Raw genomic sequence first — 72,089 nt, 5'->3', positions numbered from 1 at the left:
GCATGGAGGCAAAAAAACACAGCTTTCCAAGAAAAGCACTTGCTACCCACAGTAAAATTTGGTGGAGGTTCCATCATGCTTTGGGGCTGTGTGGCCAATGTCGGCACCGGGAATCTTGTTAAAGTTGAGTGTCTCCTGGATTCAACTCAGTATCAGCAGATTCTTGACAATAATGTGCAAGAATCAGTGACGAAGTTGAAGTTACACAGGGGATGGATATTTCAGCAAGACAATGATCCAAAACACCGCTCCAAATCTACTCAGGCATTCATGCAGAGGAACAATTACAATATTCTGGAATGGCCATCCCAGTCCCCAGACCTGAATATCATTGAAAATCTGTGGGATGATTTGAAGCGTGCTGTCCATGCTCGGCATCAAACTTAACTGAACTGGAATTGTTTTGTAAACCGGAATAGTCAAATATACCTTCATCCAGAATCCAGGAACTCATTAAAAGCTACAGGAAGCGACTAGAGGATGGTATTTTTGCAAAAGGAGGATCTACAAAATATTAATGTCACTTTTATGTTGAGGTGCCCATACTTTTGCACTGGTCAAATTTTGTTTAAATGCAGATTGCACATTTTCTGTAAGTACAATAAACCTCATTTCAATCCAGAAATATTACGGAGTCCATCAGTTAGATATATGAAACTGAAATAGCTGTTGCAAAAGCCCAAATTGTTATAAAGAAAAAAGGTTAACATGAATAGGGGTGCCAAAACTATTTCGTATGACTGTAGTTATAATAGATCTTTATATTTTATTTATGTTTTGTTTGTTTTTTTGCTTCCTTGCCCCCATATCAAAAACTTTATTTAAAAATAATAAAAAAAAGTTCATTTTCCGTTTGCATGGTGGCCACTATGGTTTTCTTAGGCTTCTGTGTTTTTAGGAAGAGTTTTCAGCAAGCTCCTTTATCAGCAAAGGCAGGATCACAATGACAAGTAAGGCTGCTTTCACACTACGTCTTTTTAACATGTGTCCTGAACATTTTTTTAACGCAAAAACGGATCCAGTGCAAATGCGTTTTCATTTCAATGCATTTGCAATGGACTCGCGTTAACATGTGTTCACCTGCGTTTGCGTGCGTTATAGTGAGGATCCAGCGAGTTGCAGTTTTTTAACATCTTTCAAAAGCGCTACATGTAGCGTTTTTGAGCTGCGTCCAAATACTACAAATTGCTGGATCCTGACTAAACAGCATGCAAACGCATGTGAACGCTGGCATGCTGAGAATGGATCCTGCTTGCTCTACTGAGCATGCCCAGAAACCAGCCTCGTAATCAGTCTATCTCTCTTCTACCTCTTTGTCTCTCTCCCCCTCTCTCTCCTCCCTCTCTCTCCTCCCTCTCTCTCCTCCCTCTCTCTCCCCCTCTCTCTCCCCCTCTCTCTCCCCCTCTCTCCCCTCCCTCTCCTCCACCTGAGAGCTGCGGACACTCGTAACCAAGGTAAATATCGGGTAACCGCGGTCTTAGTTACCCGATGTTTATGTTGGTTACGTGTGCAGGTAGCCCGGCTCCTAGCAGCTGCAGACGCTCGTAACCAAAGTAAATATCGGGTATCCAAGCAAGTATACCCGATGTTTACCTTGGTTACGAACCTCCGCAGTTGTAAGAAGCCGGCTCCCAGTCTGGCACGTTTAGTTCCCCTCACTCCCGATCACATGACTCCAATGCCCGCCCCTAAACATCCAGTGACAGGATCCTGCAAAGTAACACATGCGTTTGCATGCGTTTTTTGCTGTAAAAGCAGGATCCGCTTTTGCAGCAAAAAAACGTTCAGGACGCATGTTAAAAAGACGTAGTGTGAAAGCAGCCTAACAACTGCCAATGTGGAGACCTGTAAAGTTATGCACCTGGGCACTAATACTATGAAGGCACCATATGTACCATATCTTCTAGGGGAGGTAAAACTAGAAGAGTCACTTGTGGAGAAAGATCTCAGTGTTCTTGAAGATCACAGACTACATATACCAAATACAATCAGCATATTTAAGGCCAGTAGGACATTATATATTAAGAGGTGTGTACTAGTCGGGCAGGGATGTAATGCTACCACTGTACAGAGCATTAGTTTGACCTCATCTGGAATCTGCAGTTGCATTTTTAGCACCAGTTCACGGAGAAGATGCCATGGAGGTACAAATTAGAGGAACAAAATTGATTGATAAGGGCATCGAGAATCTTTAAAGGTTTTAAAGTTCTTCAAGAAATGTAATAAAATAAATAATACACATATCAATCTTTAACATTTTTCTAAATACAATTATTTAGAGAAAAGTTATTCTTTATCTGCTGCACTCTCACGATTTTATACATGGAAACTGTCAGGACAAGCAGTAGGACAGACTGCATGAGACAGATGCATTAAAACTGTCAGGATGACTGAGATGGATGTTCATATATCTTGTGATTTGTTCCAGCCCCTCTCTGTGTCCTGTCAGGGTGACTGAATATAGGAATGTGTGTACATGATGTCTGAATGCCTGACTGGACCCTGTTCTGACGTGACCTGTGCCTCGAGCGTCACGCAACCAGTCCTCTGAACTTAGACCGGTTGTGATTTGTTGCAGCTGCCATCTTGGAATCCTGACAATGCAGTAGATACCTTTTTATACAGCAAAAATGTTATTACAAACTACACTTCTCATTGCTCATTAATACTGTCTGATTTAGCATTTATCAAGGGAAATATTTTGCATGTGCAGCACAAAAGTTGTTCTCAGCGATGCATTATCCTGTGTAAACAGGAACTGCCAAGAATAGTGGCAGCCTATGTACACAGGGTGATCTATTACAAATCATTCAGTGTGAATCGTTTAATACGGCCTGCGTGTGTAAACAGGCTATTAACCCCTTAACGACCGCCAACACCCCTTTTAACAGCGGACGTGCAACGTACCTATTCCTCAGCACCAGTGAGTCACTTTTGGGTATTTTCTGTCACCTGGGCCCTTCAAAGTCACTTCAAATATGGTGTGGTCCCTAAAAAAAATGGTTTTGTACATTTTTGTTTGGAAAAATGAGAAATTACTGTAACTTTTAACCCTTCTAACTTCCTCAGAAAAAAATATTATTAAAAAATCGTGCTGATGTAAAGTAGACATATGGGAAATGTTATTTATTACCGTATAAACTCGTGTATAAGCCGACGTTTTCAGCACATTTTTTATGCTGAAAAAGCTCCCCCTCGGCTTATACTCGAGTTCGCTCTTTGTCCTCTTACCTGCTTCTTGCGGACCACTGGTACATAGACCCCTTGATGATCTCGGCCATTACACGGGGCCGACGCTGCCGTCAACGCTTTATTTTGCCCCTGCATTGGCCAAGATCATCAAGGGGTCTACATGCCTGCAATCCTTAAGAAGCAGGTAAGAGGACACAGAGGGATCGGAGGACAGGTGAGAAAAATGTTTTGTTTGTGTATGTGAACAACAGCATAATAGGGGCCAAGAAGGGGACCAGTATGAGCACATTACTAATGTACTAATGGATGGGCACATTACTACAGGAGACAAGGATTGAGCACATTACTATAGTGCATAAGGATGGGCACATTAGTACAGGAGACAAAGATGGGGCACATTACTACAGGGCAGAAAGATGGGGCACATTACTACAGGGCAAAAGAATGGGCACATTACATTTTATTGGTCTCTTTTTTTTTTTTTTTTGTTTTTGTTTTTGAAATTTACCAGTAGCTGCTGCATTTCCTGCCATAAGCTTATACTCGAGTGATTACATTTTCCCAAGTTGTTTGTGATAAACTTAGGTGCCTCGGCTTATATTCAGGTTGGCTTATACTCAAGTATATATGGTAGCTATTTTATGTGACATAACTCTCCTGGTTTAAATATTCAAAACAAGAAAGCCTGCGGAGACACCATCACATGTTTCTCAAAGCTGGCAGGAAACTAGCCAGGTCCTTGACCGGAGACTGCCCTTCCCGTGGTTTTTCCTTCCACGTGAAAGACCTGGCTAGTTTCCTGCCAGCGTTGAGTAACATGTGATGGTGTCTCCGCAGGCTTTTTTGTTTTGAATATTTCCCAGGGGGCATTGCTCTAGAATCACTGCGTTGAGAAACGCGTGATGGTGTCTCCGCGGTGTTGGATGTTGAACTCCTTAAGGTCAACTATCCTTGCTTATGTAGTCTCATGGTTTAAAGGTATAAAATTTCTAATTTTGAAAATTTTCTCCAAATGTCTGATTTATTTTTTTTTCCCCACAAATAAATGCAAAAACTATCATCCTAAATTTACCACTAACATGAAGTACAATAAATCCTAATAGAAACCGTTTTAGAATCGCTGGGATCCACTGAAGCATTTCAGAGTTATTACATCATAAAGTGACAGTGGTCAAATTTCTAAAATTTGGCCTGGGCATTAAGGTCAATATTGGCTCCATCATTAAGAGGTTAAAATATTGCTGATCAGTAAATGTTTATCAGTCAGCGGTCGTATATTGCCTCCAGTCATTCTGTGTAGTTGAACTATGAGAAAAGATTAAAGGTATTAATTTTTTTTAGTCTTTAGAAGACTAATACAAAAAGTATAGTCACAATCTGTTTCATGTACAACCCCTTCAAAGATAAGGGGACACTCAATTAGTCTGTGGAAAGACAGCTTCAATCAACAAAAGAGACAGTCTCTCTTTACCATACTGATGAGGGGCAAATACCCCGAAACAGCTGTCTGTGGATGGATACCATGTTTTGGCATAGGTGGTTTCCTTGACCGGAGACTGCCCTTCCAGTGGTTTTTCCTTCCCGGTGAAAGACCTGGCTAGTTACCTGCAAGCGTTGAGAAACATGTGATGGTGTCTCCGCGGCTTCCTTGTTTTTCTTTACCATAAGGCCTTCTTCACACATATCTATCTCCGGTACGTCTGACGTCCGTTTTCACACATACTGGAGATACTGACTCACGTAGACCCATTAAAATCAATGGACTTTGTCACACATCCGTGATTTCACAAGGACCATGTCCATTTTCTGTCAGCAGCATGAGTGTCACACAGACCGCACATTGATGGGATCCGGGTGGCCTCAGTGTGACCAGTATCTGAGAAAAAAACGGTCACATAAAAGTAAAGTATTATTATACTTACCGGTCTTCGGTGCTGCTGTCTTGGCCTCTGCTGTTGCTTCCAGGTCCGCTCATTAAGCTTATACATATTCACTGCACTCATCATGGACCTGGAAATAACAGTAGCGTAGGAGACAGCAGTTACGGAAACGGATAAGTATACGAGCTCATACTGTCCATGTTCTATCCTGATGTCACATGGATAGCACACAAAACACGCACACACATACGTACCTTCACCAGGGACCATAAAAATCGTTCGTGTTTTACACTGATGTGTGAAGGAGGCCTAAAGCTGTTAATCTATGGAATAGTCTACGTAAACCGCTGATCAAAGAACTGTTGATGTCTTCAAAAAAGGCTTGAATGTTTTAGAATAAAGTAATAAAAATACTTGTAATGTTCTTGTCTAAATGTTTGGTCCAGTATCAGCAACTGGGATCAGAAGAGAAAGCTTAGCTCTGTTAGGGCAGGCTGGATCATGCATTATATTTGTACATGTACTATTTACACCTTATTGTAGCCTTTCCCATCCCGGGATTGAACTTCATGGACCTGGCATTTTTTTTCTCTTTTAAAGGGAATCTGTCACTAGGTGTTTGCCACCTAATCTGGAAGCAGCATAACGTAGAGGCAGATATGCTGATTGCAGTGATGTGTCACTTACGGAGTTCCTTAGTGTAGTTTTCATAAAATCACTGATTAATCAGCAATAATTATCATTACAGGACTACTTGTTATGCTGCTAGATAGTCCAGCATATTCTTGAGCTCTGTATAACTGCTAGATCTGCAGCAGGGAAAACATTGATTTTTATCAAAATTACAGTAAACAGCTCAGTAAGTGACACATCGCTGGAATCAGGGTCTCTGTCTTTACATGCTGTTCTCAGACGAGGTAGCAAAAACTTGCTGACATTTATTGCCCTTGGAAGAAAGGGAGTAAAAAACGAAAGTGCAAAATGCTGTGTGAATGGTGTGAAGGGGTTATAGAGTCACATGTTGTTGAGTTCTTGACTCTCTACAAGGTTAGCTCCCTACACCATGCATAACTGGTTGTCAATATGTTATGCATTTAGTTGGATTATAGTAATCCAGCAGTAAGGCACACAGTAGGAGGTTCAGTCCCTTTGGTGTATGTAGACATTCATGAATTTTGGAAGTTCCCATACATAAAAGTTACATGATCCCAAATCAGTCAGTGCTGTAAAAATCCTGCAAAGAGGTTGATCTTGTTCATCGTTTTATTTTTTTTTATCCAATTATAGATCGGGAAGAAATTACCAAGATGATTCGGGACCTGTGTGACTTAATCCGCAGAGGGAGGCTGCTTCCGCCCCCCTGCACTGAATGGCCCCTGGAAGATTTTTCCCAAGCACTTCGTGATGCACAGACACCATTCCTTTCCCGCAAACAGATCTTAATTATGTAATCAGGAAGGGAATTTCTTTGCACATTTAATATGACTGAGATCCTAAATTTCCTGCCGAGATGTATATTTATAGATATATATATTTTTTGTCTGTAAACAGTCTGTGAAATGTACAATGTAATAGATGAAATGTGACCGTATAAATGAGTTTTATTTGACCTGTCTGTATATAATGCTGCATAAGAACATCCCAAACCATTGATTAAATTATATTGTGCTATCGTCCTTCTGAGGTCTAATCCATCCATGCTTGCTTCAGGGAAGACATTGTACACATTATTGCGGAGCATAAACGTGTGCAATGTATTTCAGGCTTAGATCTACAAGATCTCCACATCTATATACAGTGTGAGAAACCTGTACAGTGATCTGCTGCACATAGATGACATATACCTGTAAATAAAAGATGAAAAGAATAAAAGTGTGGTATTTTTATTATTTACACTTATCTCGATCCAAACTACCAGGATATAGATATTATGCTAAACTGAATTATTTTTTTTTTTACTTTGAATGGATATTATTTCACTTACAGTTTTTTGTATCACCGTATTTTTTTTTTTAGAATTCGCACTGATTTATAAAACACACCCCAAATGTAGAGAAAAAAAATGGTGTCCGTCTTATACTCCGGTGTTGTCTTACCGGAGGAGGGTGGCAGCGGTGGTGGAATGGGGTCACAGGAGGCAGAGACTGTGTTGGCAGTGGCGGCAGGTCTGTGCTGGCAGCGGCGGTGGGTCAGTGCTGGCGGCAGCGGGTCAATGCTAGCAGTGGAAGCTGTGCTGGCTGTGTGGAGCAGGCTGGTGCAGTGAGTGTCCCAGATGATCTGTTGGCGGTCCGGGTTTCAAAGAAATGGCGCCTGGAGTGACACGTACGGAGATGGAGCTCTCATCCAAGGGCTCCATCTGCGCACACGTTGATTCCGGGAGCAAACATTTGAAGCCCGGACTGCAGACACACCATCTGGGACACCCGCCGCACAGCCACCGCAGCTTCCACTGCCAGCACAGCCACGGCAGTCTGCACAGTCAACCGGCCGCCCACGCAGAGTGACAGCCAAGCAGGCAGCCCGCCCAGCCGCACGGAGAGGCAGCCGACCGCACACGACAGACAGGCACCCGGCCGCCCGTACAGAGAGGCACATAGACAACCCCGCCAATCGTCCACCGTCCGGTAAGCTATATTCGGATTTTAAGAGGCACCCCTCATTTTCCTCCCAAATTTTTGGGAGGAAAAGAGCGTTTTATAATCCGAAAAATACTGTATATTGTAATACCTGAAAAATGACTGTCAGCCCAAGCTGGTGAATTGTAATACATTATATCAGCGATCAGGGCAATAAAAGGTAATATTCCATATAGGGACTAAGCAACAACAAAAGAAAAAATATAAAAATATTTTCAGAAAAAAATATACAAATTTATTAGAATTTCATGTAAAAAAAAAGTACACATCATACAAAAATGTAGCAGCAAATACACAACACCGTACAAAAAAGTAACAAAAAATGTCTTCATCATACAGCTGACAAAAAAGTTGACTAAAATGCAATCAAAAGTCATATATAAATAAAAATGGTACCGCTAAAGACGTCATCTTGCCCCACAAAAAAACAAGCCAAAACAGCTCCATCAGTGAAAAAATTAAAAAAGCTATACCTCTCAGACTACACCAATGCAAAAACATTATTTTTATTCTATTAAATTGTTTCTATGGTGTAAAAGCAACAAATCATAAAAAAAACTATATAAACATGGTATCGCTATAATCGTACTGACCCGAAAAATAAAACTGTTTTATCACTTTTATGACCCAGTGAATGGCTTAAAAAAAATAAATCCTGAATTGTCATTTCTTCTTGGTTCTGCCTCACAAATTGCAAAATAGTAAGCGATCAAAAAATATTTTGTGGCCCAAAATGGTACCAATAAAAATTCCAAGTCATCCCCAGGGCTGTGGAGTCAGTCTGTGTCCATTTTGGTGCAGCCGGAGTCAGTATAAAATGGACCAACTCCAACTCCTAAAATATATAATAAATTGGGTACAGTAGTTCAATGCAGAATGTGCTGAATATTTTTTCATAAGCATTGTTTTGAAATCTCCTATAAATGTCTGTTCTATTCCTGATCAAAGGATCTAGGCTTTTAGTTGAGATGAATCTGTGCTGCATTTTATGTACATAAGTAGTGAAGCTCTGGCTCTACAGATAAGGGTGAAAACACTGGGGAGGAAGAAGTGCTTGCACTAATCTCAGAACTGTAGAAGGAAGTGGAAAAAGTTCTGCAAGATTCTTATCTAAATAAGAACAGATTCTTGCTGTTGTAACTGACAATACTTCAAACATAATTAAACTGACAAATAAGAGTAATGAAGGTGAACAGCAGCTAGAAGAAAACTTCAGATTCAGTATGTTTGAGATGGAAAGCCAGAGTGCTCTTCCTGTAACTGAGGAATAAACAGATATTAGTACAGAACAGCAAAATGATACTTTAGAATCAGCTCTTGTTGAAGCTGCTTCTGCTTCTCTCTACTATTCATCAAGTCCTGTGTTGTGCACACACTGCAGCCTGCAATAAGAGATAAGAGGGACCTGCTGGAACTCTGACTGGCAAAGTGAGGAAATTGGTTATTGCTGCCAGAACCCCTAAATTTGATTCCATCTTGAAGAGACACGCTGAAAAATAGGGCAATTGTCTATCAAGCGACTCGGTGGGGCAGCACTTATTTAATGATTGAGCAATTGTTTGAGCTAAGGCCCTTTCTCGTAGACATCTCCAACCCTCAGGTAACACTAAATGAAGGTCAATTGACACAGGTGGCTGAATTGAAGGAATTGCTTCATCACCCATTTACAGTGACTAATAAATTACAAACAGAGGTGTAACCTCCTGGCATTTTCATAAAGGAGTAGAAGAACTTGCTGTTTTGCCTGTCCCAAAAAGGAGGTTTAATCGCAGATGGCATTGCTGCTTCAATGAAACTGAGAGAGACACTGCTATTAGAAAATACAGTTCTTCTGGCAGTTGTGTGGACCCAAGTCATCATATATTGCTGGATGATCAACAGCTTACTAAAGAAAAAGAAGCTCTGACTGAGGTAGAAGTTAGGATGGGTGGCTACAGGACAGCCAAAAGCAAGAGGAATTGTGTCATCCAGGGCTACTGCTGCCTTATCTTCATCAGATGAAGAGTTTAATTGTGAAATGTATTTGATTGTCTTGGAGCAAGCAAAGCGCTGCTGCAGAGAAAAAGATTCCACTCCCATAGCAAACAGACTTTATTTGAGCAAACATTTTCATTTGCTCCTCAAAGAAGTAGAAGAGTTTAATTGTTCATAAAAACTGTGAATGAGGCAATTCCTTTATACCCCGAGATTGTTAGAGATGTTGCCCAAGTGGTTACTGATTTGCCACAAACCCAAGTTAGTGTAGAGAGGTTGTTCTCCGGCCTTAAAATAATTGGGTCAGATTTGAGGTCATCTATGAAGGAGGATGTGATGGAGGCAATACTGTTTCTTACAACAAATTCATAGACTGCACAAAAGTTATTCAGTACATTTTTGTTGATCGTGTATTGCGTATTTACAATTTATTAAAGTTGTGTGTTCAAAGTTGTATTCCAATGAATATAATTTATGTTCGATCTAAATACTTGATTATTGTATCGTAATAATGATTAAAAGTCTGAAGTTACCATTTCACTACAGTAAATTTATCACTAACAACAAAGGTCTGAATTCAATATTCACTGTTCATAAAAAAACAACATTTGAGGAACAAAAATTGTCCACAAAAAAACAGTGATTTCAATAAGTTTTATTTCTAAAGTAATTAGTAAAAATATGCATATCTATGTTAAAATCAATAATAATAATAGTAATGATGCTTCAACATGAGGGACGATATATAAGCAGTAAAATAATAAAAAGTGCACCAGAATATATACAAAGCCGAACTGTTTATCAAAATTAAGTTTAAATCACATAAAACAGTATATTCCAAAACTTCATGTAAAAGGTAAATATTTTTCTTAGAGTTTTCATGCGTTGGAAAAAGAAAAAAAAGTTAAATATTTTTATTTGTTTTAAATTGTATACACATAAAAATATTTCATATAGAAGTGAAAAAATATAAATTGCTACTTTTTTAATTTTATAAACCAGTGGACAGGATACATAAAAATATATATGTGTGACTTTAAAAGTAATGACACTTATATTCAAGGTAAAAAAAGTGCATGGATCGTGTAAAAATTACGAATAAACAAAGTGCATTAAGTTATATGCTCAAAAAAATATATATAAAATTAGTGAAACAATCACTAAATAAACCAAAATGAAACGCAAAGTGCAATGTGCTTACTTATAAATAAAGTCACATAAAAAAGTGAAAGGCAAAAACCTAATTCAAAGAGGATCTATAAATATAGACACGGTAATGACCAGGGAGTCTCAATACACAAAGTGCAATATGCAAACTTTTATACTGAGTCGCATGAAAACTATAAGAAAAGGAAGAAACCAATCAGCCAAGAATCCTTTAAACATATACAAGCTATTAGCTACAGGGTCTCCAATAAAGACAAACCGCAAAATACGGCAGAGTGTTCAGCTATATAGCAAATTAATTGGCTGAAGGAGATAAGGTGCTAACGTGCTTACAAGTGTATATATACATATACCAGCTATTAGCTACAGGGTCTCCAATAAAGACAAACAGCAAAATACAGCAGAGTGTTCAGCTATTCAGCAGTATATAACAAATTAATTGGCTGAAGGAAATAAGGTGCTAAAGTGCTTAAAAGCAATAGTAATTACCAAAAGTGCATGTGCTATATCGTCCCTCTACCCCGACGTACGTTTCCAGTATTCTTCCTCAGGGGGCGTGTAACGTATGGAAACTCTAAGAAAAATATTTACCTTTTACATGAAGTTTTGGAATATACTGTTTTATGTGATTTAAACTTAATTTTAATAAACAGTTCGGCTTTGTATATATTCTGGTGCACTTTTTATTATTTTACTGCTTATATATCGTCCCTCATGTTGAAGCATCATTACTATTATTATTATTGATTTTAACATGGATATGCATATTTTTACTAATTACTTTAGAAATAAAACTTATTGAAATCACTGTTTTTTTTGTGGACAATTTTTGTTAGTAAATTTATCACTTAAACATGAGCCATGTATGAGGGAGTCAGAGTCGAAGGTTTGGCTTACCGACTCCACAGCCCTGCCCATCCTGTAAAAAAAAAAAATAAAGCCCTCACATGACTTGTTGACAGAAAAATACGAAAACTATAGCTTTCAAAATTTGGTGATGCAAAAAAAATCTTTATTCTCTAAAACAGTGTTTTTAGTGTGATAGTAGCCAAATCTAAAAGCAACCTATAGAAATCTGGCATCGCTGTAATCGTACTGGCCTGAGCAATAAAACCGCCTAATCACCTATACCGCACAGTTTTCGGGGTAAAACATAAATAGATAAAGCCTGACGTTGATTTGTTCATTCTACCTCCCAAAGATCGCAGCACGGCTCACATGTATCCTGTGCTCTACACTGAGTGCTTACACCGAGTACTATTTGTAAATCTCTAAAAACATGATTAATACAAAATTCCCAATGTAAAATTCACTGTAATGAGGCAGATGGAGTCACATCTCCCTTCTGGCTTGTGGTCCAGCGGTGTCCATCTTTTTACCCGTCTTTTTAGATGTGCACAAAAGTGCAGTCAACAACAGTTTTGTGCACCTTTGAAAAGATGGACACTGCAGAACAGAGGCCAAACAGAGTCCGGAAACTTTGCTGTATCATTATAGTAAATTGATTCGCCGGTGGTTTCATCTGAATCACGTATTTCGGAAATATAGTTGGAAACCCTGATGTAAGTGCTCAGCATAGATCACAGGATAAATTTGAACTGATACAAAATGTTTTATACCCCAAATTGCCACTAAATAGCATTCACCTCAACCTAAAAAAAACACAAGTCCTCACTCAGGTCCGTTTTCTGTTAACGGAAATATAGGTGGTTTCCACCTTACTAGTAGCACGTAGGCTCTAGAAAAAGGTTATGGATCCCCCCCCTCAAAAAAAAAAGAAAAACAAAAAAAACCGTGCTCCCAAATTCAAGTGCCCCCCTCCCTTCCGAGCCTCACAATGTACCTTAACCACATTTAATGTCCACATGTAAGACATTATTTTAGTGAATAGAGCCCGCTTATTTTACTGGGTGTGTGTTTCGAGATGCACGAGCTGGGCACAATATATGAGCACTATAATGTACTGGGCATGACTACGGCTTATTTGCAGTTTTAAATTCTGCAACATTTATTGCATTTGACTCCATGGGTGTTTTCCAGAGACTAAAGTGTCACTAAACTAGTAGATAAACACCCAGATGAGTGTAATTTTCAATATTTGGTCACTTCAGGGAGTTTGTGCTGTTCTGACACTTAGGGGCTATGCAAATGGAGTCCAAAAACTGTGTTAGTAAAATCTGTGCTCCAAATATCAAATGGTGCTCCATCCCTCCCAAGCCCTGCCATGAGACCAAACAGTACTGTACGGTCACATGAGGATTATTCCCGTGTTCAGGAGAAATTGAGTAACATGTTATGGGGCCTTTTTTACCTATTCCCCTTGTGAAAATTGGAAATCTGTTAAAAAAAACTTTTTTTTTCATCAACACCCAATGGTATAAAAAAATTTAACACACCTGTAGTGTCAGTATTCATTGAGGGGTGCACTTTGTGAACTCAAATATGGCGCTCCGTCACTTCTTCACTTTGTACTGTGCCTCAAAAGTAGTTTTCAGCCACAAATGGGTTATTGGTGTACTCAGGAGAAATTGCACAACAAATTACAGTCATATGAAAAAGTTTGGGCACCCCTATTAATGTTAACCTTTTTTCTTTATAACATTTGGGTTTTTGAAACAGCTATTTCAGTTTCATATATCTAATAACTAATGGACTGATTTTAACCTGATTTTGCTGGAGGGAGCCTTTTCATACCAAACATCTTTTTTGTATTCAGAGCTGCTTTCTATTCTAGCTACTAGTGTGTGGGTGGTCATAAGGGAGAGTCACATTAATATGCCCTGAAATGGTATATGAAATTGGGGGTGTCAATTGGCATTACAGTTAAGTAAGACGTCCTCTTCATGGAGCACAATACAGTTATATGTGACTGAGTGCCATAGAATATGTAAAGAACAGTAGTTTTATGACTGTAAATAAGAGCAGTATGTAAAAAACAAACAAACAATAAGCTTGGTAATGATTTGCACTAGCTTTAAAGGGAATGTGTTGTTTGAAATTGACCTACTGTTGAAATTATGTTTGTGTTGCAGGTGTCATATGTATGTTTGTGTATATACAGTCATATGAAAAAGTTTGGGCACCCCCTATTAATGTTAACCTTTTTTCTTTATAACAATTTGGGTTTTCGCAACAGCTATTTCAGTTTCATATATCTAATAACTGATGGACTGAGTAATATTTCTGGATTGAAATGAGGTTTATTGTACTTACAGAAAATGTGCAATCTGCATTTAAACAAAATTTGACCGGTGCAAAAGTATGGGCACCCTTATCAATTTCTTGATTTGAACCCTCCTAACTACTTTTTACTGACTTACTAAAGCACTAAATTGGTTTTGTAACCTCATTGAGCTTTGCACTTCATAGGCAGGTGTATCCAATCATGAGAAAAGGTATTTAAGGTGGCCACTTGCAAGTTGTTCTCCTAATTGAATCTCCTATGAAGAATGGCATCATGGGCTCCTCAAAACAACTCTCAAATGATCTAAAAACAAAGATTATTCAACATAGTTGTTCAGGGGAAGGATACAAAAAGTTGTCTGAGAGATTTAAACTGTCAGTTTCCACTGTGAGGAACATAGTAAGGAAATGGAAGAACACAGGTACAGTTCTTGTGAAGCCCAGAAGTGGCAGGCCAAGAAAAATATCAGAAATGCAGAGAAGAAGAATGGTGAGAACAGTCAAGGACAATCCACAGACCACCTCCAAAGACCTGCAGCTTCATCTTGCTGCAGATGGTGTCAATGTGCATCGGTCAACAATACAGCGCACGTTGCACAAGGAGAAGCTGTATGGGAGAGCGATGCGAAAGAAGCAGTTTCTGCAAGCACACCACAAACAGAGTCGACTGAGGTATGCAAAAGCACATTTGGACAAGCCAGTTACATTTTGGAAGAAGGTCCTGTGGACCGATGAAACAAAGATTGAGTTGTTTGGTCATACAAAAAGGCGTTATGCATGGAGGCAAAACACGGCATTCCAAGAAAAGCACTTGCTACCCACAGTAAAATTTGGTGGAGGTTCCATCATGCTTTGGGGCTGTGTGGCCAATGCCGGCACCGGGAATCTTGTTAAGGTTGAGGGTCTCATGGATTCAACTCCGTATCAGCAGATTCTTGACAATAATGTGCAAGAATCAGTGACGAAGTTGAAGTTACGCAGGGGATGGATATTTCAGCAAGACAATGATCCAAAACACCGCTCCAAATCTACTCAGGCATTCATGCAGAGGAACAATTACAATGTTCTGGAATGGCCATCCCAGTCCCCAGACCTGAATATCATTGAAAATCTGTGGGATGATTTGAAGCGTGCTCTCCATGCTCGGCGACCATCAAACTTAACTGAACTGGAATTGTTTTGTAAACAGGAATGGTCAAATATACCTTCATCTAGGATCCAGGAACTCCTTAAAAGCTACAGGAAGTGACTAGAGGCTGTTATTTTAGCAAAAGGAGGAACTACAAAATATTAATGTCACTTTTATGTTGAGGTGCCCATACTTTTGCACCGGTCAAATTTTGTTTAAATGCGGATTGCACATTTTCTGTAAGTACAATAAACCTCATTTCAATCCAGAAATATTACTCAGTCCATCAGTTATTAGATATATGAAACTGAAATAGCTGTTGCAAAAACCCAAATTGTTCTAAAGAAAAAAGGTTAACATTAATAGGGGTGCCCAAACTTTTTCATATAACTGTATATGATCCATTATCTCCTGATTTAGGGATAAAGCAACATTTTTGTGGTTAAAGTACGGTATATTTTTTGTATATTTTTTTTCATTTTCATGGTTCAACGTTCTAAAATTCTGTGAAGCACCTAGAGGTTGAAGATGCTCACCAAACATCTAGATAAATTCTTTGACTGGTCTAGTTTCCAAAATAGGGTCACTTGTGGGGATTTCCATTGTTTAGACACATAGTGTTACTTCTTGGTTATTTTTTTGTCACCAATGCCTCTCAAAGTCACTTCATATGTGATGTGGTTCCTAAAAAAAATGGTTTTGTAAATTTTGTTGGAGAAATGAGAAATTGCTGATGAACTTTGAACCATTCTAACTTCCTAACAAAAAAATAATACTTAAAAAATGGTGCTGATGTATATAAAGTAGACATGTTGGAAATGTTATTTATTAACTGTTTTCTGTGACATTACTCTCTTGTATAAGGGAATAAAAATAAATAAATTTAAAATTGCTAAATTTTAGCCAAATGTTCGATATTTTCGCAAAATAAACACCAAAAATAGTGTCCCAAATTTAACACTATCGTGAAGTACAATATGTCATGAAAAAAAACATTCACAGGATCACTGGGTTATGTTGAAGCGATTCAGAGTTATTACATCATAAAGTGACACAGGTCAGAAATGAAAAAATTGGCTCAGTAATGAAGGTGAAAACATGAAGTGTATAGGCACTACTGGCAGGTTCATGTGGTGCCCCGGCAGGATCCTGCGGGAGGTGAATGTGACTTCCAACCCTCTCCCAGAGCTGAATGTGGCGTGCGACACTCTCTCAGAGCTGAATGTGGTTTGCAACCCTCTCCCAAAGCTGAATGTAACTCGGTACCCTCTCTCAGAGCTGAATGTAGCTTGCAACCCACTCTCAGAGCTTAATATGGCCTGTGACCCTCTTTCAGAGCTGAATATGACTTGTTCCCTCTCCCAAAGCTGAATGTAACTCGCTACCCTCTCTGTGCTAAATGTGGCTCATGACCCTCCCTCAGAGCTGAATGTAGCTTGCAAGCCACTCTCAGAGCCAGGGCCGGCATCAGCACCCAGCAAACGTGGGCAAATGCTGGGGCCCTGGGACAACCTGGGGGGCCCACTCGCCATCTTCAGTCCTGCGGGCCCCGGGCTGAGTTCCGGGGACTGCAGTGCTTGGGCTGGCAGCAGCACTATCCTGGATGCTGGTAAGCCACACTGGTACCAAGCATTCACTGCTGAATGCTCTGTGCTCCTCCTGCATTGAAGTTCATCTGTGGGCGAAGCTACCGCGCGTCTGCTACAGCCCCACAGATGAAGAGGAGCCGCAGCGCAGCTTCAGCTAGCATCCACAAGCCAGCACACTAAGCAAATATGTCCTCCTGCATTGTATGGGACCCCGCTCCACCTGAGCTGTAAGTTTCACCCCATCCTGATCTGTACGGTGCTCCCCCTCCTGAGCTGTATGTGCCCCTCCCCCCCAGAGCTGTATAGGCCCCCACTCCTGAACTGTATGTGCCCCTCCCCCCATCTGTATGGTCCCCCACTCTTGAGCTGTATGTGCCCCTCACCCCGAGCTGTATGGGCCCCCACTCTTGAGCTGTATGTGCCCCTCCCCCTGAGCTGTTTGTGCCCCCACTCCTGAGCTGTATGCTCCACCCCTCCATCTTTATGCCACCCCCTCCTGAGCTGTATTTACACCCCCCATGATCTGTATGCCACCCCTTGAGCTGTATGTTCCACCCTCCCCCCCAATTTGTATGGGGTCCCCCCTCCTGAGCTGTATGTTCCACCCCCCAGATCTGTATGGGCCCCCACTCCTTTGCTGTATGGGCCCTCTCAGAGCAGTAGGTGCCCCCCTTGACCTGTATGGGACCCCCATAGCCGTATTTGCTGCCACCCCAGAGCCATATATGCTGCCACCCCAGAGCCGTTTGCGCTGCCAGTCCAAAGCCGTATGCACTGTCACCACAGAGCCGTATGTGAGGCCCCCAGAGCCATATACGCTGCCATCCCAGAGCCATATGTGCTGCCACACCAGAGCCATTTGCGCTGCCACCCCAGAGCGGTATGTGTGGCCCCAGAGAGCTCTATGCCACCCACCCCAGTAATGTGTATATGTGACGCCCTGGCAAAACCAGGTTGTCACAGAGACTGCACAGATCTTCCAGGTGCAGGACTCCATCCTCCTGGGCACAACAACACAAGCCCACACCCAGCTACATAACACCAGCCAGCAAAGCCTAGTCACCCCCCATGACAATAGGGATACACCAGTGGGCGGGACCAGGCGAATGGGAGCACCCACCTAGGGGTCCTGAGGTGTTCTGGGAGGGAACATGAGAGTTCGGCGTAGACAGAGGAAGTGAAAGGAGTGTGGAGTGACAGCGGAGTCAGTGGTTGGGGCCTCTTGACTACCGGACTACTGACTAGGTGTCAGACGGCAGACAGGACCACAGGCGATGGAGATCCGGTCGCGGGAGACCTTAAATCCTTAAATAGACCGGGGCAGAGTTGTAGCCCGCGGTCCGGAGGCCGTGCACAGTCTGGGTGCGTGGACCCTAGGGCGAGGAAGGTTTCAAGCCCCTTGTCAATTAGCCAGCCGGGGACAAGATTCCACGTCTTGTCCCACCAGCAAGCCCAGAGAGTGAAACGGAAGCCCAACGCGGGGGATAGGGTGTCCGCCAGAACCCACAGAGATCCCACGGGTCAGATTTCACGGGCCACAGCTCACAACATACAAAGTTACCGGGAGTGGAGTTCCCCATTTCAAGCGGAGTTGTCCTGTTGAAGACACAAACACTGAGTGCAGGAGGAAGGGACCCCTGTTTGCTGTACCAGGGTGTGGGACCCGAATACACCCGCCGGAGGTTACCGGTCACTGGCAATTTAGTTTACCACTGGACTCTGTGTGAACTTCTTTGGAACTGTGAGTACACCATTCTTGCTCGGTCCAGCCCTGCATGACACTCTCCGCAACATCCTTCCCCGTATACCTGGGCCCCAGGACAACATCTACCCTACCTGTGGAGGGGATACCATCCATCAGCCCCGAGCGTCCCATATCCAGGCAGCGGCGGTGCTACCAACCCTCACCACAACCCATGGGTGGCGTCACTGACAAACTTTTCCCCTGTAAATGCACCCTTCCTACGGTTGTGAGGACGGACGGCCGCACGAGCCCGGGTCCAGCTACCACTCGAGCCATAGTAACGAACCCGGATCCGAGCAGCCCCTTGCAGCGGGCCGACCCCGTCCGCAACATATACCCCACAGAGTTGTATGCTACCCCAGTAACATCTATGCCCCCCAGTAATATGTATGCACCTCAGTAACATGTATGCCCCCCAGTAATGTCTATGCCCTCAGCCCCTCTTGTCATTTATATACTGTAGCCCCCAGCCCCTTCTGTGATGTATAAACAGCAGTGTCAGTGTGCTCTATGTGCGGCCACCAATCAGTGCAGCACAGCCACATGCCTGGGAGGAGCTGGACAGAGACAAGTGAGGGAGGTGAGTGAGGCTGTTGCCGGCTTCCCCATATTAATAATATCTCTAATTTTTCTTTGTGTGTATGTATTATGTGTCTATGTATTCTTTATTGATTTTTATAACGTAAAGTGAAATACAATTTTTACAAGTTATGTTGACAACCTGCAAAATAAGTAAATTATAGTCGAGTCTATATAAGTTTAACATTTTAACCAGGGAGGGGGAAGAATGAGGGGAGGAAAGAAAAAAAAAAGGAGGAGAATTGTGTAGGAAAAGAAGTACTGAAGTTTGCTTAATTTTTAGTTGTATTTTTGTACATAAAACTTGTCTAACTCTAAAACTGCAGAATATAATCTCAAGATAAATAAACTGAAGAATTCATCTATATTACCCTTAAAACTAGATAAATAACTCTCATCAGGGATTAAACATTTTAAGATTTGGAGTGAATTTTTTCGACCATAAATTCCATCTTGTTGAATATTTTGTGTAAGATTTCTCTTTAATGCAAATTTATATTCATATATATTGTGTGAAGAGACTCTTTCTATTATTTCAAGCACAGATGGAACTTTGGCGTCTATCCAGTTGGCTGCTAGAACATTTTTTTATCACTTGGATGATGTATTATGTTTGTATGTACGTCACTGTTTATGACTGTGTATAGATTTATGTCTTTTTATATTTACTTTTTGTGAATTTGTCTTTAAATATGTATATGTATGTATCTGTGTATGTGTACATATCTGTGTATGTGCATGTCTGCGTGTGCATGGGGCCTAATGAGACTCTTTCGCCCGGGGCCCACAAAATCCTGGAGCCAGCCCTGCTCAGAGCTGAATATGGTTTGCGACCCTCTCTCTCAGAGCTGAATGTGGATCGTTACCATCTCAGAGCTAAATGTGGCTCGCCACCCTCTCTCAAGGCTGAATGTGATTTTCGAGTCTCAAAGCTGAATGTGGCTTGCAACCCTCTCTCAGAGCTGATAGTGGCTCTCGACCCTCTTTCTCAGAGCTGAATGTGGCTCGTGACCCCCTCTCAAAACTGAATGTGGCTCTTAAAGTCAGGTTGCGAACAGGGCCGGCATCAGAACCCGGCGCACCCTGTCAAGTGCTAAGGCCCTGGACAGACGAGGGGGGCCACTCATCATCGGCAGAGGTGGTGATGTATTCTGCAACCCCGGGCCGATATCCACAGTCTGCAGTGCTTAGGTCGGCCCTTTGCTGGCTGCCGGCGCTTTAAATCCACACTTGCAGGCAGCGTTCACTGCTGAGTGCTGCATGCAGGTGCATTGAAGTTCATGTGTGGCCAACGCTATCACCCAATGTGCTCTCACACCATAGATGAAGAGTAGCCGCAGCCCCAGTGTTCCCCTATGCTCACCCACCCAGTTGCTTCTTCCTAAGTTGCTTCCATTATACGCCTGCTCTCTGACGCCTCTGCATCATTTCGGCCTTTTAACAGATGATTCTTTTCAATTTTCACCATGGGTGCTGACGCCAGCCCTGTAGTAACATATATGCCCCCCACCCAGAGCTGATTTCCCCACCAGAGCTGAATACCCCACCCCTCTCCCGCAGCTGAATGTTCCCCAGAGCTGAATGCCCCCCCAACCCAGTAACATGTATGCCCCCAGTGCTGTATTTCCCCACCCCATAACGTATATACGTATATGCCCCTACAGCTGAATGCCCACCCCCAGAGCTCTATGCTGCCCCAAAGCTGTATGCTCCCCACCGCAGTAACATATATGCTCCCCAGGACTGTATGTGTCCCCACCCCAATAACGTGTATGCCCCCCAGCAGGGCCGGCCTTAGGCTAAATGGCGCCCTGTGCCAAATTACCCTTTGGTGCCCCCAAACCATGTCACAGGCGACCTGCAGCCAATCAGCAGCCAGTTTAAGGTGGTGTCACACACAGCGACAACGACAATGACGTTGCTGCTACGTCACCATTTTCTGTGACGTTACAGCGACGTCCCGTCGCTGTGTGTGACATCCAGCAACGAGCTGGCCCCTGCTGTGAGGTCGCCGCTCATTGCTGAATGTCCAGCTTCATTTTTTGGTCATCGCTCTCCCGCTGTGACGCATAGATCGCTGTGTGTGACAGCGAGAGAGCGACGAAATGAAGCGAGCAGGGAGCAGGAGCCGGCATCTGGCAGCTGCGGTAAGCTGTAACCAAGGTAAACATCGGGTAACCAAGGTGGTTACCCGATATTTACCTTCGTTACCAGCCTCCGCCGCTCTCACGCTGCCAGTGCCGGCTCCTGCTCTCTGCACATGTAGCTGCAGTACACATCGTGTAATTAACCCGATGTGTACTGTAGCTAGGAGAGTAGGGAGCCAGCGCTAAGCAGTGTGCGCGGCTCCCTGCTCTCTGCACATGTAGCTGCAGTACACATTGTGTAATTAACCCGATGTGTACTGTAGCTAGGAGAGCAGGGAGCCAGCGCTCAGTGTGCGCGGCTCCCTGCTCTCTGCACATGTTGCAGCACAGCGACGCGTGTCGTTATGATCGCTGCTTCGGCTGCTGTGTTTGACAGCTAAGCAGCGATCATAACAGCGACTTACAAGGTCGCTGCTACGTCACAGAAAATGGTGACGTAACAGTGACGTCGTTGTCGCTGTCGTTTAGTGTGAACCCAGCTTTACTCTCTCATCCTTTGGATAAAACTGACATCCAGAGGAAGTCATAAAACAGCAGCAGCTGAATTACAGTTTTGGAAGAGGGATAGTGAAGCAGCTGCTGATTGGCTGCAGATCACAAGACCCCGGTGCCCGGCTGTATTGCTTTTCTGCTGCGTTTGTTTTTTTCATGTACTGTAAAATGACAAAAAAGCCTCGCCCTAAGCATACTGCAATTTAGTTATTTAAAAAAAAATAAAAATCATTTGCAAAAAACATCCTGAAAGTCTATATGTATGCGCCGTTGTTACTGGCTTCATTTCTGGTGTCTATGCAATGACTGTATTGTGTGTCCTTTAAGTATATAGAGCGAGTGGCTTCTTCCAATTTTAGCCGCCCCACGAATGAGAAGGTTACTTCTTTTAGCCGTTTCATGGCTTTTGAAGCCTACAGCAGCTAAAATAATTAACCAAAGACTGAACATGTGCACAGCAAAATCATTTTGAAATTGCTGTGCCTCATGTCCCTTTGCTATGGTGTATTTCCAGCACTTTTTTAGGCAGGTACTCCCTGTTGCTCACACGCTTTATCTGTTGTGCACAGAAGAATGTCCGCTTTTTTCCGGCATCACTGATGTCCCACAGACCCCACTATGGTGTGATCCGTGAAACATGTACCAGAAAAACACGGACATTGAAAATAAAGTGATTTTTACATTCAACTTCTCCAGCTGTCTACGGCCTCTACTGGCTGCTGCTTCCTGCCCGGCTAATTACTGTCATGCATATTCATTTATGCATGTCACAGCCGACCCGGAAGTACTTGCAGAGGGGAGACACAGCGGTGGCCAGATGAAGCAGAGCCGGAGAGTTCAGCACCACGGACAGCAGGAGCGGGGGCAGGTGAGTTTATCTCCATGTGCTATCATGTATCACAGATCACGGATTGCACATTGACAACCCACGTGTGCTGTGAATCACGGCACACAGAGGGACACATGCGCTTTTAACACGTCAGTGAAAAACGTCTGTTTTTCACTGGCATGCAAAACAGGCCTAAAATCTTAAATCTTAGCATATGTCAGAACGAATGCAGTCAGTAATCTCTGGTGAGGTAGCAAAAGCTGCTGACAGAGTCTCTTTGTTGGTGCTGTTACAGTGATACCAGATTTATAATGTTCAGCTTCTATCACACAGTGAAAATGCTTTTTATTATAAAAAAAAAAAAAGGTTTTTCGTCGCCATATTGTGAGAACTGTAACTTTTTTCTTTTTGGAGCGAACAGGGCTGTGTGGAAGCTTATTTTTTGCGCAATAAGCTGAAGGATTTTTGGTACTATTATGGGGTACATACCAGTCCTTGATTGCTATTTATTCAGATTTTTGAGGGAAAACCAGCGATTCGCTTATTCTTTTAAATTTTTTGCTCAGTTCACCATGCGATAAAAGTGATGACTGATTTATTCTACAATTTTTTATACTTTGCGACGTTTGCACACTAAAAGCAATATTTTACAAAAATTAATTTCTTTTTGCATCGCCATATTCTGAGAGCTGTAACATTTTTGGAGTGATTTTTCCCAAAGTTTTTTTTTAATTTACGGTGTTTGCGTAACAGCATTATAATTTCTTTATAATAACCTACACCTTAGGTTAGACATTTACTAAATTAACAGCCCCTTTAAAAGGGCTGTCCACTAAATTTGACAACCCCTATTCATTCCATTTGTTGAAGCATAACCACATACACCCTTTGTAATAAAATGATGCCCCACTTCAATCCATAAAAAGGATGTCAACAACCCCTTCTCATTCTCCTCGTTTGCCCCAGAAAAATAAATAAAGCTATACTCCCCTCCGGTACGGCCTCGGTTCCAGCGATGTCTAAAGCTGCGTTCCATGAGGCCCCTTGACCAAACAGCGCCCAGTGTTTATCTCTCCGCCTTCAGACATTTGAGCAGGATGTGAGCGCTACACTGAATTTCTGCCGAAACGTCCAAAGGTGGGCATAAGAAAGCCGGCGCTGATTGCTTTTGGGGCTCGTGTGTCATAACAATGTCACAGATGTCCCTGGAACGCAGTTTTAGACATCGCTGGAACCGAGGCTGCACTGGAGGGGTGTAAAGCTTTCTTTATTTTTCTGTAGCAAACAAGGGGAATGAGAAGGGGTTGTCCAAGTAGTCGTAGTCGACTTCCCTTTTATGGACTGGAGTGGGGCATCATTTTATTACAAAGGGTGTATGTGGTTATGCTTCAAGGAGGTGCCATTTTACGGTAATGGTGCATATTAATATACTATTATGTAAGGACTCACACACACACACACACACACACACACACACAACACCCCTTGCATGAAAATGATGCCCACTCCAGGAACACAATCACATATCCTTGATGGTAACAAAAGCACATACCATATTTTTTGTTTTATAAGATGTGCCGGATTATAAGACGCACCCCAAATTTAGAGAGAAAAAAAAGGTAAAAATGGGGTCCGTCTTATACTCCATTGTTGTCTTACTGGAGAGGGAGCAGAGTCACAGGAGGCAGGCACGGCGGTGGGAACGGTGTGGCGGTGCTGGCAGCGGAAGTTGTGCTGGCTGTGTGGAGCAGGCTGGTGCGGCAGGTGTCCCAGATGCCCTGTCAGCGGTGCGGGTTTCAAAGAAATAGCCTCCGGAGCAGATTGAGCTCTCAGTTCAATGACAAGATCTTGAGCTAAGGGCTCCATCTGCACACGTGCCGTCCCGGACACCATCATTTGAACCCAGAGCATCTGGGACATCAGCCACACCGCCCTGCTCCACACAGCCACCGCTGCCCGCAAAGACACTTGCTTATTCTATCTTATACACTGTTTATAATAAGTGATGGGCAGACTCGCTGATACCCGGTATTAGAGAGTCCAACTGGGTTTTAAAACAAAACCCGGTTCGGGCCTGGAATTAATCCCAGATATCTGGCCAGATGCCAGTCCCCATATAAGTCTATGGGCACTCGAATCAGGAGCTAAAAAATGGTGGTAGAAGGAATAGGGGAATTAGAGCAGGAGATTTATATCTACCAGTCGCCGCACGGCTCTAACTCTACTTCCTGGGACGCTCATTAACCACATGCATTTGCACTGCTTCCACCACCTACCGGCAGTCCCTGCATCTCTAATTGGTTGCAGTCAGACGCGCCCCTACCCTGTGTGACATAACGTGTCTAACTACTTTCAATCAGAGATTCTGTCTGTGTGTGTCTATATTGTTGTAAAACTAAATAAATAAATTGGCGTATGGTCCCTTCATATTGTAATACCCAGCACAGATAAAACATACGGCTACAGGCTGCAGCTCTCAACCCTGCGCTTATCTTGGCTGTGTATCAAAATAAGAGGAACTGCATGTGACTTTTTTTTTTTAATTATTTAAATAAATTATTTTTTTAAAAAAACAGCGTGTGGTCCCCCCAATTTTGATACCCAGCCATTATAAACCCGACAGATGAGGGCTGGTATTCTCAGGCTGGGGAGACCCATGCTTATTGGCCCCCCTGCCTAAAAATAGCAGCCTGCAGCCACCCAGGATTTTCACATCCATTAGATGCGACAATCGCAGAACTTTACCCAACTCATCCTGATTGCCCTGGTGTGGGGGCAATTGGGGTAATAAGGGGTTAATAACCCACAGCTGCGACTAAGCCCTAGATTAGTAATGGGAGGCATCTATGAGACCCCCCCAATTGCTAATTTGTAAGTGAAAAGAAATAAACACAAACACTGGAAAAAATCCTTTATTTGAAATAAAATACAAAAAAACACCCTCTTTTACCAATCAATTAACCTCTAAAACACCCAGATCCGATGTAATCTACACAAGGTCCCACAACGATTACGGCTCTGCTACATCTGAAGGCACAGCCTGCGGCAATTGAAAATGACCGCCCGATGTGAGCTTCAGTCACAGACTGAGCGTCAGCGGTGAAATCACACAGGTTATTTGCAGTTACAACTGGAGGTTCCCACGGTCCTCCACCTGTGACCGCAGGTAACCTGACCTCAGGTGACCTCAGTAAAGTCAGTGACCTCACGTCTGAGTTCACCGACCTGCATCTCCTGGGTAGAAAACAAGGTTTTTTTGCCAACAGATGCAGATTTGGTGCTGAAATTTTTACACCATATTTCTGCATCCAATCTACATCTCCTGGCAAAAAATTGCATCACTACCGCATCAGCTGTCTGGCTTTATCATGGCTGGGTATCAAAATGTAGGGGAGGACCACACGTTGATTTTTAAATTATCTATTTAATTTTTTTTTTTTTTAAAAAAAAAAAAGCTCCTATTTTGATACACAGTCATCATAAGCGCATGGCTGGGGGCTGCAGCCTGTAGCTATATGCTTTATCTGTGCTAAACATCATAATACTGGGGCACCCTTAGTCAATTTATTTATTTAGTTTTATACCATGATAGTGACCCACAGACAGGGTCTGTGATTGCAGGAAGACAGATGCTGTCACACAGGCGGGGGCCTGTCTGACTGCAACTAATCAAGGATGCCAGGACAACCAATGGGCAGGGGAAGCAGTGAATATGGATGAGCAATAATGAGCGGCCCCAGAAGAAGAATGAGCTGCCTCGAAGCAGTTACAGCTGCGACGGAGACTCGGTAAGTATAACGCACTTGCTTGATTCTTATTTTCTTTATTTAGACCTTATTTTTTTTTCATTTCTCGAGTTGAATGATCCTGATCATTACCCAGGGTTCCCTGTCTAAAGAAGAAAAACAAGATTTGGGTTTTATAGCATGTTTTATTCAGTATGTATGTAAAATATTATATGAATATTGTCCATATACATCTATATAGTTTATATACGCCTTTGATTTGAGCTTCTGCATGTGAAGTATGCCAGGGTTTGACCAGGTATAATCATAAGGAATAATCCACAGCCTGCAATGAAATGTGTTCATTATTAATACACCCATCATACATGAATATAACTTATATTAATGTCTACAGGGAACATTATATCCTATTAGTAAAATCACTTGCTTCACTAATTCTCTGCGGCTTTAGTCAGCAAACAGTAAATTAGACAACTACAGAGGGGCTCCTATTTCTAAAGGTTTCTATCATATTAAACCTTCCATTTCATAAAGGGGCCCAATATGTGGTGAAGAAGTAAAAGAAGAAGATATAGGACCCGATTCATCAAAGCTTTTACGGCAGTATTCTGGCATAGAAAGCATTGTTTGTGCCACTAAATGATGGGTGGCCTTCATAAATAAACTCTTTACAACATCAGCTCAGAAAACCCCCTAAGGCTACGTTCCCACGATCAGTATTTGATGAGTTTTTGATGCTGTATATTTCTGCATCATCGCCTGCTTTAGTTTTTTTGCGTTTTTTCATTGCATTTTTGTGTGCGTTTTTATTGCGTTTTTGATGCTGTGCTTTTTGTCCCTATTTGGCGTGTCACACTTTGAATAAAGCTGTTTTGCTTTTGAAACGTCCTAGTATTGACATTGTTAGGTGCAGATTACAAGCGTTTTTATGCATTTCCACCTTGTAAAGACACCAAAAACATTTGTGTGTTTTTTACCTACAGATTTAATGCAAGTCTACGGAGAAATTAACATGCTGTAGATTGGAAAAACGCAGAACTGGTGCGTACACAGCGTGAACAAGCACAATGGCCATGAGATTTCTATAAATCCCATCCACTTTGCTCCTATTGTAAAACGCTGCATATATGATACAACGAACAAATGCAGCGTCAAAAACTCATAATGGGCACGTACTCTAAAACAGACCTATTGCTACAGGCAAGTTAATTACCTATTTGCAGCCACCATTGCCACATGAGAGGAAATTCTTGTGTAACTGTGGGAATAAAAGTAAAATTTAGTTTTATACAATACAAGTATCAAAGAGATTCTAAACCTAGAAAAAAACCCTAATCCCTAGAGCCTATGTTGTGACTGCAACAAGCTCATGAATTGTTATTAAAGGAATTGCTCACAGAAAACACCCAAAAGTGCAGCAGGAGAACCAGAGGCTTTCTAAATACCGGTCAGTGTTGTGAGTGTCATCCGAAGGGGTGATGGTTTGGAACTCCCTCTGGTGGTCAGGACTGGAGGTGAAGCTGACTGTGCCTCAAGAGGTGTGGGAGTTAATTGGAAGTTTGGGAAGCCCAATTGCAGATCAGCCTGGGTTATATAGTAGAGCAGTGTCTGCTGGCTGGGGCCGGTTATTGTTGTTGTTCCTCAGTCTCTGAATTGGCTTGGAGTTATCCTTCCATTTTTCCTGTGCCTGTCCCATTCCAGATAAGTTGCAAGCTATTTGCTTTATTTCATGATCCACACCTAAGGGTGTTTGTTTTGATTAAAGTCTGCGTTCTTGCAGGAGAGGAATTGTCTTTCTGTTTTGATGAGCATGGGGGTTCCTCCTAAGCAGGTCCCACTGCAAGAAAAGGGAAATTCTCCCTGTTCTATTTGATTATTTGCAGTTTTGTATTTCTTGTGTTTTTTCTGGTATTTTTTTTCTCCCATTATTTACAAGGGTACCTGATATAGTGGGGAAGAGTCCTAGTGGTCTCAGTATTTTTATTATCAGGAGATTGCTATTTTTCCGCAGGGTATTGCACTGACCGCAATTAAGTTATCTGCCCTGTCCTATCTAGGAAATCGGGTATCGCATTTGCTAATCTTTATTTCCTGTGTATTGTGTTTTCTTACATCACCATTGACTTTATATGTTGGGGGCTTGCTATTCCTTTGGGGACTACTCTGAGGCAAGATAGGTTTCCTCATTTCTCTCTGTGATGTGTAGTAAGTTTCTCCGGCTGTGACGTGGCTTTTAAGTTTTTAGCTACACTCCACGGCTACTTCTAGTGTGGTCTGACAGATAGAACCTGAGCTGACCGCAATCCCTTAACTACCCTTGTGTTTTTTTTTTCTGCTGATGGGGTTTTTGTGATCATCCACGGTGACCAGATTAGAACAGGTCAGCTTACCACCCTATGTATGTCAGCAAGTAAAAGTCCATAGGAGTGCTGGCTAACCTGCCATTTTTGGAAGCCTCCAAAGCAGCCCCTGACTCTGGTTGGGATAGCCCTTTACACAGTGTTGCACCCAGATGTAGCAGGCTTTAATGTGACACCATGTGTGATCTTATCGTGATACAGCAAAACAATAACATGACATTTTGAAGGACAATGTTGGGTTGGGCCTCATTCATACACCTCTTTTTCACATACATATTCCATCAGTGATTTTATGCGGATATATATGGGGGAATCCGGGTCGTTTGCCATGCTATCATCAATACACAGATAAGATAAAGATTATTTCATGTCTTTATTAGATTGTCAGGTATAGGTCAACGCGTTTCAGTATTGGTGATACTGTGGTGAGACATCTGGTTTCCTCCACATACAGTACAGACCAAAAGTTTGGACACATCTTCTCATCTCTAGGACAACTATTAAGCGGAGACTTTGTGAAGCAGGCCTTCATGGAAAAATGGCTGCTAGGAAACCACTGCCAAGGACAGGCAACAAGCAGAAGAGACTTGTTTGGGCTAAATAACACAAAGAATGGACATTAGACCAGAGGAAATCTGTGCTTTGGTCTGATGAGTCCAAATTTGAGATCTTTGTATCCAACCACCGTGTCTTTGTAGAAAAGGTGAACGGATGGACTCTACATGCCTGGTTCCCACTGTGAAGCATGGAGGAGGAGGTGTGACGATGTGGGGGTGCTTTGCTGGTGACACTGTTGGGGATTTATTCAAGATTTAATGCATATTAAACCAGCATGGCTACCACAGCATCTTTCAGCGGCATGCTATTCCATCCGGTTTGTGTTTAGTTGGACCATCATTTATTTTTCAACAGGACAATGATTCCAAACACACCTCCAGGCTGCGTAAGGGCTAGTTGACTAAGAAGGACAGTGATGGGGTGCTACGCCAGATGACAAGGCCTCCACAGTCACCAGACCTGAACCCAATCGAGATGGTTTGGGGTGAGCTGGACCGCATAGTGAAGGCAAAAGGGCCAACAAGTGCTAAGTATTTCTGGCATCTCCTTCAAGACTGTTGGAAGACCATTTCCGGTGACTACCTCTTGAAGAGATTGATATTAAGAGAATATCAAGAGTGTGCAAAGCAGTAATCAAAGCAAAAGGTGGCTACTTTGAAGAACCTAGAATATAAGACATATTTTTAGTTGTTTCACACTTTAAGTATTTCATTCCACATGTTTTCATTCATAGTTTTGATGTCTTCAATGTGAATCTACAATTTTTAGAGTCATGAAAATAAAGAAAAGTCTTTGAATGAGAAGGTGTGTCCAAACTTTTGGTCTGTACTGTATATCCGCTTGAATACTTCGGGGCTGCAGCTATTCCACCTCTGTACTACGCGATTATAGGAGTTGTGACTTATAGGTGAGTCTACCTAATTTAATTTTCTTGGTGTTTTTTCTGGTCAGACCCTATTGCTTTATTTTTCCACAGCCTTATTCTCATGATCAGTGGTTTTATCTGATAAAATGTACACCCATTGTATTTAATTGGACTATTCACATGTCTGTATTTTTTCAGACCATCTGTTCATACAAAAATCTTATAGACATGTCTGTATTTTACCAGCACTGGAGGTGAGTATCAGCTTTTTTATTTTAATAGGGCAAACATGGGGAATGAGAAGAACTTGTCCTAGTAGGGTTCAATGCCTTTAAGATTATGTAAATACTATTAATAGCAGTAATATGCTGACAGTGTATGTAGAGTGTATATTAAAATAAAACAATGACAGCATGTTCTATTACATAACAAATATTGGACCATGTTCTCTAATGAAGGATCTGTTTACCAACATGGTTCACTTTTTTGCCAACATATTACCATTGAACATAAAGGACACATGAGTCTATTATAGCTTCCTATTGGCGCCACAAATTTAGATCCATGGGTGGGATCTAATGATATCATCCCATAGAGCTAAAATGTTGCCTTAGGTATGTTGTGTTGCCATCTCTCAATGTACCAGAATCCATATTGGTTCTACAGCTAGATCCACATTCTGCCTGCCATGAACTGCATAACCATATTCTGCGATGAAAACAAGACATTTGTTATTTTTTATCAATTCAAAGTTAAACAAGCCTGCAATGATTCATAAAATTAGTAAAAATCCTGTCAGTCCATGTATACATCACTGACCTGCACAACAGACGATTATATGCACAAACGTCACCGTGGCTGAGTAATCCCACACCATGGAGCCAACAACAGGGACAAAGAGGATGCCACTCAGGAAGAATGTTATCCCTGCCGAAATCACATGTACTAGTAGAAAGAGTAAAGGAGTGGTTACTTATAACTGTATTAAAGCAGCTTTAAAAACCTGAGTGGCATTAGTTTCTAGTATGTCATGTATAATGCAAATATATATCTATCCATATGTGTATGTGTGTGTGTGTGTGTGTGTGTGTATCTATATATATATATATATAATATATATATATATATAATATATATATATATATACATATATATGTACTATAACAAATTTCCAGAAAACCATACTAGAAATATGCCCGGCGTCCCTGTATACCCAGGAACCAACCACACGGGTAGCACAAACTCCTGATCATATCCAGGAAAGGAGAAAATACGAGTTTTTATAGTGCAAGCAATACATAATTTATTAATGACTATGGTGACAGAGACTTGAAAGGGTTAATATGAAAATTTAAAAGACCGGATCAAACAAGGCATTAAATGCACCTGATAAAATAGGCCCAATATATCCACAATGAATGTCCCTCTGTTTACAACGTATTTATACTTTAGAAGCAATGGTGCAACCAATAGAACATACATAAATGTACTCAGGTATAATACAGAGCGAACAATAATAAAACACTAATGGAAGATGACTATAAAAACTCGTATTTTCTCCTTTCCTGGATATATATATACTGTAGTTTAAAACTAGAGAACAACACACAATTTCCTGAATGTTGCCGTGTTTGTGTAGTCCTATGTGATCATATCCTAACATGAGTAAACTCGCAGTATTTTAAGGTTATTTCATAAATTGAATTTATTCTAAAGCATATAATAAAAATGTAAATGAGACAAATGAAAGAGAACGATGATCAAAATTAGAAAACACTTTCAGATACCTGCAAGTTATTGCTGTTAACCTGGCACCCGAGGTTAATTTCCTTTAATTATCAGACATATTTGCAAAAATGTCTACATTTCAGTTTTTTTCCTGTCAAGATGGAGTGCAGAGAGTACATTAATGAAAAAAAATGAACTTTTTTGAATTTACCAAATGGCTGCAATGAAACAAAGAGTGAAAAATGTAAAAGGGTCTGAATACTTTCTGTACCCACTGTATATAACATTATTTCCATATTTACACATTTCAATCGCTTCCAATCCTAGTCATAATATAGTTCTACCATGTAGGAACCTCTATTTTATAAGGATTAATGGGGTAGCGGCTAACCGGCGCCTGCACATCACATGATAGACAGGTCCTATACATTTTTTGGCTTATATACAAAACATGACGTGTATTGGGACATCAGCTTTTCTTGTACGAGCGGCATCCGTGTTTTTCCCAGATAGCACTCGTTCCTTGATAGTGAATGGGTCTGTTCACATATGTGATTTTTCGTTCCTCAGAAAATCACGGAGACATATTCGATTTTGATCTGATCATTGGATGCAATGCAAGTCTATGGGTCCGATTTTTTACAGACTGTCAGACAGGAGGACTAAGAGGACTAAACTTTTTTTTTTCTCCACATACGTGAAAAAATGATGATACTCAGACTCCAATCTGATCAAACTCTGATCAAAGTCTTATTAAAAAAAATCTGAAATGTATAAAAAACAGACGAATGAGCTCTTAATCATTGTGTTCATGTTTTCATTCAGTCCCATTGCCACAGCTGTATAAAATCCAACCCTTGCCATGCTGTCTGCCATTGCAAATAGTTTTTAAAGAATGGCTTATTCTAAAGAGCTCACTGAATTTGAAGTGTTGTTGTACTTTAATAAATAGCGACCAATGTAACAAGTCAGCTTATAAAATGTCTTTCCTTCTAAATATTTCATCAACTGTGAGTTGTACTGAAAAGTGGAAATGTTTAGGATCAGTGGCGTAACTATAGCTTGATGGGCCCCGATGCAAAGTTTGGACCTGGGCCCCTCCCCTCCACGTACACCAACACTTTTGGTACGGGATAATGACACTGACACTCGGGGTACGGGATAATGATGCTGACACTTGGCTCTTACCCACAGCACCCAGGTTTCCCATGATCTGAAATCCCTCTATCAGCACCCAGCTTTCCTATGTTCTGATATCCATCTTGTCCTCAACATCCAGCTTTCCCATGCTCTACTATACATCTATCCCTCAACACCCAGCTTTCCCATATCAGAGCATGGGAAATAGCCTTTTTCCCCTCAGCACAAAACGTTCCCATCACATACTTGTGTCTTTGTCTCCAAATACTATAATGGCCCCCACATAGCCTTTCTATATTAGAATGGTCCTCCATGTATTATAATACATTTCCCATAGTTCTCCATACAGTCCCTGACAGAATTTATGTCGCTTATTCATGTTATGTAAATAAAAGCTTATAACCGGACTTTAAATTCATCCATTGGTTTCATAAATTACTCTTTTGAAAGCTGAAACCCTCCCAAATTTGGTTTAAGTTATGAAAATAAAGTTGCTGAAATATTGATCATTTAATGAACACAGAAAGGTCAAATTTTGACAAGACAAAAGGTTTTGTCGCCCACAGAAAATAATGTGAAATTCAAACAAATAATTGACTTCTAATACAAAGATATGTTGCATAACATTGGTGAATGAAGTTGTGGTGCTATTAGAGCCATATTTAATATATTGTGTGACTTCCATGAGCTGGAAGGACTGCATACATGCAGTTCAACAATGATTCATACAATTTATTGATGAAGTCATCAAGAATAGCAAAGAATGCAGTCTTACATGCCTCCCAGAGTTCTTCTAGATTCTTTGGTTTTGTCTTCCAATCTTCCTCTTTCATCCTACCCCAAACATACTCAATGATGTTCATGTCTGGTGACTGGACTAGCCAGACCTTGAGCACCTTGATCTTCTTTGTCAGGAGGAACTTTGTTGTAGAGATGGATGTATGAGATGGAGCACCATCCTGCTGCAGAATTTGACCCCTTTTATGATTGGGAATGTAAGAGGTACCTAATACTTCTTGATATTTTAGGCTATGGATATTGCTTTCCACCTTGCAAATGTTTCACACACCCCCATACTGAATATAACTCCACACCATGATCTTTCCACCACCAAACTTAACTGTTTTCTGGATCCATACGGGCTCCAGTAGGTCTCCTGCAGTGTTTGCGGCAGCTGTGGTGTAATTCAACAGAAGATTCGTCAGAATAATTCACCTTCTGACACTTTTCCAGCATCCATCTCTTTAGCAGGCTGTGGGACTTGGCAAATGCCACACGGTTTTCTAATTGCCTTTTGTTTAGTGCTTGCTTCTGGGCACTGATTCAACCATGAAGGCCATTTCGAGACCGAATCCTACAAACTGTTCTAGTTGACACAGGGCCTTGAGGTGACCAGGCCTTTTGAAGCTCTGCTGCAGTGGAAGAGGGGCTGGCTTTGAATTTTCTAACCAACAAATGTTCTTCCTGAGCAGTTGTCTTACGGGGTCTGCTGGACTTGGGCTTGTCAAAAACATCTCCAGTCTCTTCAAAACTTGTTTTAATTCTTTGTACTTGACGCTGAGACACATTAAAGGTGCCAGCCATCTCTGCAGTGGATCTGTTCTTCAGTCACTTGATAATCAAGGTTTTGGTCGCAAAGTGGATTTTTGGCATGTTGTCAGAGGTCAAGTTGCAGTTCAACTGATGGTCTGGGGTGCTGGGTTTCTTTTTATACACACCCACTAATTAACTGATCATTTAGTGAACACAGGTGAGGATGTAAACTAGGATTGGGTGCATTATATGACAAGGCGACAAAACTTTTGTCTTGACCAAATCTGACCTTTCTGTGTTCATTAAATAACCAATGTTTCAGCTTTTCAACAACTTTATTTTCATAAGCCAATCCAAATTTGGGAGGGTTTCAGCTTTCAAAAGAGTAATTTATTAAACCAATGGATGAATTTAAAGTCAGGTTATAAGCTTTTATTTACATAACATGGAAAAGCGACAGAACTTCTGTCAGGGACTGTATATTATAATTCACCCCATAGTCCTCCATATATTATAATGCACCCCCATAGCCCTCCAATTATTATAATGAATTCCCCATAGTTCTCCATGTATTATAATTCACTCCATAGTTCTCCATATATTATAATGCACTCCAAGTACTCCATATTATATTTTCCTGCACCACATAGTCCTCCATGTTTTATAATGTACCCCCATAGTCCATGTATAAGGTAGCCTTCATAGTCCTCCATATATTATAATGTAGCTCCAATAGTCCTATATGTATTATAATGCAGCCTTATAGACCTTCATATTGTATTATGCAGCCCCATAATCCTCCATATATAATGCACCCTTATATTCCATGTATAAGGTGTCCTTCATTTTGTATTATGCAGCCCCATACGCCTCCATGTATAATGCACCCCTATAGTCCATGTATAAGGTGTCCTTCATGTTATATCATGCATTCCCATAGACCTCCATGTATAATGCAGCTCCATAGACCTCCATGTATAATGCACCCCTGTAACCCTTGTATAAGGCGTCCATCATGTTTATTATGCAGCCCCATAGACCTGCATGTATAATGCAGCCCCCCAGGCTTCAATGTATAATGCAGCTCCCCAGGCCTCCATGAATAATGCAGCACCCCTAGGCCTCCATGTATAATGCAGCACCCCTAGCCCATGTATAAGAAGGCCTCCATGTATAATGCAGCTAGCCCCCCATGCCTCCATGTATAATGCAGTCAGTTCCCCAGGCCTCCATGTATAATGCAGCCAGCTTCCCCAGGCCTCCATGTATAATGCAGCCAGCCCCCCCAGGCCTCCATGTATAATGCAGCCAGCCCCCCAGGCCTCCATGTATAATGCAGCCAGCCCCCCAGGCTCCCGGCCACCGTGTACTCACTGCTTTATAAAAAAAAAAGTACTCACCTCTCTCCTCGTTCCTCCGCTGCTCTGTGCTCACCTCTCTCCTTCGTTCCCCCGCTGCTCCATAGTCACCTCTCTCCTCGAGGCACTGAGTGCATGAAGTCACCATTGCTCTGCAAAGCTCCATATCTCCTCAGAACAATACCTGCTTAAATAGGTTATCCAGTACTTTTCCATTAATGGCCTATCCTTAAGCGGGCATTACACGCTGCGACATCGCTAGCATTTGCTGGTGATGTCGAGCGCGATAGCACCCGCCTCTGTCATACGTGCGATATTGTGTGATCGCTGCCGTAGCGAACATTATCGCTACGACAGTGTCACACACACATACCTGCCCTGCGACGTCGCTCTGGCCGGCGAACCGCCTCCTTTCTATGGAGGCGGTTCGTGCGGCGTCACAGCGATGTCACACGGCAGGCGTCCAATAGAAGCGGAGGGGCGGAGATGAGCTGGACGTAACATCCCGCCCACCTCCTTCCTTCCGCATTGCCGGTGGAGGCAGGTAAGGAGATGCTCGTCGCTCCTGCGGTGTCACACCTAGCGATGTGTGCTGCCGCAGGAATGACGAACAACATCGCTAATAAGCATTGAACAATTTATTTCAGAACGACCTCTCCACGGCAAACGATTTTGACCACTTTTGCGATCGTTTAAGGTCGCTCAAAAGTGTCACACGCTGCGATCTCGTTAATAAAGCCGGATGTGGGTCACAAACACCGTGACCCCGACGATAATTCATTAACGATATCGTAGCGTGTAAAGCCCGCTTTAGGATAAGTTATGAATGTCTGAATGGTCAGAGTCCGACACTCCGCACCCCTGCCAATCAGCTGTTCTTTGTGCCAGCAGCCTGTGACTGCAAATGCTCATTCCGGAGCTGCCCTGTCTTCTGATAGTGGCAGCTGCTGGGTACTGCCATCCGTCTCCTATTCAAATCAAAAGGAGGTGGATGTGCAGTACCCAGCAGCTGCCACTATCAAAAGATGGGGCAGCTCTGGAACTGAGCATTTCTGGCCACAGGCTGCCACTGTCACCAAGATTAGCTGATAGGCGGGGGTGCCGGGTGTTGGACCCAGGCCGATTAAACATTGATGATGTATCTGAAGGATAGACCATCAGTGTAAAAGTAGTGCACAACCCCTTTAACTTCATTGTGTCAACTGTAAGTTTTGATGGAGGAGAGATAATGTTATGGGATTATTTTCTAGAGATTGGTCTAGGCTTTTAGTTGCCGTTAGCACACAAAAAAGGGAGTGATATGTGTCTCTACATTTCATATCTTTATCTTACAGTATATACACTCAGCTATATATATATATGTGTGTATGTTTGTGTGATGCCCTGGAAAAAAAAAGGTAGTCACAGATAGGCCCCCGCATAACACCATCCCTCACCTAGGTGACACACAGCCGACCTGAAACCCTAGTCACCCCCCCCTTAGGGAAAGATAGGCATACCAGTGGGCGGGACCAGGCGGTTGGACACGCCCACCCCAGGGTCTAGACAGCCCGGGCGGGAAAAGAAGTAGATGAGCTTGGAGTTCAAGTTGAAAGGAGTGGGGGCTGGAGCTAGGTGTAGCCCCAGCAGAGGAAGTTCAAGTTGAACGGTGCCAGGGTCGGAGCCCTGGTGCCTTTGGCTAGGTGGCAGATGGTGGTCTCCGTCAGCAGGAGACGGGAAGACGGCTCGGCAGATCCGAGGTGGACCAGGACAGGGTTCTAGCCCGCCGGTCCGACACAGAGAACTTACCCGGAAACCGTAGCACAGAGGGGGTACTCGGACCCTGAAGCCAGGAGCGAAACCAGCGGCCTAGCTAATTAACCAATTGAGGGCAGGATTATAGGTCCTGTCCCACCCAAAATCCCTAAAAGAAGACAACAGCCCACCGATAGGGATAAGGCCACCACCAGGGCCCATAGATCCCACGGGCCAGCGTCTGCGGGCACGGCTCCTTAAGCCACAGCCAGCCAGGAGTGGACTCCTGAGTTCCAGACCAGGCAGTCCACCATACACAAAACAAGTGCAGAGGAAAAGGACAGTGACCACCAGCCCGGGTGGGGGACCTGAACGCAACCGGCCGTGGCGGCCGACCACCAGCACCTTGGTTTACCAAAAGACTCGTGTGATTCATTTACTGTCAGTAACCAAACGTCCCCCTGCTAGCTCGGGCGCGCCGGCCCTTGCCGTTGCTATACCCTGCACAAAGACACTGGGTCTCGGGGCAACCATCCCTACCCACGGAGGGGTTAACATCCAGCTGCCACTACATCTTCCCCGGGTGCCCGACAACAGCAGCGGTGGTGTCCTACCTCACCACACACAGTGGGTGGCGTCACAAACCTAATACGGCCTAGCCCGTACATAAACGTCCCCCCCTTTTATTCGGCGTGTCCGCGAGACCCCCGGGTCCGGAGGATCCCTTGAGCCACAGACACAAACAGCAGTTCCGGACCCGAGCAGCAGCGGTTGCTGGCATGGGGGCGGCACATATGTATGTGTGTATGTCCGCTAAAGGAATCCGCACCGTCGCATTTACAATCACAAAATTTTGCACAGACACCATGTGACTCAGTGAACGTCATAGACTATGTTTTCACAGGAAAATTTAACCCCGCACTTTACAGTTACTCTCCAAATAACCTGCCTCCATTAAAGTGAATGGAGCTGGGTGCTGCAAGTTATTAGTGTGACGCCCTGGCAAAACCAGGTAGTCACAAAAGTGTACATCCTCCTTGTTACCACCAGAAACCCACACTCAGGTACAACACACAGCCATTAAAGCCTAGCCACCCCCTCGTGATAATAGGGACACACCAATGGGCGGGATCAGGCGGATGACAACGCCCACCTAGGAGTCCTGAGGTGTCAAAGGCGGGAACACGACAGTTGAGTTAAGTTGGAGTCTAGTTGAAGTGTGGAGTTGAGTTCAGAAAGATCAAGTTTGAAGCGGAGACTGAGAATCGTAGTCAGGGGTAGGGGCCCTTGAACTAGCCGGCTAGGTGACAGACAGTGAACAGGGCTACAGGCGATGGAGATCTGGTCACGGGAGACCTAAAGTGGAACGGGGCAGGGTTGTAGCCCGCCAGTGCCGACAGCAGGAATCCGGTCCAGAGGCCGTGCACAGTCGGGGTACCTGGACCCTAGGGTGAGATAGGTTGCAAGCCCCCTTGTCAATTGACCAGCCGGGGAAAGGTTTCAGGCCTTGTTCTATAGAAACCCAGAGAGCGAAACGGAAGCCCAACGCGGGGGATAGGGTGAACTGTGAGTACACCACTGACCCCCGGTCCAATCCGGAATGCCATCTTCAGCAGCCATCACTCCCACACAGGACACAGGACCCCGGGAATACACCTCCCCTACCCGTGGAGGGGATCCCATCTAGCTGCCCTCTTCCACCAGCTCCGGGCGCCCCATCACCAGACAGCGGCGGTGTCACCATCCCTCACCGCAACCCACGGGTGGCGTCACAGACAGATAGGGAAAGGGACAGAGACAAACAGACAGACAGACAGACAGGGGAAAAAAAGACAGACAGACAGAAAGAGACAGACAAAGAGACACACGAGGAAAGAGACAGACAGACAGAGGCAGAAAGAGACAGACAGAGATAGACAGGGAAAAAAGTCAGACAGAGACAGACAATCAGAGAAAAAGGCAGATAGGGAAATAGAGACAAACAGACAGAGACCGACAGGGGAAAAAGGCAGACAGACGGGGAACGAGACAGACGGGGAACGAGACAGATAGACAGACAAAAAGATTGAGAGAGACAGACAAAGAGAGACAGACAGACACAGAGAGAGACAGACACAGAGATAGAGAGAGACAGACAAAGAGACAGACAGAGAGACACAGAAAGACAGACATTGATAGAGACAGAGACACACAGAGACAGAGACAGACAGAAAGACAGGGAGAGACAGACAGAGACAGGGAGAGAAACAGAGACAGGGAGAGAGACAGAGACAGGGAGAGAGACAGACAGAGACAGGGAGAGACAGACAGAGACTGAGAGAGAGACAGACAGAGTCTGGGAGAGAGACAGAGAGACAGTTACTATCCCGGGCAACGCCCGGGTACTTCAGCTAGTTAAATTATAATGATTATAATCAATCTCCTTTCACTGAGTTTGCCTTGTATGTGCTATTTTGTATTACACTACTGATTTTAATCATTATATTTAATATACACTTAACAAAAATATAAACATACTTTTGTTTTCCTCATTTTTCATGAGCTGATCTAAAAAAATCTAAGACTTTTCTATGTACATAAAGGCTTTTTTCTCTCAAATATTGTTCACAAAGTTTTCTAAATCTGTGTTTAGGGAGCACTTCTCCTTTGACAAGATAATCCATCCAAGTCACAAGTGTGGCATATCAAGATGCTGATTAGACAGCATGATTATTGCACAGGTGTGCCTTAAGGTGGTGTCACACACAGCGACAACGACGTTGCTGCTACGTCACCATTTTCTGTGATGTTGCAGCGACGTCCCGTCGCTGTGTGTGACATCCAGCAACGAGCTGGCCCCTGCTGTGAGATTGCCGCTCGTTGCTGAATGTCCAGCTTCCTTTTTTGGTCGTCGCTCTCCCGCTGTGATGCACAGATCGCTGTGTGTGACAGCGAGAGAGCGACGAAATGAAGCGAGCAGGGAGCAGGAAGCCGGCATCTGGCAGCTGCGGTAAGCTGTAACCAAGGTAAACATCGGGTAACCAAGGTGGTTACCCGATATTTACCTTCGTTACCAGCCTCCGCCGCTCTCACGCTGCCAGTGCCGACTCCTGCTCTCTGCACATGTAGCTGCAGTACACATCGTGTAATTAACCCGATGTGTACTGTAGCTAGGAGAGTGGGGAGCCAGCGCTCAGTGTGCGCGGCTCCCTGCTCTCTGCACATGTAGCTGCAGTACACATCGTGTAATTAACCCGATGTGTACTGTAGCTAGGAGAGCAGGGAGCCAGCGCTCAGTGGGCGCGGCTCCCTGCTCTCTGCACATGTGGCAGCACTGTCGTTATGATCGCTGCTTCGGCTGCTGTTTGACAGCTAAGCAGCGATCATAACAGCGACTTACAAGGTCGCTGCTACGTCACAGAAAATGGTGACGTAACAGCGACGTCGTTGTCGCTGTCATTTAGTGGGAACCCAGCTTTAGTTTGGCTACAATAAAAGGCCACTCTAAAATGTGCAGTATTACTATATAACAGCGGTGCAGGAGGGTCAGAAAAACAGTCAGTATCCAGTCTGACTACCATTTACAGTCTGCTATCTGCCCATTACAGTGAAAACTGGGATTCATCCTTGAAGTGAACACCTCTCCAATGTGCCAGACTCCACTAAATGTGAGCATTGTCCACTCAAGTCAGTTAAGACGACGAACTGCATTGAGATGGAGACCCCGATGAGGATGGCAAGCATGCAGATGAGCTTGTAAGGGGGTGTAGGGCTCTGCCCACCCCAGACCTGCAAAATCCCCTGTCTGAAGCAGTATTACTTAGTTGCAGTAATGCTGTGTCTATTGGTGTGTTATATGCATACGTCCACTAGGTGGCAACACTGTGCAAAGCCTTTTCCCTGGTACCTGCTAGACAGGAAAGGGTTAGTGTGGGAGGAGAATAGGGCACAAAAAGGGTGAGTAGTCAGGGAAGTACAGGACAGTCCCAGAGGAGAGTGAACTGTGAAGATCCCCCCCAATTGAGCTAATTAACCATTGTATGTAAAGCGCTGTGGAATTAACAGCGCTATATAAATGAATAAATATTATTATTATTAGTAGTCTTGCCCTCAGGGCCGAATCCAGGCGCCGGGCCCGTGGGGCCCCAGTGAGAGTTGGGCTGTCGTAACGACGTCCCGAACGGGTGAAGTCCGGACAGCCTGGATGGTCGCCATCCCCCTGGCAGATACCCAGAGAACTCCCTCAATCGGCTGAAGGTTAGTGGGTTCCCACAGTGGGAGTAGGTCCTGGCAAATCGGAACCAGAGGAGTGCTGTCCCTAAGAGGCTTGCCATAGCTTACAGCTAAATCCCTGTGGGTGGGACACGGGCTATCTATAGGAATATTTGAATCTGCCCAACATAGTGAAGCAGGAGATAGGGGATGAGGGGCTCAGAGGGCTGAGTACAAGGGAAGTGGCTGGCCAGAAAATTAAGACTGGCTTCAGTTGCTAATAGCAACGACCGCAGTGGAAAACCGGAGTGGAGGTCCAAAGGACTGTATTTAGCAATGCTGATGTCCCCTGTTATATTGAAGAAGTGTGACCGCCTAAAGCGTAAAAACATGTACAAGTAAAGAGTTGTTTTGGAGCAGGAAAATCTGCGTCAATGTGTGGTGTTTGATGGTACTGGGACCTTCTGCAATCGGCAGCTGGGAAGCGGTCCTGAGAGTCGAACAATCTCTAGCCTCCAGCCTGCGAGTGGTGTTCCGCACCACAAGTCGCAGCAACCCTTCCCCTGCACAAGAGGGGTGGACGCGATGCAGAGAACTGAACCAGGGCTGCGTCATAGCAAGACAGCAGTATCTGCCACGATTACCACCGCACCCTGCTGCTCATCTATCAAGCTTACCTGAGACGGTTTCTGAAAGTTTGTGCACAAATTCTGAGGTTATGCAAACCGATTGGTTTAGCTGCTGTCCGGGTAGCTGGCCTCAGACGATCTTGTAGATGAAGGTGCTGGATGTGTGAAGATCCTGGGCTGGTGTGGGTACACATTGTCTATCGTTGCGGGCCCGATTGGATCTACTGCCAAATTCTCTGAAACTCTTTTGGAGACGGCGTATGGTAGAGAATTGAACATTCAATTCACAGGCAACAGCTCTAGTGGACATTCCTACAGTCATCATGCCATTTGCAAACGCCCTCAAAACTTGCAACATCTGTGGCATTGTGCTGTGTGATAAAACTGCATATTTTAGACTGGCTTTTATTGTGGCCCGCCTAAGGCACACCTGTGCGATAATCATGCTGTCTAATTAGCATCTTGATATGCCACACCTGTGAGGTGCATGGATTATCTTAGCAAAGGAGAAGTGATCACTAACACAAATATAGACAAATATGTGATCAATATTTGAGAGAAAAAGGCCTTTTATGTACTTAGAAAAAGTTCTAGAATTTTTATTTCAGCTGACGAAAAATGGTAGCAAAAACAAAAGTGTTGAGTTTATATATTTTTTTCAGTGTACAGTCATGGACAAAAGTTTTGAGAATGACACCAAAATGATATTTTCACATGATCTGTTGCCCTCTGGTTTTTAATTGTGTTGTCTGATGTTTACATCACATACAGAAATATAATTGCAATCATATTATGAGTACTAAAAGGTTATATTGACAGTTAGAATGAGTTAATGCAGCAAGTCAATATTTGCAGTGTTGACCCTTCTTCTTCAGGACCTCTGCAATTCTCCCTGGCATGCTCTCAATCAACTTCTGGACCAAATCCTGACTGATAGCTGTCCATTCTTGCATAAGCAATGCTTGCATTTTGCCAGAATTTGTTGGTTTTTGTTTGTCCACCCGTCTCTTGATGATTGCCCACAAGTTCTCAATGGGATTAAGATCTGGGGAGTTTCCAGGCCATGGACCCAAAATCTCTATGTTTTGTTCCATGAGCCAGTTAGTGATCACCTTTGCTTTATGGCAAGGAGCTCCATCATACTGGAAAAGGCATTGTTGGGCGCCAAACTGCTCTGGGACAGTTGGGAGAAGTTGCCCTTGGAGGACATTCTGGTACCATTCTTTATTCATGGCTGTGTTTTTAGGCAAGACTGTGAGTGAGCCGATTCCCTTGGCTGAGAAGCAACCCCACACATGAATTGTTTCAGGATGCTTAACAGTTGGCATGAGACAAGACTGGTTGTAGCGCTCACCTCTTCTTCTCCTAATAAGCTGTTTTCCAGATGTCCCAAACAATCGAAAAGGGGATTCATCTGAGAAAATGACTTTACCCCAGTCCTCAGCAGTCCACTCCCTGTACCTTTTGCAGAATATCAGTCGGTCCCTGATGTTTTTTTTCTGGAGAGAAGTGGCTTCTTTGCTGCCCTCCTTGAAACTAGGCCTTGCTCAAAGAGTCTCCGCCTCACAGTGCGTGCAGAACCACTCACACCAGCCTGCTGCCATTGCTGAGCTAGCTCGGCACTGCTGGTAGTCCGATCCCGCAGCTGAAACAGTTTTAAGATACGGTCCTGGCATTTGCTGGTCCTTCTTGGGCGCCCAGGAGCCTTTTTGGCAACAATGGAAGCTCTCTCCTTGAAGTTCTTAATGATGCGATAGATTGTTGACTGAGGTGCAATCTTTGTAGCTGCGATACTCTTCCCTGTTAGGCCATTTTTGTGCAGAGCAATGATGGCTGCACGTGTTTCTTTAGAGATAACCATGGTTAACTGAAGAGAAACAATGATACCAAGCACCAGCCTCCTTTTAAAGTGTCCAGTGGTGTCATTCTTACTTAATCATGACTGATTGATTGCCAGCCCTGTCCTCATCAACACCCACACCTGTGTTAATGGAACAATCACTAAAACAATGTTAGCTGCTCCTTTTAAGGCAGGAATGCAATGATGTTGAAATGTGTTTTGGGGGTTAAAGTTCATTTTCTTAGCCAATATTGACTTTGCAAGTAATTGCTGTTAAGCTGTTCACTCTTTATGACATTCTGGAGTATATGCAAATTGCCATTAGAAAAACTTAAGCAGTAGACTTTGTAAAAATTAATATTTGTAGCATTCTCAAAACTTTTGGCCATGACTGTATGTATGAATTTAGGGCAATGTAGCACTTCCTTGACCAATTTGTATGTGTTGGTTTGTATTAAGCAGTAATGAGTGCATCTCAGTTATTATAAAACTACTTTAGCTGTATAATGGACCTCCATCTACTGTATATTATGGACCCTTTATTAGTATGATTCTTTACCTCCAGTGAAAGGAAATCTTAATGCTTCTGAATACAAAGAATATTGTATGCTTCCAACTTTGTGGGAACAGTTTGGGGAATACCCTTTTCTTCTTCCACAAGAGAAAATGTCTAGCTCACCATATGAATAGTCATGGAAGAGACTTTCCCGGGCGGTGCTCGTGACAAATGAACCAGCATAAATGTAGAGGAAGGAGATGTCCAGCAACAAAGTCCAGGTAAAAAATGGTAGTTTATTGGAAAAATGGAAAAATGTCAAGGCATGACAAAAAAACCAGGATGAAAATACCTTGAAATCATCCATATTTGCTCTGATTGGCAGAAATGCTGTATTCCTGTGAGTACTGGCGCTCTGCCGCCATTCACATCATCTGACCCCAAGCTGTCATGGTAACCTATTGGCACCCTGCAAACACGTCACGGGGCCACTGATGGTGGTGGGGAATAGTGATCCCACCAGAGCGCGTTAGATTGCGCTGTCAGAGATTCACAGTGCAATTTATTTGGTTAATGTGACGCCCTGGCCTATCAGGTCATCACAGGGTGCCGTGCAATCTGCCCTTCTGCATGGTACCTGCTCCTCCTTGGTTATGGGTCCTGTCCCTTTGGTGTTGCTAAGAACAGGTATACACAAATCCTGAGGAACACACTGCACTACACCCACCAGACACCCCTTGGGCGGCCTGAGGGGAATAGGGCCACCCAGATGGGGGGATGGTAGAAGGAGGGCCAGAAGTGTCAGAGTAGTCAGAGAGTGTCAGTGAGCCGTGACAGGACATGGTCATGCTGCGGAGCTGGGCTCCTGTACCTGTCCCAGGTGCCAGACGTTGGCCTGGCCTGGAAGGAGATGGAATCCCGGTCACAGGGGGTAGTGACAGGCGGCACGGTACTGCCACAGAGGGCAGACCGGCGGCCTTGTGCTACAACCGGGCAGAGGCCAGGGCACGGCGGGGTACGCGGACCCTAGACTGGGAAGGAGCATTATGCAGCCCAGTAATTCACCCGACGAGGACGGAATCTTCACGAACCATTCTCCACCCGCTCCAAAATCGGGGTACTAGCACAACGAAGGGGGTAGGACTTCCCAAATCCATCCAGAAAATCCCAAGCGTGACCCCTGAGAGCAAGCTCACCTTGCCAGCCACGCAGGTGAGCGGGACCCGAGTAGTTTCAGGCGAAAGGGATTCACACAGAGAAAGTACAGTGCACGGACCCAGCATGCTCACCCAAAGGTTGCAAGGCATTCAGGACTTTGGTTTACCCGGTGTCAGTGTCAACATCTCTGGAATGTGTGAGTACATTTTGCCCCTCTACCCCCAACAGGTCCCCAGCCAACCATCATCGAGCCCAGGGACACCATTACCCTGCCCACGGAGGGGTTAACATCACAAGCTGCCATCCCATCGCTCCAGGGCGCTCTCCCCCAAACGCAGCAGCGGTGGTATCCCGCCTTACCATGACCCGTGGGTGGCGTCACGAATACTATCCAATCCTTTCACCCCCTTTTGTAAATGTAAATATCTTTTCCCCCTTTTCATTTTGAGCGGCCGCTCGATCCCGCCTCGGGTTCGGAGACCCCTCGAGCCACTTCGGATCTGGATCCGAGCAGCCCGTCGGCTGTCGCGGGGCAGCACATTAACAGACGTGAGTGGATCTCTGATTAACCCGCACCTGTTAGCTGCACATGTTTGCTGATCAGATCAGTCTGTGCGAGGATGTCCACAGGGTTGCCGAGCGAGCCCGCAGTAACCAGAGGCAGGCAACATAGGATTTATACAGTAGTGACCAAAAGTTTTGGGGGGGTTTTAACTGTGCAATTACTTCTTTCTGGTTGTTGTGATATCATTTTCCTGATAATTTTGGCAAACCGGAAGCAAATGATTGTCAACTCTAAGGATGAAAATTGCGCTTGAAATTGTTTTATCCCTTTATGTGTTAGCTTTCCACATTTACTGGGCCAAATGTTTTGTATATATTGTTATGACTAGTCTAATTTTGCCTAAAAAAATTTGGGGGATTTGTTTGTGTGTTTTTTTGGATAAAACATAGCAAAGATAAAGTCAAATTTATCACCAGATGTCATGAAGCTTATTATACTGAGAGTAAAGTCAGGCAAAAGCCAAATAGAGGCGGCTATGGAATTCACCTGTTCTCAGAGTTAAGTGTCATGTACAATAAAGGAAGACAAAGAAGGTTATGAATCAGCTGACAAACCTAGAAGTGGACGGCCATAGAAAACTTCCTCCAAAGTTGATGACATTATTAAGAAAAAGTCTGTATCTGATGTCCATAAAAGTGCTGAACAGATTTCTCATGAAATGAAAGAAGAATATGGGGTCAAAGTAAGTAGCCAAACTGTGAGGCGATGGCCAAGAGTAGTATGCTTAAATGCACAAGCTCCAGTTAAGAAGTCTTTCATCTCTACAAAGAACCAAAAGGTCTGACTTGAGTTTGCCAAAGAACACAGCCAATGGAAAGAGACAGATTAGTCTAAGGTGTTGTGGTTGGATGAATCCAAGTTCAATCTGTTTGGTAGTGATGGTAAGCTCTATATATACTGTGCAATTGGAAAACGTAATGATGTAACCTACTAAATACCTACAGTGAAACATGGTGGTGGCAATGGCATGGTTTGGGGCTGCTTTTCTGCTCAGAATTAATGGAATATGAATACTACTATGTACAAGGATATTCTGGGGAATGTAATGCTGCCACAAGGTAAAACCAAAGTAGGCAGGGGTTGGAAATGCCAGCAAGACAATGATCCTAAGCACACATCCAATTTAGCCAATAATTGGTTAGCAGTGAAAAATGTTCACCTGTTGCAATAGCAGAGCCAATTACCTGATTTAGACCCTATAGAGCACCTATGGGATGAAGTAGGGGAACACGTTTAGGCCCGTACCCATAGCAATAGAGATTGTTTGCAGATTTCCAAATGGAATGGAGCAAGTTCTCACAAGATGTCTTCAATACTCTAGTGACTTCAATGCCCCGTCAGTGTGGTGCAGTTAGTAAGAGGTTATGCTACAAAATATTAAGTTATGGTATTATAACCAATGAATTACTCTCCATGTTGTGATCAATAAATAGTATATGCAAAACTTTTGGCAGTCAGATTTTTTTAATTAAATGACCATACCGATATTCAAAAGCATTTTACTCAAAATTCAGATCTTGCATGATGACAACTTCTTGAACTTTCAATTCATCTCCAGGAAAATGGTGTCACAACAACAAGAAAGAAGTAATCACACTTTTTTTAAAAAAAAAAAAAAAATGCAATTCTTTTAGTCGCTACTGTATACGTCCTAGGTCATGAAAGGGTTAAAGGGGGAAAAAAAACAACTTATATAAGGAATAGCTAATTGTCATCAAAAATCTCCCACAAATTGAAAGTCACTAGCAACTGAAAAACATCTCAGTGTACACCTATTATGAAACTAAGTTCCATATCGAGGATATAGCCATCTCTCTGCTACTAGAGACTTGTGACATGATCTTTGCCATTTGAGACTCCTCATAATAAATGTATTCCCTTTCTTTTGGTGCTGAAAGGGTTAATGTCAGTTTTGCTTTCCAGCAGCTTCTGATTCCTGGTCTCAGGTGCTTCCAGTTGGTGACCACTCCCTTCCCCTATATGTGGTCACATCTCCCAGTAGAGGGCGGCGGTTATTCTGAATCTATTCTGTAGCTAGGCCTCGAGTTGGAAGGAGCTGCTGGAGCCCTTGTTACAGGGAAGTAGTGTAGGCTGCAGTCCTGATGTCTAACTGCAGCCTTGAAGCTGCGCTTTATCCTTTATTGTTTCCCCTGTCTGTTGTACCTTCCCTTCTTGTCGTATTAGTGAAGTGGTGGGACTAATAATCCTTATCTGCCCATTTACTAGCCAGGGTTAACTGCAGGGTCTCTCAGGGCTTCAGGTATCCTGCTCGGCAACAGCTGAGGAACCTGTATAGGGTCTAGCTAGGAGTGCAGTATGCAGCTGCAGGTGAGTGCGGGAGGTGTCTCATCTTCCCCCTCACTAGCACCAGAGACCACCATTGTTTTAGTGTCCCCGGTGTACTCCTTGTTTGTTGTGGTGTAAAACTTGTTTGTTGTGTGTCTCACCATGCGTCAGACCTTCCCCAAGTCCGTGCGTGACACACTTGCTATGTTATAAAAGAAAAAGTACTGTATATTTTATTAAATTAAACTGCATACATATGTATACAAAAAGATTCAAAACAAGTTTCTTCCTATCCCAGGTAGGTACAAGACACACAGTGCTATCTGATAAACAACCAGGCAGCATTTATCCTGGTGGAAATATACCTAAAAAGCTAACAATTTATTATAGACTAGCATTGTAACTCCCAGTGGCTGCCAGGACACAGGACCACCTACTGATACACCGGGTATGCACATCTTTCCCTATATTTACTTTGTATCTCAAGATTTGTGCATGTATCAATATACTAAATACTATACATGGATATGGTTACCATGCCTAGTCTATAATAAATTGTTAGATTTTAATTTACATATATAGTCACAAGGATTACCTTAAGGTTTACTGCCTGGTTGTTTATCATATACAGTGGGTACAGAAAGTAATCAGACCCTTTTAAACTTTGTTTCATTGCAGCCATTTGGTAAATTCAAAAAAGTTCATTTTTTTTCTCATTAATGTACACTCTGCACCCCATCCACCATCTTGACAGAAAAAACTAAATTGTAGAAATTTTGGCTAATTTATTAAAGAAGAAAAACTGAAATCACATGGTCATAAGTATTCAGACCCTTTACTCAGTATTCAGTAGAAGCACCCTTTTGAGCTAGTACAGCCATGAGTCTTCTTGGGAATGATGCAACAAGTTTTTCACACCTGGGGATTTGGGGATCCTCTGCCATTCTTCCTTGCAGATCCTCTCCAGTTCCGTCAGGTTGGATGGTGAATGTTGGTGGGCAGCCATTTTCAGGTCTCTCCAGAGATGCTCAAATGGGTTTAGGTCAGGGCTCTGGCTTGGCCTGTCAAGAATGGTCACAGAATTGTTCTGAAGCCACTCCTTTGTTATTTTAGCTGTGTGCTTAAGGTCATTGTCTTGTTGGAAGGTGAACCTTCGGCCAAGTCTGAGGTCCAGAGCACTCTGGAAGAGGTTTTCTTCCAAGATATCTTGTGTACTTGGCCGCATTCATCTTTCCTTCAATTGCAACCAGTCATTCTGTCCCTGCAGCTGAAGTCACCTCCATAAGATGATGCTGCCACCATGTTTCACTGTTGGGATTGTATTGGGCAGGTGATGAGCAGTGTCTGGTTTTCTCCACACATACCGCCTAGAATTATCACCAAAAAGTTCTATCTTCATCTCATCAGACCAGAGAATCTTATTTCTCATAGTCTGGGAGTCCTTCATGTGGTTTTTTTTGCAAACTCTATGTGGGCTTTCATATGTCTTGCACTGAGGAGAGGCTTCCATCGGGCCACTCTACTATAAAGGCCCGACTGGTGGAGGGCTGCAGTGATAGTTGACTTTGTGCAACTTTCTCACATCTCCCTACTGCATCTCTGGAGCTCAGCCACAGTGATTTTGGGGTTCTTCTTTACTGCTCTCACCAAGGCTCTTCTCCCACGATTGCTCATTTTGGCTGGACGGCCAGGACTAGGAATCTATTAAGAGTTCTGGTGGTCCCAAACGTCTCCATTTAAGGATTATGGAGGCCACTGTGCTCTCAGGAACCTTGAGTACTGCAGAAATTCTTTTGTAACCTTGGCCAGATCTGTGCCTTGCCACAATTCTGTCAATGAGCTCCTTGGGCAGTTCCTTTGACCTCATGATTCTCATTTGGTCTGATATGCACTGTGAGCTGTGAGGTCTTATATAGACAAGTGTGTGCCTTTCCAAATCAAGTCCTATCAATTTAATTAAACACAGCTGGATTCCAATCAAGGAGTAGAACCATCTCAACGAGGATCACTACGAAATAGACAGCATGTGACTTAAATATGAGTTTCTGAGCAAAGGGTCTGAATACTTATGACCATGTGATATTTACGTTTTTCTTGTTTACTAAATTTGCAAGTGCCTACATTTTTGTTTTTTTTCCTGTCAAGATGGGGTGCGGAGTGTACATTAATGAGAAAAAAATGAACTTTTTTGAATTTACCAAATGGCTGCAATGAAACAAAGAGTGAAACATTTAAAGAGGTCTGAATACTTTCCGTACCCACTGTAGCACTGTCTTGTACCCTGGATATGAAGAAACCTGTTTTGAATCTTTTTGGATAAATATGTATGCAGATTAATTTAATAAAATATACTTTTGTTTTATAATGTATCAAATGTCACTATATCCCCGATATGGAACTTAATTTCTTAATAGGTGTATATTGAGATGTTATATGGGGAATAGCGTATAGGTAAAGAATGTTAGAATAAAACAAATTAGTGACTAATAAGGTTAGGGCATAAGAATGGATATTTCTAAAGAATTATTATTATAAGTATTGGACCACCCCTTTCAGTCCTTCTATCTGATATCCAGAAATCTAGAAGCTGATAAATGACACAGAAGTTCTAGGTAATGTAAACATTTGCAAGTCGAGTGGTAGAAGACTGAGTAGAGAACTAATGTGATATTCCACATTATTCTGGCTTTTGAAGGTAGGGGCAGTTTACACATATGCACTGAAAATCTGCAGTAAAGTGCAGGATAATGGGAATGGGGTCTGTAATACATGCAGAGCTTTGAGAATAAATTAGTTCAGACTTTGCTGATATATTAGCAGCAAAAATGAAATCATGCTACTTGTATATACAGTATGAACAAAATCTAGTGAACACAATGAGACCCTGTAAACATGCCAATGAACACCCAACAAACATATGAAATGCGGGTTCAACAGGTGATAGGATCAGTTCTGACAGCATAAAAATAATCGTGTGCTCCTGACAATATGTATGGGAACTAGTCATATTAAGAATTGTTCTGTTCCCATCAATATTCATCAGCCTGTGTAAACAGGCCAGTAAACGAGCACTGATCGGTTAATGGACCTGTACCGCCCCGCGCTTGGCTGCAGCCGACCCGCTCGGATCCGGGCTCATTGGTGGGTGGCTTGAGCTCCTCCGGACCCGGGGTCACTTCGCTCTGAAAGGGATTGCTGGCGCTTTTGGTGGGGGTTAGGTAGGTGCACGGCTGGAGCCGCACTTGAGTTCGTGACGCCACCCACGGGATGTGGTGAAGGTGTAGACACCACTGCTGCAGTTACGGGGCACCCGGGGGAGATGGTAGTGCAGCAAGATGTTATCCCCTCCGTGGGCAGGGGTGATGGCCCCCGGGACACGTTGGGGGGTAGCTGGGCAGTGCAGGGTGGTGCGCGGCCGGGTGGCACTGTTGTACTCACTGTTATTGACACACACAAGTCTCTGGTAAACAAAGTTGATGGTGGTCGATGCCTGCAGCTTGCTGCGTCTGGTCCCCCACCCGGTTCGGTGGTCTTTGCCTTTCTACTGCACCGTGTAGTGTATGTGTATGGGGAGATAAGGTATGCACACCAGTGACTATGTAAGGGGAATACATGTAATAGCAGAAACTGCTGTGTGAATACTGACATGAAAAATTCAATAGCTATATGTAAGAATGAAATGTGAAAAATGGAACCTGCATTACTGCCATGAATATATGAATAAAGAGAAATTTAGCTACTGAATTGATCAATGCAATAGAGCCCCAACACTACGCCAAAGTATTTCTCTACGTTGGGGTCCCTAGCTTGTGTGTGTCCTCTCATGCAGTTAAAAAACTTTACCGTGTATGGGAAGCTGAGACCCAGGCTATATATACGATGTGGATTGGCAATAGGTGTGTATGGGGAGGGTTCACAAACGAAAAACTACTAACAAATAAGAAATAACGTTTGGAACTCCATTCTATGTCTGAACTGGGTGCAAAAACCTAAAAAACATCACTATGGGGAGATAAGGTATGCACACCAGTGACTATGTAAGGGGAATACATGTAATAGCAGAAACTGCTGTGTGAATACTGACATGAAAAATTCAATAGCTATATGTAAGAATGAAATGTGAAAAATGGAACCTGCATTACTGCCATGAATATATGAATAAAGAGAAATTTAGCTACTGAATTGATCAATGCAATAGAGCCCCAACACTACGCCAAAGTATTTCTCTACGTTGGGGTCCCTAGCTTGTGTGTGTCCTCTCATGCAGTTAAAAAACTTTACCGTGTATGGGAAGCTGAGACCCAGGCTATATATACGATGTGGATTGGCAATAGGTGTGTATGGGGAGGGTTCACAAACGAAAAACTACTAACAAATAAGAAATAACGTTTGGAACTCCATTCTATGTCTGAACTGGGTGCAAAAACCTAAAAAACATCACTATGGGGAGATAAGGTATGCACACCAGTGACTATGTAAGGGGAATACATGTAATAGCAGAAACTGCTGTGTGAATACTGACATGAAAAATTCAATAGCTATATGTAAGAATGAAATGTGAAAAATGGAACCTGCATTACTGCCATGAATATCAGGACACACACAAGCTAGGGACCCCAACGTAGAGAAATACTTTGGCGTAGTGTTGGGGCTCTATTGCATTGATCAATTCAGTAGCTAAATTTCTCTTTATTCATATATTCATGGCAGTAATGCAGGTTCCATTTTTCACATTTCATTCTTACATATAGCTATTGAATTTTTCATGTCAGTATTCACACAGCAGTTTCTGCTATTACATGTATTCCCCTTACATAGTCACTGGTGTGCATACCTTATCTCCCCATAGTGATGTTTTTTAGGTTTTTGCACCCAGTTCAGACATAGAATGGAGTTCCAAACGTTATTTCTTATTTGTTAGTGTATGTGTAGACTGCCTGCGCTTCAGCGACGGGAGTCCGCTCCCCGGCTGTGTGTATGTCAGGAGAGCCCATTTGCCCGCAGACGCTGGCCCATGGGATCTCTCTGCCTGTGCGGTGGCTTTCTATCCCCCTCGGTGGGCTGTTGTCTTCAGTCGGGACTTGGGTGGGAAAGGACCTATAGTCCAGACCGCAATCAGTTAATTAACTCAGTCCAGTGGAGTCTAGACCTCGTTTCAGGGTCTGAGTACCCCCCTGTGTGCTCCAGTTTCAAGTCGGTCCCCCGGGTCGGTACCGGCGGGCCACTACCCTGTCCCGGTCCACCACGGTTCCATCGAGCCGTCTTCCCGACTCCTGCAGGCTAAGGCCACCGTTTGCCTCCTAGCCAAAGGTGCCCGGGCTCCAACCCCGGCACCTGTCAGACTCCTTCACTCCTCACTCCACTGAACTCCCAAACTGATCTGCCCCCGTTTTTCCTGCCTCAGGCCCTCTGAACTCCTCGGTGGGCATGGCCAACTGCCTGGCTCCGCCCCCTGGTGTGTTCATCAAGCTCTGAGGGAGGTGACTAGGTTTTTATGGTTGGCTGATGTTACCTTATTGGGGGACAGGTGTAGTGCGGGGGTCTACCTGTGACTACATGGCTAGTCGAGGGTATCACAGACCCACCAAAAGCACCTTTATACAGCATGTTGTAATTACCCACCTAGATATTGGGAGCAACTCAGAGATGGTGTAAATGTGTGTCTAAATGGTAACATCCAATCAAAATCTTCTATCCTAAAAAAAAAATTAAATAGAATTGTTAAAGTTAGCAAAAAATAACTGAGAATGACTTTAAACATCCTGAATACTTCAAAGGATCTCTTAGAAGATACTGGTTCTCCTGGTCTGGCAGATATACAGCTGGAATAGGGTGTCTTCCAGGCGTTGCTGTCTAGCACCTCAATCGGCCATCCAGGACCCTATTCTGTACTGGAGAGAAGGAGGAATTTTCCTGTTAACATATCGGTGTATCTACTTTAATTAATACTAGTCATGATTTAGGGTCCTTTAATGGATCAGACAATAACTTCGGATAGTAAAGAGACTGTTTTCATAACGATATTTAGAGTGATCGCTATGCAATGATATAGACCGTTTAAATTATCGCTTCTCTGAAGAATAATTAAAAGATTATAGTTTGGAAAATAACAAATAGTATGGGGTTTGTCCAGTATTGGTGAAGTGACTGCTGTTTTTATTACAAAATAGCGCCACTCTTGCTTATGGTATGTAGCTGTTGTTGGTAGCCTATCTCCACTGAATTGGCAGAGCAGCAAAACCAGACACTTCATTATAATCTTGGAGAATTTTTTTTTTACAAATGTGATTGGATATTAAATGGTCAATAGTGTACAGTGGAACCTCAGTTTACAAGTAACTTGGTGTGCAAGTATTTCGCTGTAAAACAATGCTTGCTGTAAATTTGTAACTTGGTTTACGAGCAAGCTTTGCTGTATGAGCAAATACTCACTGCACACACTTCCGGTTCCGTACTTTAAACGCGCTCTGATCCGCTCTTGCAGTCCACACAAACACGCACGCACACACACAGATTATGCTCACCTTACCTTCCGCTCCATCGCTGGCTTCATGGTTCTTATAGTTCGCCGATATAGAATGTGTATCGGTAACCATTGCGACGATGGAGGAACTTTCACTGTCAGCCGCTACTCAAAGGCAGCGCACTTGCCAATCAGAGGCAAGCAGCCCCTGCCTTTGACATCAGCCGTCTGGCAGCGAAAGCTCCGACATCGGTCGCGATGGTTACCCGATACACATCTTGTACCTGCGAACTACAAGAACCGGGAGGCCGGCGATGAAACGGAAGGTAAGGTGAGTATAATATGTGTTTGTGAATGTGTTTGTGCGTCTTTGTGCGTGTTTGTGCATGTGTGGAATGGCACAATAGGGGATCAGGATGGGACATTGAACAAGTTGTGGAACAAATTGTCTGAACTTGCATTATTTCCTATGTGAAATTTTGCTTTGCTAGACGAGTAACTTGGCTTACAAGCACATTCCCAAAACAGATTGTTCTCGTAAACCAAGGTTCCACTATATTTGATATATCCACATGTAGAATTCACGAAGTAGTGTTGCATGAGCAATAATTTAATTCTTACACAGTATGATTATTAATATTATTATTCAATTATAGAGCGCCATTGATTCCATAGTGCTATACCTTAGAAGGGGTTACATATAAAACACAGATATAGATTACAGTAAACAAGCTAACAATGACAGACTGGCATAGAAAGGGAATGACTCCTGCGGGCTTAGCGTGTACAGGATGATGGGGAAGGAAACATTAGGTTGAGGGAGGTTTGCAGCAGCTCTGGTAGTGAAGTGGCAGTGGGGTCATTGCAGGCTGTCTGGAGAGATCGGTTTTCAAGTTCCGTTTGAAACTGTAGTGCCGGCGTCCCAGCAGAAACACCGACTTACTCACCGTCCTGGCTGGGTCACATCCTCCCCCGCACTGCCCTGTCCATCCACGTGTGCTGACTCCTTCCCCACCGGGCCCTGTACATGCCGCCTACAGTTCCCAGGAGTGCACCTAAGATGCATGCGCACACTGGCCTATGGCTGAGAGGCACTATGTATTTAAGGTATGCTCCCATTAGGGGAGGTGCCTGAGCAACATATTTAGTCAGTATACCAGTCTGCCAGCTAGTTGTCAGGTCCTGTTACCCTGATGTCCCTCACCTATACCTAAGTATGCCCTCCCATACCTGTCTGTCCCTGCCGTGCCCACCATACCTGTTCGTATCCACCTGTCCAGCCTGCCTCAGTCACCCCGTTTGTACCTATGTCTATACTTGAGTCCGTCACCTGCCCTAAGGGTCAGCTGCTACAGTCCCGGTCACTGCCCTGGGAGTGGTATCTGGCATCTACCTCACGGTGGGCGCTTAGTCAAGTCCTTCCCCATAAAAGTGTAAGCCCGGGATTGCCCTGTGGTCTAGTGGGTCCATTAACCCCGCTCGTTGCTTCCTCACTGGCCATAAGCATTACAGAAGCTTAAGAGTGTAGAATCGAATATGTTGGGGCACAAAATTGTGTGGAGGAAAGAAGGATGTCTTGGCAGGATCAGAGATTACAAGTGGGAGTAGGTCGAGAGATTAGTTCGATGTATAGAGGAGACAAATTATGGATAGTAGGTCAGTAGGTCAGTGTTAGTAGTTTGAATTGGATACACTGAGGAATTGAGAGTCAATGAAGGGATTTGCAGGGAGGAGAAGTGAAGGAGTAGTGGGGAGAGAGGGGGATTAGTCACGCAGCAGTGTTATGGATCAACTGGAGATGTGCGAGAGTATTAGCAGGGACGTCACAGAGGAGAATGTTGCAGTACTCAAGGTGGGAGATGATAAGTGCATGCATAGCATTTTCATAGATTGGGAGTTGAGGAAAGGATGGATTCTGGAAATATTCTTGAGTTGGAGGTGGCAGGAGGTGGTGAAAGCTTAGATTTGTGATTTGAAGGACAAGATGGAGTCGAGGGTTACTCCAAGGCAGTGGACTTCGGATACTGGGGAGAGTATGGTGTAATTTATTGTAATGGATAAATCAGGTAGGGCAGATAAATGAGATGGGGTAAGAGGATGAGTTCAGTTTTGTCCATATTGAGCTTTAGGAAGTAAGAGAAAAAGAACGAGAATATGGCTTATAGACTCCGGGATTCTGGACAGCAGGGAGGTGAGGTCTGGGCCGGAGAGATAGATCTAAGTGTCATCAGCGTATAGTTGGTACTGGAAGGCATGAGATTTTATGAATTGGCAGACAAAAAGTATAGATTGAGAAGAGTAAGGGTTTCACAGCAAAGCCTTGAAGTACACCAACAGAGAGCAGGTGGGATGGTGAGGTAGTGTTGGAGTGGGATATACTAAATGTTAGGTTGGAAAGGTATGAAGAGATCCAGGACACCAAGGAAAGAGAGGATCTGTAGTAGGAGATAGTGGTGGACAGTGTCAAAGGCAGATGACAAGCCTAGAAGAAGGAGTATGGAGAATTAACTGTTAGCTTTGGAGGTAAGTCATTAGAAATTTTGGTCATGTTTGTAGATTGCCAAAGAGTGAATTAGATGAAAGTTGGGAGGAAAGTTCAGCATCGATGTGCTTTTCAAGGAGTTTAGAATTGAACTGGAGCAGTGCTATTGGGCTATAGCTGGTAGTGAAGGTTGGATCGAGGGATGGTTTCTTTAGGATAGGTGTGATTGTGTTACGACTGGATGGTGGAAGTACTGGACCGTACACCGATTTCCCCTGAGGAGGCAGCCAGGCCGGTCACCCCGCCAGAGGGTCCTGATGCACGGCAGCCGAAGCACTATAGGTAGCCCGGGTGACGAAGCTCAGGGTCCGAGGCCGGGTTGTAGGGTCAGGCGGGATCCGGAACCTGCTGAGCGATGGAACGGGTCACCGAACGGAGCCAGGGACTGGAGACTGGCGGAGCTGCAGAGGTGGTGGGACATCCGCCGAAGTCACCGTCAGGGTCCAGGGATGGACTTGGTTCGGAGCGGCTGGCGTGGCAGGGCAGGCTCTACGAGACAGGACAGGGTTAATAGAAGGCAAAGCACAGGGCAAAGCAATACGGGGACCTGAACACTAGCTTGTTAAACACGTAGAACAGGCCCCGCCCACCAGGAAAGTGAATCTTAATATACCCTGTACCTGTCTATGCAATTTCCTGTTTCTAGGTGCTGGCCCTTTAAGAAAGGGTCAATGACCGCGCGCCCTAATGCGCATGCGCGAGGCCCGAGTACCAGAAGCCACTCCAGGGAGCGGTGCAGAGGAAGCAGGGGTGCCCGGCTGGGAGTCCCACGTCGCAGAGGAGCGCCGGGAGCGGGGAGCTGGACGCATGGAGGCCGCAGGCGGGGAAGAGGAGGCCGGGACCGGAGTGGTGAGCAGGGGACGCCGCCGGGGAGCGGGGAGCGGGCCACGGGGACCGGAGAGCGGGACCAGGGGACCGGGAAGCGTGACAGATTGCTGCATGTTTGAAAGCAGAAGGGAAGGTACCAGAAGTTAACGAAATGTTGAAAATATAAATTAAGGCTGCGATACGTGTGGTGTTGAGGTTGAGGAGATGGGATAAGGTCAAGTGCCCAAGTGGTGAGGTGAGATTTGGAGAGAAGTTGAGTAAGCCCTCCTTCAGTGATGGTGAGAAGAAAGGTTATGGGAGAAGGCAACTGGTCTGTCATATGGAGGGATTGTTGGGCTTGAGTAGAAAAAACTTGCCTTGTTTGGTTGATCTTATCTTTGAAATGTGCTGCAAAGTCTTCTGCAGAGATGATAGAGGTCAGAGGGGCAGTGGTGATTAACTGTTTAGGATTGTGGGATAAAGACCATATGAGGGTTTTGAAGTAATCCTGTTTAGCAGAGGTGAGGGCCAAACGGAATGTGAAAATTGCTTTTTGAATATGTGTCTTATAAGGAGGTTGACATATTGTCATGTTTCCTCCTTGAAGACATTAATCGTGTCAATGTCTTGTAATGTGAAGTATAATGAAGCCGCTCAAGCTTTCCCCGCTTTGTTCAAGTCTTCCTGAGGTAAGGCTCGTTCCTACTGCATATGGCAAGTTGACCTCTGAGGAAGCTGCATTACATGTTTTAACAACAAAATGCGAAACGTACGTTAGATCCTTTTCCTGATCTTTTCAGCAACTTGTTTGTCTTTTACCATCATTAATGTGAGTACACCTTTTTTTAGGGGGGCTTAGGCCCTTGGTCTGATTTATAGTCAGTTTATATGGTTGTATGGGTTAAGGCCCCGTTACACACTGAGACTTTCTAGCGATCCCACCAGCGATCCCAACCTGGCCGGGATCGCTACAAAGTCTCTGGTGAGCTGTCAAACAGGCAGACCTGGCCAACGACGCAACAGCCATCCGGACCTGCAGAACGACCTAGCTAGTCATTGGGGACGTTGCAAGGCAGCTTTTTGAAAGAAAGGGAAGTCGCTAACGAAGTCGCTGTAAACTCCCCTTTACACACTGAGACTTTCTAGCGATCATGCTGCACAGCGGGTAACAAAGGACCAAAGAATGGTCCTGAACGATTTGTAGCGATCATCAACTTCACAGCAGGGGCCAGGTCGTTGATGTGTTTCACACACTGCAATGTCGCTGGGGAGGTCGCTATTACGTCACAAAACCGGTGACGTTACAGCGATGTCGTTTGCGATGTTGCAGTGTGTAAAGCCACCTTTACATTGTTATAACCTTAACCTAGTGTGTACTTTGGGTCTATATAATGATTGTATACAATCTTAACTAGTTTAATTGACCCTTGTATACTTTCTGGGTTTATAGATGGTTATTTTGGGTTCAGAATAAAATTCTGACCAGTAATCAGACCAATTGAGATTGCATTGACACTCACTATTCTTGATGGCTTAATCTCACATACCAGTACACTGTTTTTGTGTGCATTTTTTACCATAAATTGCTTTCATCTTTGTGGACACAAGCCGCTCTCTGTCTTTTTCATGTACGGATCAACACATCATGTTTTGATTTTAATTGTATTAATAAAAATCATTTTTGTAATGTTCTAACAAATTGCTAACTATTGTTTTCTTTGTGCTCTCTCGACTCCCTGTTCTCCTTTCTTTATTCTGAATATGCCAAGTGTAGTGCTGCATGGGGTGATAGTCGTGGGCGAGGTAATCGTCTGCTGCACCCCGGTATGCTATATGAAGATAGCAGTCCTGGCTGGGTGTGTGGTGTTGCACTATGGAGGCGATAGGGCTTTGTAGGCCACATGTTGCCAATGGTTTTGACTGGTCAGGACCAAATGGTACACAGTTCAATGGAGGAGACCACAAGTTCATAGAAAACATAGTTTTATTAAACTTCAACTTGAATACAACAATTTACATTGGATAGCAGGCAGAAATCTTTTCATACATTATATTGTCACAGAGCATCACTTCAGTTTTTCCAACCTCAATAAGTTATTTTCTGCCCATCACTACCCAGCCTAATTCTGCATCACAGTCCTTGGTAGTCATTCTTCTCCTCAAGCAGTTCTACGTCTTTTCCCTCTTACAGGGATGTTGCCAATATGGCTGTCGTGAGCTATAAGGTTCTGAAGATGCCTAGGGGGCACCCACTTAAGACACTAACTTTTGTCCCTTGTCCTGCTCTGTTTTGCACCAGGAACATCTGTCTCAGTCATTTGTTCTTTCAGTCTGTACACTGACCCATCTCCACTAGATCACTTTGTGTCTCGGTCACTTCCTTCTCTTTCTCAGTTGTGCCCTTTTTTCCTTGGTCACGCTACCTTGTGTAATGGTCTGCCTCTCTTCAGGACACCCACATCATGCAGCTTTGCTGCAACTTAGACCTTTGTGTCTCTGTCACAGGCTGGGCCCTATCTGAACACTAACAGGAAAACGGTTCTCTTTCCCTGTACTCCAGCTCCTACCCTTTTAAGTGTTTATGTCCCTGCAGTCAGCCTGATGCTGAGCACACCTCAACCTCTCACCTACTTTTGTACATAAACATTACCTTACCAACACTAGCATGCATTACATTACTACGCCTCACATCATACTACATCCCTTCCTATAACACTGCTATACAGTATGTATATTGTTACATTATCACATCCTATACTATATATACTATGCATTATCACTTATAACAACTTTACGAATATCACCTATAACACTATGCATAAATATACTTCGCATTACAGGACATTGACATGACCCTAACCACTTTCCAAAGGTTTTTAGTGAGATTCTTGTGCCAAGGTTATCTATTGATTCATCACACTCTGCCATGCATGAGAGGATGAGAGGAGCAACCAAGTCAATAGCTGATGACAGTGTGTCGTTGTAAAAAACGGTGGCACTATATGCATCGTGGAGTGACGATATGGAGGACGGCAGTAGAATTGAGTCAGAGAGTGTATGAAATTGTGAAGGTCTAGATATATGAGGTTTCTGCTGGTGTGTGCTAGTTGCTTGACAAGGGAAGCAGGTGAGGAGGACAGGGATAGGAAGGTGAGATGGATGGTGGTCAGATAGGGGGAGAGGGGAGGTTTTGAGGTTAGATAGGGAGCAGATGCGGTGAAGATAAGGTCTAGTCTGTGTGGGTGGCTGAGGAGGACCACTGAGTAAGACCAAAGGATGAAGCGAGGGACAGGAGTTTACAGGCTGCAGACTGCAGGGTGTCAGTTGGGATATTGAAGCACCCATGATGATGGTAGCAATGCAAGCAGAGAGAAAGTGTAGAAGCCAGGTGGAGACTTGATCAATAAAGGCAGCCGCCGGGTTGGCCACTTAAAGGTTGGAGGGAGAGTAGATACGAACAAAATGGACTTCAATAGAAGGGAGCATAAGGAAGGGTAGAGGTGGGATTGGGTTGAAGCTTCAGTTGTTTGAAACCATGTCTATAGACAGGGCCTGGAGTGTGGGTGAAATGGCCACCATAACAGTGCAGTAGGGGAGGCAGTGTCGCAGGGTGTCAGTCATGTTTCTGTGAGACCCAGGAAGCATAGATTGCGACAGATAAAGAGGTTGGGCATGACATGCAGTGTACTCCAGACAGAACGGGCGTTCCAAAGTGCTCCAGAGACACGGAGCAGTGGAGTGGGCGTCAAGGGAATGGATTTTATGTTGGAAACATGGAGGTAGTTTCTAGTACGTGGGGAACAATAGGGAGGAAAGGTAATGGGAAGTATCAGCTATGGGGGTCCAGGATTAGGAAATATATCACAAACAGTGAGGAGAAGCAGAGAGTGGGAGACTAGGTGGAAGAAGGAGAGTGCCATGTGCGTTCCCCCTCTCCCACCCCACGCTGGCATGTGCGTTCCCCCTCTCTCACCCCACGCTGGCATGTGCGTTCCCCCTCTCCCACCCCACGCTGGCATGTGCGTTCCCCCTCTCCCACCCCACGATGGCATGTGCGTTCCCCCTCTCCCACCCCACGCTGCCATATGCGTTCCCCCTCTCCCACCCCACGCTGCCATGTGCGTTCCCCCTCTCCCACCCCACGCTGCCATGTGTGTTCCCCCTCTCCCACCCCACGCTGCCATGTGCGTTCCCCCTCTCCCACCCCGCGCTGCCATGTGCGTTCCCCCACCCCCCGCTGCCATGTGCGTTCCCCCACCCCCCGCTGCCATGTGCGTTCCCCCACCCCCCGCTGCCATGTGCGTTCCCCCTCTCCCACCCCACGCTGCCATGTGCGTTCCCCCTCTCCCACCCCACGCTGCCATGTGCGTTCCCCCTCTCCCACCCCACGCTGCCATGTGCGTTCCCCCACCCCCCGCTGCCATGTGCGTTCCCCCTCTCCCACCCCATGCTGCCATGTGCGTTCCCCCACCCCCCGCTGCCATGTGCGTTCCCCCTCTCCCACCCCACGCTGGCATGTGCGTTCCCCCTCTCCCACCCCACGCTGCCATGTGCGTTCCCCCTCTCCCACCCCACGCTGCCATGTGCGTTCCCCCTCTCCCACCCCATGCTGGCATGTGCGTTCCCCCTCTACCACCCCATGCTGGCGCTGCCGCACACGCGACTGCACTAGCAGATCAAACCTGCAGCATCGGGCGACAGCATGCGTGCCATAGGTTCGCCATCACTGGTCTATGAGGTACTACTTATTATGGCAGATTGTCCATTTGCAAATTGGCAAATTTGTGCTCCAAGTACCTCAATTCTTCAGGTGTAGTTTATATAGCAGTTATAGAGTTTAAAAATTTATATTTCAGTCTTTACATAAACCTTTCTGTGATCAGTGTGATGCTGCACTATTTTCCCGTATGATTAGGATGGGATGCAAATATATAACTCGTACTATGATCCTTGGCATAAACGGTTTGTAACATTCAACCAATACTCTTTCATTTTAGGTATGTGAAGTGCTGGCCAGGCTCTTACCTCATGAATCCTGCACACACACTGCTTGCCATGTAGAACAGTGTATAGAAGATGAGAATGCAGAGGAAAACATGGAAATGGATGTTCTAGGAGAGAAAATTATAGATATTCAGATTTTTAATAATTGTTCATCCATTTGAAACAGTTTCCGCAGTTCTTTTAGTAAGATTTCCAGCATAATATACAAAGCATGGTGGCTCAGTGGTTAGCACTGCAGTCTTGCAGCACTGCTGTTCTGGGTTCAAATCCCACCAAGGACACCATCTGCAAGGACTTTGTATGTTTGTGTGGGTTTCCTCCCACCCTCCAGACATACCGTTAGTGAAACATATACCATATAGCTGCTGTAATTTCCGGTTATGTGCGCCACGCGGAGTGCATCCCATATAGACATATTGTGCTCCCTTATCTATATATATAATTGCCTTATTCTGTCTGTCTGTCTGTCATGCTCCAAAATTGTGTCCTTACGGTGACATTGTGTCCTTACGGTGACACAAAGCTGATTGGCCGCTGGGCTCGCCATGGCCCCGCCCCCCCACACGGATTGGCTGCTCGCCCAGGCTGTGCCCCCACACGGATTGGCCAGCCGCTCACCCAGGCTCCGCCCCCCCACAGATTGGCCTCTCGCCCTGGCACCCTGCAGGCATTGGCAACTTGGCCACACCACGCCCCGCCCCCCTCACGCAATGCACGCTAGCTCTGGCCCCGCCCCCCCCCGCGCATTCCCCGAACTGACACGGGGAGCCACGACTCCCAGGTGAGTACTGTACTCCCCCCCCCCCCCAACGGGAGCCCACATCAGCGTACGCCGCCGACACTTACCCTCGCATTGCTGGCCTTGCCGCCGTATGCTCGTGTGGGCTCCCGTGCGAGCGGGGGACGGGATACGTTGGTAACCATGCTAGCATAGTTACCAGCACATCAAGGTCCTGCAGCGGCGGAAGATCTACACGCACACACATAACAGCACACACACACACACACATACACACACATCAGATCACACTCACTCTCACAAACACCTCACACACACATCGCATCCACACACTCACAGCATCCGGCGATATCGCTTGCTTCTCGGCCTCGATACTGTGCTATTGTGACCTTCCAGGACCTGCCGGAGGATCACATGGCCAGAAGCATGTGGTATCTCCGGATGTTGCGAGTATGAGCGCGTATGTGCAATATCGTCAATGTGTGTGTACGTGAGTGTATGCGATCGGGTGTGTGTGAGTGTATGCGATCGGGTGTGTGAGTGTCGGCAGAGGAGCATGGCGTGCTGGAGGAGGCTGGGAGGAGGAAGGCTGGGATGGGGAGGCTGATGCTGGGGACAGAGAGGCTGATGCTGGGATGAGAGAGGCTGATCCTGGGGAAGGCTGGGATGAGAGAGGCTGATGCTGGGATGAGAGAGGCTGATGCTGGGGACAGAGAGGCCTGATGCTGGGGACAGAGAGGCTGATGCTGCGGGGAGAGAGGCTGATGCTGGCGCAGTATGGCGGATGGAGCACGTTTGGGAGTGCGCAGCATGGGAGATGGAGCATGATGGGGGGTGCGCAGCATAGGGGATGGAGCACGATGGGGAGTGCGCTGCATGGGGGATGGAGCACGATGGGGAAGTGCGGAGTATGGCGGATGGAGCACGTTTGGGAGTGCGCAGCATGGCGGATGGAGCACGTGTGGGAGTGCGCAGCATGGCGGATGGAGCACGTTTGGGAGTGCACAGCATGGCGGATGGAGCACGTTTGGGAGTGCGCAGCATGGGAGATGGAGCACGATGGGGAGTGCGCAGCATGGCGGATGGAGCACGTTTGGGAGTGCGCAGCATGGGGGATGGAGCACGTTTGGGAGTGCGCAGCATGGGGGATAGAGCACGATGGGGAGTGCGCAGCATGGCGGATGGAGCACGTTTGGGAGTGCGCAGCATGGGGGATGGATCACGTTTGGGAGTGCGCAGCATGGGGGATGGAGCACGTTTGGGAGTGCGCAGGATGGGAGATGGAGCACGTTTGGGAGTGCGCAGGATGGGAGATGGAGCACGATGGGGGTTGCGCTGCATGGGGGATGGAGCACGATGGGAAGTGCACACCTCCCCCCAACACACACACGCGCGCGCACTGCACAACACACCACACACACACACTGGGAACCACAAACAACTGCCCTACACAGACACCCACACACAGACAACGCTGCACACACAAATATACGCACATACCGCACAACACACACATTGCACAAAACATACCTCCCCCCAAAACACACCACACACACACAAACCGCGCAACACACACACAACGCTACAGACACACAGCGCTCCACAAACAACGCAACACACAAACAACACCGCTCTCACCCCCCATCACACCCAGACAACACCCAGAACATGTACAGCGCCCTACACAAACACTTGGTAACTACACACAACAACATCTATATATATATATATATATATATATAAAACAAAAATCATACATGAACTACACAATACGTAAATTCTAGAATACCCGATGCGTAGAATCGGGCCACCTTCTAGTTTCTTATATCCACACTGGAGTGCACACCTTTCAAGTCTAGCAGCTCACGACACTTCTGACATCCACGCCTCCACTCATTACCTACCACATGAGTCCACAAGTGCTTTTACTCTATAAGGTAATATATGAGCAATTTTTGTATTAAGGATGGACCTTTCCACACCTCTTTTGTATGTCTTAATTGTTTATGTTAAATACTCCGTACAGTACAACACATGTTAACCCCTGAGGAAGCCACATGCTGATGTAACGCATGAGGCTGTGCTTGTCTCTACTCACTCCTTATCTGCCCCTAATTCTAACAGATTTTGGGTGACCTTTGGTCATCTGTTTCTCTGGTAAGATTTCTGCATGCAATGTATTTGTCTTTGTTAGATGATTATTGTTAGTGTATTGTATATGTTTCATTCATATAAACTGATTCTATGATTTTCTCTCACCCCTGTATTATGGATCTCAGTTAGTTGGTCGAGTGTGAGAGGAATCCCTCCTGATGTACCCGGAGATTTTTCCCTTATTTTAATGTTCTTAGGTGTGTTATTTCAATAAATATATATACATATATTTATTGAAATAACACACCTAAGAGCATTAAAATAAGGGAAAAATCTCCGTATGTGTACATCTCTGTATGTGTACATACAGGTGTGCTTTGTTAGATATGTGACGCCCTGGCCTATCAGGTCATCACAGGGTATTGTGCAATCTGCCCTTCTGTGCAATATCCACTTCCTCCTTGGTTACGGATCCCTAACCAAATGGTGTTGCCAAAGACCAGCTAATCAAAATCCTAGGAACACTCTGCACCACACCCACCAGACACACCAGTGGACGGCCTGAGTGGAATAGGGTCGCCCACTTGGGGGGTTGGTTAAGGGGAGGTCAGGAGTGTCAGGAGCAAGCAGTTGAAGTTGGAGGTGAAAGTGAGAGGTCCGGAGCTGGGCTCCTTGAAGTTACTAGAAAAACAAGCAGGGATTGAAGTCTTTGGATTTGCCTAAATAACCATATACCCCATGGCCCAAAAATCACCAATACATAGATTCAGTTTGCACATAAGAAGTATATATTTTATTGGGTCAGGCATAAAAGGTATATCATGGGGTATAGACAGTGGTAACTGGTAACAGGTAAAAACAGTTTAACAGGCAGAGAGAGGCGAGCAAAAATCCCCATGTGGGGCTGCATGGAACAAGGAGAAGTAGATGGCAAAGTATGCTAACTCCCTGGTGAGGTAGTTGCACGTGGTTTACAGTTTAAACAAGCACAAGGACCAATGTACTAAACAAAGTTAAAAAATCAGTGAATCAGCCAGTAATACATATTACCACAGCACAAGACCCAGCTGGGAGCTTACCAGAAAGGAGAATCACATGCAGACACACATGGGGACCAGTCCCAACACGTGTTTCGTGAGATGACTTCCTCAGGGGACCGTGGACAACAGGGGATAAGGTGGGTTTTATATACTTGCCTTTGTCTCATGTCATTTGCAGCACCTGTCGCGATTCCATGGTGCAGGGACGCACCACGCTAGCGTGGGCGGCTACTCCAGCGTCGCCTGGGCTAGGGCAAACCCCTTGGTGACGTCGGTTTACCCAGAAGACGCTCAGAGGAGAGCCGCGCACACTGCGCATGCACAGAACCGCAACCAGGAAGCGCGACTGCAAATGCCATATCAGATACTGGCAAAAGTAAGGGCAGATCGCGTTGCTGTTCAGAGCAGGTTAAGAGCATAGTTAAGATTTAATATAGGTAGAAAATATGCATAGAGTATCACCACAATAATGACTAGAGTAATATGTATTAATGAATATCATATTATAGTGATTTTACAATAAAACAATGTCAGAAAAAACTGAAGATCTCGCAGTCAAAGCAGAGTCAAAAAACAAGAAACAACCGCAGAAGAGGCAAACTGGTTTACAAATAAGAAGTAAAAGTCTGTCTCTCATTCAATCCCCTAGGGAACACTGTGTCGAGGAGAAAAATCCATCGACATTTCGCCCGTGCCAACGCCTTGTGAATATTCCCACCTCTCAGTCCAAGGTATACACGGTCAATCCCCCTCACCTTGAAACTTGAGCGGTCCGAACCGTGATGCAGCCTGAAATGGCGGGGAATGGTCTTAAGGGTATCGACATCCTCGGGTTTTGCTTGCTTAGCAGCGATAATGTCCCTGATATGCTCCCTCGTCCGGACCCTCAATTCCCGACTAGTGAGTCCGATATATATTAAGTCACATGCACACATGGCGTAATAAATTACGCCAGTGCTGCTGCAAGAAATATACTGTCGGATCTCAAATGTTTTGGATCCGTTGGAGGAGGCAAAGGATGTCGCTCTAATGATGTTGCCATGACGACAAGCGAGGCACGAGCCACAGGGATAGGATCCACATATAGGGCGTCCAGTCATAAATGATGGTTTATTTTGTAACACATAATGACTGTGGACCAACATATCACACAGGCTCCGGCCTCGACGAGCCATCATGAGGGGTCGGTCAGGAAGCATATCCTTCAACACTGGTTCTGTTTGTAAAACAGACCAGTGTTTTGTAAGTATGCCTCGAATGTGGTCCCATTGGCGGTTGAAAGAGGAGACAAAGCGAACCTTAGGCTCAGCACGCTGTGTCTTATTAGGGTTGAATCTCAAAAGGAGTTGGTCTCGTGGGGCCGACCTAGAGGTCTTAGGGTACAGGTCTTTCCCTCCTTCAGTGTCACGGATGAGACCTTTAAAAGGGACTGGGAGGATGCAGCCTCTGCGTGCTCCAGGTCCTTCATGTTGCTTCTTATTAACAGCAATGAGGCTTCTCTTCGTGACATTGATGAGGAGATTACTATCTTACAAGACCGTGCTTCTAAAGAACTTACCCCCTTAGAGTTGTCTAATTTCCATGAGACAATGAAGAAGGAAATTGTCAAGTGGGAAAAGGAGTTGGTTTCCAATAAAACCAAAAAGTATCAGCGAGACGTCACCAATTATAAGAACCAGCAGGTGTACCGGTGGAAGGGGATAATACGTCGTAGGAGACACTTCGTCGGACTCACCAATTCCGTGTCAGCCTCCTCCATCTCCTCAGTTGAGGATGAGAATCCTATATCTCAGGCTTCATCTAGACCCGTGACGAGAGGTTTTGTGGGTAAAAATAGACCTAGTAAAGCACCTCCAGGCTCTGCAAAATCTATCTTGGGTGTTATCTTGAAGAAGGGCAATTCTAACGAATTGGAGTTGATTAACCTTTCCCAAATTCAATTCTCTGGTGACCAGGTTGAAGTTTTAAAATTAGGTTTAACCTCTGTGAAAAGATCGAAATTGCAGTCAGGTACAGTCTCTAAGGGAAGAAAGAAAAAATCCAGCTGCCTTAGTAGTAGTAAAACTGATGCAAAATTTTATTAAAGGACGTAAAATTAATGTGATGACAAAAATAGGGAGCCCATATGCGGCGTAAAGCTACGCGTTTCGAACGCTGCCTGCGTTCTTTGTCAAGCCTGAATGAACATATCTTGCTCACAAGCATTTAAACTCACTCCTACCAATGGGAGGAGTGTGTTTAATCAGAAAGCACATGTGCCAGCATGGGGTAGATAACATACAAAACAACAATACAAAAATTCAACAATAAATGAACAGGGTTTTTTTTTTTTTATATATATATATATACAGAAAAGATTTTTGATATTAAAATTCCACATAAAAAAAAAAAAAAACACAACAAACTCTATCATCCGAAATGTACATGCAAACATTATCTACCAAGATTTAATAATGAAACATGACATCTCGTCTCAGATTAAGACCATTGGGTATTCTAGTTCCCAAATGAAATATCCAAAAAGCCTCACGTGTGAGAACCTGATGTTGGATATCACCACCACGAGGAAAGATTTTAACTTTTTCTAAACCAAAAACACGCAGGGAGTCAGTATTGCAATTATGATGTGAAATAAAATGTCTGGATGCGGATGAGAGATTTCTGGCTGGAATAACGGTGCCCTTAGAATTATAAATATCCCGGATATGTTCATTAAAACGCACCTTGAGTTTTCTCACTGTACAACCAATATAAAGTAGGTTGCAGCTGGTGCACTTAATGCAATAAACCACATTAGTGGTATTACAATTAATGTACCTCGAAATGGAATATGTGGCAGTCTCACCAGCATTTGAAAATGAGCTACAAGGTAAAGCAAATTCACATGTGCGACATCGTGAGGTGCCGCACCTAAAAAATCCCTTGTGTTCATTCAGGCTTGACAAAGAACGCAGGCAGCGTTCGAAACGCGTAGCCTTACGCCGCATATGGGCTCCCTATTTTTGTCATCACATTAATTTTACGTCCTTTAATAAAATTTTGCATCAGTTTTACTACTACTCCGGAAGCTGGATTTTTTCTTTCTTCTGTTGGACCCTTGCACTGCCAGAGTGTTATCCCTGCATGCCGGACTTTGCCCCAGTTGAGCTGGATCAAACCTTTTTTTTTTACAGTCTCTAAGGACCTGAACCTGTTCCTCAGAAAGTTGGTCCTCCATAAATTACATTCTAAGAAATCCAGATCGAACCCCTGCACTGCTGAGATTGAGGAGGAGGCTGTACAGACCCTTGAAGAACTAGAGGGGCAGGAGGCATCTGATGAGTTGGTTGGCATTTTTCCCACATATTTATATCCTTGTTCCACCACATTTCCCCCGTTTTCGTTGTGCCCCCAGGTCCAGGTCTTCCATGACTTAGTCATGGGAAATCTGAGATCACTCTCCAAGAGAAATACTAGTAACAACCTCTCTGCAAAACATCAAAGGGCCCTCAAGGAATTGAGAAAGTTGGAGGGGGTAGTGATTAAACCAGCGGACAAGGAGGGTAACGTGGTGGTATGGCCTTCTGCCATGTACGAGCGTGAGGTATACAAGCAATTAAAGAATGCCGACTTCTACCAGATGCTCCCCTCAAATCCGACTAACACCTTCTTAACCCAGTTGACTCTAATACTCGAGAATGCTCTTGCCTCAGGCACTATTACCAAAAAGGTTTATGATGGTCTCCTTCCAGACATGCCGGTGACGCCCACGTTCTACCTCCTACACAAAATACACAAAAACCCTCGGGTTCCCCCTGGACGTCCAATTGTCTCTGGCATGGGAGGGCTATGCGATGCAGTATGTAAATTTATTGACTTCTACCTCCAGCCTTTGGTTGAGACACTGCCCTCCCATGTTAGAGACACCTCGAACGTCCTTAGGAGGTTGAATGGTTTGACGGTCGAGCGTGGGGTGTCACTGGCAACTCTGGATGTGGAGACACTATGCACAAACATCCGTCATGAACATGGCCTGCAGGCAGTGGAGTATTTCTTGAGTATGAGCAACTGGGCACCATCCCTGCAACATTTGATTTTGGAGCTGTTGGAGTTCGTACTGGCACACAATGCCTTCACTTTCAGTGAGCGGTTCTTCCTCCAGCGGCGCGGCACTGCGATAGGGGCGGCATGTGCGCCATCGTATGCTAACCTCTTCCTGGGATACTGGGAGAGGGAGGTTTTCGGCGGCGGCGTGCCGGCTAGCTCCCATGTGCAGTGGTGGCTCCGCTTTATTGATGACATCTTTGTCATATGGGGGGCACCGCCCCGGAGATTGAGGGCTTTGTGCGCCACTTGAACTCCTCATCACGGTTTGGACCCCTCAAGTTTCAAGGTGAGGGGGATTCACCGTGTACACCTTGGACTGAGAGGTGGGAATATTCACAAGGCGTTGGCACGGGCGAAATGTCGATTGATTTTTCTCCTCGATACAGTGTTCCCTAGGGGATTGAATGAGAGACAGACTTTTACTTCTTATTTGTAAACCAGTTTGCCTCTTCTGCGGTTGTTTCTTGACTCTGCTTTGGCTGCGAGATCTTTGTCTTGAATCCTTTTTATATAATGTTTTTTATCATTAATGTTTTTTAACTGGACCTTTTGTGCCCTTCCCTTTCACAGTTTTTCCCACTCCACC

The 72,089-nt window shown here is 44.4% G+C and overlaps 1 protein-coding gene and 1 pseudogene across 1 annotated transcript in view; one reads left to right on the top strand and one right to left on the bottom strand.

Annotated features, from left to right (window-relative positions):
- MECR (mitochondrial trans-2-enoyl-CoA reductase) overlaps positions 1-6,748 on the top strand; it is an 83,110-nt gene extending 76,362 nt beyond the window's left edge. Inside the window, exon 10 of the mRNA XM_075335996.1 lies at positions 6,360-6,748. Coding sequence (XP_075192111.1) covers positions 6,360-6,523 — 164 coding nt within the window. The 3' untranslated portion in view covers positions 6,524-6,748. The remainder of the gene's footprint in view (positions 1-6,359) is intronic.
- Positions 6,749-26,520: 19,772 nt separating this feature from the next.
- On the bottom strand, positions 26,521-63,959 carry LOC142289764 (putative transmembrane protein 244; annotated as a pseudogene).
- Positions 63,960-72,089: the final 8,130 nt, after the last annotated feature.

The sequence above is a fragment of the Anomaloglossus baeobatrachus genome, chromosome 2 (assembly GCF_048569485.1).
Source record: "Anomaloglossus baeobatrachus isolate aAnoBae1 chromosome 2, aAnoBae1.hap1, whole genome shotgun sequence".
In the NCBI taxonomy this organism is placed as follows: Eukaryota; Metazoa; Chordata; class Amphibia; order Anura; family Aromobatidae; genus Anomaloglossus; species Anomaloglossus baeobatrachus.
The sequence above is the reverse complement of the archived record's forward strand: the minus strand, read 5'-3'. Positions and strand labels throughout refer to the sequence as shown.